We start from the raw sequence: 60,948 nt of genomic DNA on the forward strand, positions 1-60,948 counted from the left end.
ACGTGTCGACGAGGATGGGTAGGTCCCTCGGTCTCGTCCAATTATTTTATCGATTGATTGATGCTACGTACAACAGTACTCCCTGCGCCCCATTAGGAGTTATAGCATAGACTAAGGATGATGCACGGCTCCTGATCTGGACATCATCGTCGGTTCAAAAAACTCCTTCATTGTCAGATTTTCAACTGAGAGTGGCATACCGGTAGTGATAGGGGGTTGATATCACTGTCGGTTTTTAAAAACCGATACTGATCTATAGGCAACATTGTCGGTTCCTGGCTCCATCCGATACTGTCTAGTTGAACAACACTGCCAGTTTGTAGTCTCAACCGATAGTGATGATTGCATCAAGAGTATTGGTTCTTAGCTCAATCCAACAGTGTTGAGCAAGTCTACACTGTCGGTTCATTGCTCAAGCCGGCAGTGTTGAGCAAGCCAACACTGTTGGTTCATGGCTCAAGCCGACAGTGTTGAGCAAGACAACACTGTCGGTTTGTTGATAACCAGCAGTGATGGTTACGACAACACTACCGGTTCGTTGCTAACCGTTAGTGATGGTCCGTTCGTATTTTATTGTTTTATAATTAATTTTAATTTATATTTTTTTGTGAAATCAGGTTTTGCTTTATATACGCTACGTAGACGACAGGTCCATCAATATTAAACATTACAAATGTTACGGTTACAGTTCAAATATTCTTATCCAGATCTCGATCCCTCAAAATAAAAAAAAATATTCTAGGACTTTAAAGATTGTGCAATGCTTCTCGGACTTCTTATAATATTTGTGCGAGCCATTCTGGGACATACTGGTCCTTGTACTTCACAGATTGTGCAATAGAAAATACTTTATCTTTTTTAATACATTGGCTAAGATGAATTTTGCGAGCTCCGATTGCAGTGCGACGATCTCCATGTCTAACAGCATTTGGTGGTTATATTTCTCGCGCTGTCGTTCAAAAAAGATAATATCCAAAGAGGAATAGTAAATCATTTTATTGAATTATTAACAGACATAAATGAAATGGGGATTATACACACCAACTTATCGGCTTCTTCTGATTTCCCGCCGATGTAGCGAAGCATTGCCCACATTACATAAAACCTACATTTATTGTTTTCCGCCGGCTGTGATAGGTACTTCCCCTCCATTTCGATAACCTTGAATGGGACCGGCGTCCCACCAATATGTCTTCTTTGGACACTGAGCAACATTAAAGGGGGAAACATTAGAAAGCGGTATGTGTGATTAGAAAATAATATGTTATTAGGATCGCTTACTAATTCAGCACTGCCACCAGTGCATCCAGATGATGAAATGGTTTTTTCTTCGAGTCCCACACCTCGATCAGATTTTTGACAAGATTGACACAAATGAAGACGAAATGGTTGTTGTAATCATAGAATCCTAATTATCTAATAATCTTAACAAAAAAAGAAGCATAAAATTAAAAGCCGAGAATACATACTCGCAGTTGTAGGCTAGAAGTATGTGGGTTTTCTTCTTTATCGTGAATTCGTCGAAAACAGCAATCAATCTCTGTTTTAGGTCTTCCACGTCACATCCATGGAGGCCTAGACATATTCTCTTATTATCTCACAAGGGGTCCAAGAAGTCTATGTAATCCCATTTGCTTTTTAGAATGTAAAATTTTGCTATACACATACATAAAATCATGGGAAGTGCTCAAAAGTTAACAATTTGTGTCTCGAGAGAGTAGTTAATTATAATATCGTGCGTGTAGGGTACTTACATAGTCCACAGCGTTAACATTTGAACATTGAGAGTGTTTCTGGTATAGCTGGAACAAGCACTTCCACTCGACATCGAACTTCTCTTCTTTAGGATAATGGAAAACATGTGGCGAATGGATAATAACCTCAAAACCAAAGTCGTCCGTCTCTGTTGCTTGAGCCATGTAATATTCATGTAACTGGCACATATATGATGTCAGATTTTTATACTCATGATCGGGAACTAAAAGATTGCACCTTTCATACTTCATTGTCAGTGTTCCCGTCCCTTGTACATCATAATATATGTTCGCGGCCTCTTCAATGGTTAATCCTGGGTTTCTTCGATGTACTTCTGTATATTCCTTAAATCTTTATTGTGTATTTCGTCGTCTCTTATTGTAGCGTATTTATTTTGTGTTTGCCTTTTGAATTTGGACTTTAACAAAAATGAAGGCAGTGAAGCACAAAGATTGAAGAAACTAACATAATCTTCCTTCGAGATATGTGCTGTAAATTTTTCTTTCATCAAGGTGGTAACACTGCCACGAAAGCCGAGATGATGTGGATTCGTCGCTTTTTGTGAGTTCTCCTTATTCTTCCTGCTCAGTGCTAACTACTCCTCGGATAACCTATATTCCTTGAAATCCTGCCAGAAGTCCTTCTGCTTGCTAAACTATCCACCATCAAAATCTGGCTCTTTATTTTGGAGGACAAAATTCTTATACAATGTCCCCTTAAAATTCTTGAAGCATGTCCCCATGATTTCTTTTGCTTTTTTCTTGACTAACTCCCTATCATACTTGGTTAGGAAAGTGAAATACTATAGGATCTTGACATCCCATATGTAATCCTTCTCACTTTTGGGAACCCTCCACGGGTCATCATCTTTCCCAATCCACTTCCTGTACCTAATTGGGATGAAGTCCCTAACAAGTAGCCCAGGGATTGTCTTGTATTTGGTCAAAGCTATAGGCGGTGAGAGTGGATCCCCGAATTCATTGAACTCAGTAATGTGTCAGTGTGCATTCCTACCAACAGGAATCTTTGACATGCCTTGCTTGGATCTAGCCTTCCTGCTACCCGAACCCTCTGACTCCTCGGCCGGTGGAGGCTCCTGCTAGAGACACCAAGTAAGTTATGACCCTCTCAATTGATTAGCATGTGTGGCTACATAGTCACATGATACCAAAGTTACCTGGCCATCTTGGTCATTTTGACCCAGATCGAGCAGGCCGAACGGGGTCCATGGCTGCTCGTTCTCACTGTCCTGATTGACACCATCATCGTTTGTTGGATCATGCGGCTCTCCCGTCCCAACGATATCAGCCACTTCTTGTTGCTGATTTATTCTTCGGCGATGGGGTCATAGGCGATGATGAGTCATGGCTGTGACACGATCGTGGTTAGTTTTGGCTACGGACAACTACTAATAGCATATGTTCATATATATATATATATATATATATATATATATATATATATATATATATATATATATATATATATATATATATATGTTTAAAGCAAAGTCTAATAATAAGTCCACATACAACAAAAGTCAAATAATAGCATATGTTCATCTAGAACAAATTCATTGTTTGAATGACCACATACAACAAAGTCCACCTACTGTTCTACAAAACTAAGCCTACATCAACTTCCAAATAAGAAAAGCAATGACAATAGCCATAAATAAAAGCATGATATCTTTTCAAGACCAAGGAGCAATTCTCCTAATCTTCACATCTCTAACGGGCGGCTTCTCTTCAATCTCCAGTGCCAGTGGATGGCAATGGTTTGCATTCATTGGACCATAGTAGGCCGGTTGCCCATGATTTGCAAGGTAGGCCAGATAACTATAGTAGGCCCTCAAAGCTTTAGCTTCTGTGTTGTATTTTTTGTGCAAATTACCAGGGTAGCGATTGACTTGAACATAGCAATCTTCTCAGGTTCGATAAATCCTAGGCACGTGACCAACATGCACTACATACAAATGTCATGGTTGCCTATACATTTAAGTAAATTAGGTTGTCATTCAAACATGATGTATTCTTATAAAATTTAATATATTTATGAATAACACACAACCATTGCATAGATAGGAGTGTTTGGAAAATAGCTATTCATGTGCCTCAGTAATAGTTACTACAACTTATGATTATATCATCATTGCACATGACCATAGCCTCAGTCCAATTAATATATTAAGTCATCATAACCTTAGTATAAGTGCATTGAACCCTCTACAATGCATACAAGATAAAGAAAATTTGTTCGATGTAGGAAAGATATAAAGAATATTTTTTTATTCGTTAAAAACCAAATGATGATTTAGAGAGCCAGTTTAAGACTTTTGGATATACTCCTAGAGATGTCTCAGAGTCTTCAGTCTCACTATAAATCCCCCAACCATTGGCATGAGGTTCTTTCACAAGTATCAGTGCAGGTAAGCATCTTTCCAAATTCCAATCTTCTTTGATAATGATTATTTCTTCCCACCTGATACTGATCGAACAACCCTCGTTTGCTTGTAGTTAGCCTTAGTCCAATTAACTTTTCTTTATCTTGGCTTTTGCACAAGCTTGAAACTTGAAGTGACTCATAATTAGCTCTAGGAATGAGATTTGTGAAAGGAGTAAGAAGACCCAAATCTTTTAGAAATTGGTTGTAGTTGTACTTGTACCTATCTGGTCCATGCTAAGATGTGCATATATTAGTTCTATAGGTCTAAAATATATATACTCCATCCTCACATCCAAAAACATTGAGCATCGGTGGCACTACAGACTAGACATTCATGATCAAACTGTATGCTAGCATTGCAATAAAGTAGCAGTAACATAAATTATGGCAAGTAAATTATCATATCAAACAATAAGTTGTAGTACTTAGTAAATAAAAAAGCCTCTACTGATTCAAGTAAGCAGTTGTGGGATATTTCATCAGACACGTAGCGAGCAGTGAGCCACGCACTCACCGTGGGGGAGGGAAAGCAGCTGTCTACGCGCTCTTGAAGGCCATGGTGGTGGGAGGGACAGCGTGGTGCTCTGGCTTGGCATGGACGGCGTGGTGCTCTGGCTTGGAGCGGTGGATGGCATGGGGCGGTGATCCGGAGTGGGGCGGTGCTCCGACTTGGGGCAGTGTACGGCGTGGGGCGGTGCTCCGACATGGGGGTGGTGCTCTGGCAGCACGGGGGGAGGGGTTGGCGCGGGGTTGAAATGAATTTGGATAATTTCAACCCGTGCCTTTTTTATACCAGTAGCTCATCACTGCTGGTTCTGCTTGTAAACCGACAGTGATGGGGTACATCACTGTCGGGTCATTCCCCAAACTGGCAGTGATGTGGTGTAGCAGTTAGGTGTTAAGTTATGTGTTAAGTAGGATAAGTTTTCGTTTTCTTTCGAACTCCTCCTACTGGCACAATGGTTAAGACCCCTCAACTTAGCCCCTGAGACCCGTGTTCGAGTCCCAGGCGGACAATTTTTTTGGTTCTATTTTGTAATTTTTAAGCGACCTAAAGGTCAAAAGAAAAAAGTAAATAACCCTTGGCATACATCCTATACTAGCGCAGCGGTTAAGTCTCTGAAATCTACAGCCCGAGACCCACACTCGATCCTAAGGGCTGGCAATTTTTTTTAATTTTTTATATATTGCTGCTGGTTTTCAAAATAAACCAACAGTGATAAACAGTATCACTGTCGGTTTATTCTCATCAATGCTGGTTTTTTGAAATCGACAGTGATGTTTATATATATTAAAATTTCTTTTATATACTGAATAAATAGAAGCATATGTATTTCTATGTCGAAATGGCTTGAAATTTTTTTGACAAGCTTGTACACCCAAATTAAGACCCCACACAGGATCTTAGGTTTTTCTGATTAGTTTTTTTATTTATTATATTTTTCTGTGTGCTAAATGAGACAAAAGGGGGTGAATTTCATCTTGGACCCAATAGATTTTTTCATCCACCTCCACAAAATTCTTATCTTTAGAGCACATTAGAGCATGTGTAAAAGTTTGGCACTATTCCAGATCTTTTCGTGGGTAGACTCAGTTCAAACTATAATTAATCGGTGTCGTCGCTCGAAAATTCAATTAAACCTCATAAGGTAGCAAACAATCTCCAAAAAATCCCAAACTTGGTGTTTCCTTCACACGTGGCACATGCAAGTCTAAGAAAAAGTTTGAGACAAATACGACACTAGAATGGCTATGAACCACAGAAATCTTGATAACCTATGTGTATAGTCATGGTTCGATGAAAAGGCACATGTACCTCTGTGAAGCATGTTTACTCCACCTATATCGAAATGGCTTAAAATTTTATTGACAAGCATGTACACCCAAATTAAGACCCCACACAGGATCTGAGGTTTTTCTGATTAGTTTTTTATTTATTATATTTTCTCTGTGCTGAATGAGACAAAAGAGGGTGAATTTCATCTTGGACCCAATAGATTTTGTCATCCACCTCCACAAAATTCTTATCCCTCGGGCATATTAGAGCCTGTGTAAAAGTTTGGCACCATTTTGGATCTTTTCGTGGGTTGACTCAGTTCAACCTATAATTAATCGGTGTCGTCGTGCGGAAATTCAATTAAACCTCAAAAAGTAGCAAACCATCTCCAAAAAATCCCAAACTTGGTGTTTTCTTCACACGTGGCACGTGGAAGCCTAAGAAAAAGGTTGAGATGAATACGACACCAGAATGTATATTTCTAGTTGTTCAACAAATGTTACATGAATTACATGCATGACAATAATTAAACACACAAAGTTGTACAAATTAAAATTAGAACCCAATTAAACTATGACCTTGAAACTAACCTAATAAACATTAATTACTATTGGAATCACTGTCGGGTTCGATCGGGCCACTCATGCCTCTGTAGCCATATATGGTAATTGATGTCACGGATTTTGTATCCTCTTGTATCGATGAAGTCCAATGCCCGTATGAGTGCACTCTCTCATGCCTCACAATACTAAAAGAATGGTCGGCTAGAGATGTAACCTACTGAACGACCACTGCCCCTGTTAGTAATCCTTATGCAGTACTAGTGTCCTTCTACAGTGAGCTGATCGAGGTTACCATTGCAGAAGTCCCAATTGTACCCGAGTTGCTCCGTAGCTTGGTCTAGAACGGCCCACAAGCCACATGAGCATAGGTAAGGTCCTAGAGCGCAATCTACATGCGGAGAAAAAGACAAAAAAATAGAGAATGTTATTACAATAATAAACAACAAATAACCACAAATCAGGTATAAGTGACCATTTTACCATATCCACACGGTTATAGCTCAGAAACCATTCGCTTGCTTACGGGATGGGATATCACTAGCATTCAAAGCAAATGCCTTGAAATATGAGAAATCAGGCACATCATAGCAAACACGTTGAAGTGCCTCTAAACAGATGTGCACGACACTGAATTGGACGCTTATCATGTCCGGGCTTTGTCTTCCCGTCTCGTGGATATGGTTCCGATGATTTGCACCCCTCAAAGGGATGGAAAAACTAAGTTCACACGTCCATAGCCGACCACTTGCATTAGATACCGTGTTCTCGACGATATCCGAGATAAAGAACCAGCTAAGTGCTGTTCATAGCCAAACTATTGGGGATATAGTCTGCGACATATAAGTAAAATGTGGCAACATAATTAAATATAGATCGAATGTAAGGAATAATAATATATATAAATGTAGAATGCAAAGAAACATGAATATAAATATAGATCAAATGAATATAGATAGAATATTGGAGAAGACAACATATCAATACCATTGAAAAATGCAGCATGTAGAGAGAGTGGATTTCTTGAGAAGTGAGAGTGAAACGTGAGAAATGAGACTGTGAGAGTTCGTGGGTGGGTGCGATCGATGTATGTGGCCGGCGATTTGTTTTATATAGGAGGGCATGGACATCACTGCCGATTTTTAAATAGAACCTACAGTGAAGGTGCATATATGCAAAGGATATATTTATTTAGATAGTACAGTGGGAAAGTTTTAACAACAACAATATATTTATTTAGATAGTAATGAAATACATCAAAAAATAACAAAAATATTAGAAATAAATTAATATATGATAACAAAGACCTTACACTAAAATTCCATATACGATAAGAAAGACCTATTTGCGTACTGGTCAATGTTACAATCAATGTGTATCAATACATTATAATGCAACCACCTCAGTAACATTCTTCTAGCACCAACTAGGGGCAAACAGTAGCACCGAGGTGGTCTACGAGCTATACCGGTTGGAGATGACAAGGTGGCATCGATGAATCCACCTTGTCTGTACATGGCCTTTTTCTAGATGCGCACCACAACGGATGGCTCTATGAACCTCGTGGCATCTCCAATCTTCGGCGTTGCTCTATCTTCAGCAGCATTCTTCTAGTACCTCTTGTGTGCACCATTTTGGTGGACTACGATGCATAACGATATATGTGGTTTATTATGAGAGAAAAACATTGTATCATGGTTGATAAGGCCTAGCTGAAACCAAAATGCATGGAGAGGTTAGCTCCTGGCTGAGGGCCATTTTATAGGGGCTAGCAGTCGTGGTATATTTTTATTTCTAAACTAAAGTTGTCGGGGTAGGTGGGAGCAGTGTTCCAACTATTGTGGTCAGTGGGAGCACTATTGGCATGTGAGGAGCATCTACACATCATTGTTGGTTTTAGTTTAAAACCCGACAGTGAATGGAGTTATCACTATCGGTTTTTAACTCTAAACAGACAGTGATGAGGAATTATCACTGCCGAGTGAATCATCAAACTAGCAGTGATGTGGGTGTAGAAGTAAAGGGAGTAGGATAACTTTTCCAATTATTTTGAATACCACCCACTAGCTCAACGGTTAAGACTCCGTAGCTTAGCCCCCGAGACCCATGTTCAAGTACCTGGCGGCCCAAATTTTTTGTTTCAATTTTATAAATTATTAAATAACTTTGGGAAATTGCTCATCACTACCGGTTGTAATTCTAAACCATCAGTGATGAGGAACCATCACTGTCGGGCCAATCATCAAACTGGCAGTGATGTGGTTGTACCAGTTAGGGGTTAAGTAGTATAACTTTTCCCTTCCTTTAGAATTCCTCTGACTGCCTCAACGGTTAAGACTCCACAACTTAGCCCCCAAGACCCGTGTTCGAGTCCTAGGCGGCCCAAATTTTAATTTTTTTGGTTCAATTTTATAATATATATGTCTAGACTTCCGATAGAAGGACATTGGGGTGGCCATTCTCTTCCAAGCTACTACTAGTAGTGAGGGATCCATAGCCCCTCGACGACGGGCTGGGCTCCATCGAGTATTACGAGTAGGGACTACAAACTAGTTGGGGACCAGTGGCGCCAAGGAGCTGTGGATCCCTCACTACTAGTAGTAGCTCGGAAGAGAATGGCCACCCCAATGTCCTTCTATCGGAAGTCTATATATATATATATAGCTAGTGTTTAAATTTAGAGAGTAAAGTTTAGAAATGATACGTCGGTATATTTGCTGAGGTGGCAGAGTATTAACGAGGAGGAGAGAGGAGAGAGGAGATGAGAGTTTCATCAGGATCAAACATCCTTCATAGTTATGTGCATAATGATTACATAGTTAACAATAATCTAACTATCTTTAGGTGCATCAACAATGAGGGCCTCATTGTGATCAAGCCGTATGTAAGCAAGTTTGTCACCCTCTTGAATGATAGGCAGGGGTACGTTCGCTCTGAATGGAGGCATTTCCTAATAGCCCTGGTAGTCTTCATCTTCCGTCACTCCATCGACACCGACAATCTTCCTTTTCCCTTCTAGGACTACCTTTAGCCTTTCTTTTGTCTTGTTGTCCCTTGCATAGAAGACTTGCATAACATCTCTTGAAATGACGAAAGGGTCATCTCTGTATGCGGTCTTAGTGAGATCAACGGTAGTGAACCCTTCGCTGTCAGTGTTGATTTCCTCGAGCCAGACCCACTGGCAGCGAAAAAGAGCTGCCTTCAATGGACCATAGGCTAGCTCCCATGTCTCCTCTATGAAACCATAAAATGTCGCCTACACATTGTCGTTTTTGTCGTCAGCATCAAAACGAATACCACAATTTTGGTATGTGCTCTTTCCATCTTGCTTTTTTGTGTAAAATGTGAATCCATTGATCTCATACCCTTGGTACTTAAGATATGTACTCGAAGGTCCCTTGGCTAAGGCATCCAGTTGATTACCCAACTTTATTCCAAGCAAGCAATGTTGCAACCAGTTGACAAATTCCTCCTTATATTTTTATCCAGCCAAGCCTGTGACCTGCTTGGATACAGAGTTTATAGTGATTGCCTATGCTTGCCAATGTATGGCATCACACCCTCGGCTTGCTAGAGAATAATGAACTATGCCTGTCTGAAAGAAACAGGGTCATCTACTATAATAGATTTCTCCCCAATCATTCCTTTGCCATGTAGTCTTCCCTCACGATGAGATTCTGGAACTCCGACCCTTTTGATGTCTAGATAATATGTGTAGAACTCAATGGCCTCCTCTGTTGACCATCCTTCAACCATACCCCCTTCTGGCCTAAATCTGTTTCTAACATACCTCCTAAAAACTTTCATCAATCTTTCGAAAGGGAACATCTAATGTAGGTACATTAGGCCAAGGGCTCTAATTTGGTCAACAAGATGAATGAGCAGATGCAATGAGATATCAAAGTAAGTCGGTGAGAAATGCATCTCAAGCCTAACGATAGTTTTGGCTATGTCCCGCTACAGCTGCTCTATCGTGAACACATCAATGACCTTTTTTGAGATCACATTGAAGAACGAGCAAAGCTTTATGATTGGGGCATGGACCTTTGGGGGAGGATACCATGTAGGGCAACAGGGAGCAGCTGAGTCATAGTGACATGATAGTCATGGGCCTTCATAGGGCCATAGTTGAACTTGAGTTCTCTCATGTTCACTAGCCTCTTTGGGTTCACACAGTAGCCCGTCGGGACTTTGAGTTCATTGAAGAAAGAAATAAGCGCACGCTTTTCTTCCTTCTTCAATGTCCATGACGCAACCGGAAGTTTGAACTAGCCATTCTCTAGCTCCATGGGATGCAGCTCCTTCATGATTCCCAAGTGTTGCATGTCCAAGCGTGTGGCTAGTGAATCCTTCGATGTCCCACCTATGTCCATCAAGGTGTTAAGAGTGTTAGCGCACACATTTTTAGTGATGTGCATGGGATCAAGACAGTGGCGTACACTCAGAAATGGCCAGTAAGGTAGTTTCTAGAATATAGATTTTTTCTTCAAAACATCAAGCGCTGCTACTGCATTGTCCCCCTACCCAAGGACAACCTCCAGTTTGTTGAGTTCTTGAAGTATCATAGGCCCATCTCGATATGTTGGAGCTAAGCGTTTCTTAATAGTACAATTGAAATCTTTTCTGTTCCTGTGGTAAGGGTGATCCTTAGGTAGGAACCTATGGTGTCCCATATAAACTATCTTTGAGTTATTTGGTAGATTTATCGCATTGGTGTCATCCAAGCACTCGACACATCTAGTATAGCCTTTTGTCTTCTCTTTGGACAACGAACCTCGACCTGGCAGGTCAGTGATTGTAGCGATAAGTACTCCCTAGATCATGACATGTTCCTTTTTGTACTCGTCCTAAACATCTGGCACACCCTTTTCAAACATCTCCACTAGTTTATCGATCACTGGTTCCAGAAACACATCGATGTCATTCCTAGGTTGTCTTGGCCCTTGGATTAGTAGTAGCATCTGGATGTACGACCGCTTCATACAGACCCAAGGTGGAAGGTTGTATATACAGAGCATCATTGGCTAGGTGCTATGATTGCTTCTAATCTGGTCAAAAGGATTCATCCCATCTATGCTCGAAGAAAACCAAAGGTGCCTTACCTCTCCACTGATGTCCTTATAGAACATAGTATTGATAGTCCTACAGTCATACCCATTGGTGGGGTGCCTCATCATTGTATCTTTCTTATGCTCTTCGCCATGCTAGTGCAACAGCTTGGCTAACTTTGCACATGCAAACAGCCTATGCACCGGGGAGCTATAGGGAAATACCAAACAACCTTTACAGGACCTCCTCTAGTCTTGGTACCCTCATCTGACGCCCTTCCTTGTATCGTGGAGCTTCACACTTGGGGCACTTATCCAAGTCTTTGTATTTTTCTCCATGGTACAATATGCAATCATTGGAACATGCATGGATTTTTTCAACCTCGAGGCCGATGGGGCAGATCATTTGCTTGGCCAAGTATGTCTTTTCTTGCAACTCATTTTTTGGAGCATTTTCCTTATTATACCTAACAACTGATCGAAGCCTTTATCGCTCAATCTGTTTATTGATTTGAACTCTAACAGCATGATGTCGGCTTCTAGTTTGCTCATTGGACAATCCCTATACAATGGTGTTTTGCCATCTTGTCTCATTTTCTCTAGCTTTCTCAGTTGTCTTTCACTAAGACATCCGATCTCTATATTACGTAGCAGCTGAGAAATGCCATCATTATCCTCGATGCCGTCAGCTAACGTGTTCCTAAACACATTATTAACTGTGGCCATAGGTTCCGTATTGACACTAGGTTCCTTGTCAGCATCGTGGATGGCTACGTCGGGCATGTCCACATCATCATCATTTTCCTGCAGAACATTCACACCAACCTCGCCATGCATAGTCCATATCATATAGTTTGGCATGAACCCCCTGGTAATCAAGTGCGATCGTATAGACTCAATTTGATGAAAGTTCCAATGATTCTTGCAATCTTTGCATGGGCAGAAGACAGGGTACCCATTCCCAGCATGGGCTTTGGTATCAGTGATAAACTGGTTGACACCATGCATGTACCGCTTGTCTGTTTGGGACATATGCATCCACTCTCGATCCATCTCTGCACAAAAAATACTAAGACAGTAATTACAAAGAATTAATAAGAAATTGAGCTTCATGAACAACAATTGTAGCTCGAAAGTACCATTTTTGGAAAACATGATTGTACACTAATTATTGGAAAATTGAAATTGGTAGCCCTGGCCCTGTAAATTGAAAATCATAGTAAAAAATAATTATTGCGCAATAATGAAGAACATCTATTCTACTCTACTTCTAAGAACTAATTATAGCATCACATACTAACAATGATGATCTTGACCACCATGGGATAATTAGCTAGGAATTTAAATGTGTTCATAGATACCAACCCTTTGGATGATGGATTCACCACAATTTGAGCCTTGCACAAATGTCCAATTGGAAAAGTGCTCTCTAGAATAGAGAAAGAACTAGAATGAGAATCAAGCAATGTAGCCATCAAAACGAAGCTAATTAAGCAATAAAATCAAAGGAGTGGATGTTTGTTACTAACCTTAAAGCAAAAAGATCAAGCCATTCTTCAAAATCCAAGCACAAGCTTCATGGTGAAGAGCAGCCACAACAATGGAGGGAAGGGTCCAAACGCGCGCCTCTATTCTCGGGATGGAAGAGAGGAGGAAGAAGAGGACGGCTATAGCCTTTTTATGTTGTAGGCTTATCACCGTTGGTTCTTGGCTAGAACCGATAGTGATAGAACCTAATCACTATCGGCTCTTGGCTTAAACTAGCAGTGATGAGTGGCCACCAAAATACTATCAGTTCAAGCCACAAACCGGCAGTGATATGATCCTTCACTATCAGTTTTAGCCCAGCCCCAATCATTTTTTTCATTTTCAAGCTCATAACCGATAGTGAAGGTACATCATTGCCGGTTCTCATAAATCCGACAGTGATGATGTCGGTAGTGATGTGCAAATCTAGCATAGTCATGGTAAAAGACCTCAATAGCCCTACAAGCAATAATGAAACTATTGTTTATTGAGATGACATGCTCATTATTGAGCTCCTTGGTACTCCTTCCCACTCACAAGTATTTTTTCATAAATAAATGATCTAGTACACAACTTTTCACATTTCCACGTGCACTACCCACTTAGAAGTGAATTTTTCTTGGATGGCATAAGATATAGCATGCCAAAAACACCAGCTCATACACTTAGCAAAACAAAAAAAATTCAAACGACAGCTTCGGGCGCCATTTTTCTAATCCAGGGGTCCAAAAAGGCAAACAGCCACAGCTTTGCCATCATCACTTGAACCATTCCTCATCCATGGTCATACTAGACTTGAACGCACCACCAGAGGGAGAAGAGGAGTTGCCTAATCTCAACAACAAACTAGCTCAAGAAGAAGATGATGGTCCCTTACAAGATGTAGTGGCTGCAGATGAAGGTGGGGGACCAGAAGCTTTACCTTGCCTCTTTCACCAAGAAGCAAATTAGGATGTCGAAATCCATGGAGGGACCACCAGTACAGGACATCACTTTGGCCTCAATCTTCATGAAACTGATGAAGAAGTATTTCGTCAAGGTAAGCACACAATATGTATTCAAAAGACTATTGTACTAGTTCTATTTCTCTCTCTACTTTCTCCTAAGATATGTGTGATGTTTCATTGTCTCAAAAAAATAGTGCCATAGTTCTAAATCTCTATCTTTCCTCTCCTAAAATTATTGTGTGTTGCTTTCATTTTTTTCTAAAATTTTGATTGCTGAATCAAGTAACAGATGCCATTTTTTCCTGATTGAAGTACCAAGCAACATTTTAAAGTGTTTATGTATCTCACCCAATGTTCGCCTAAACGGGTTAAACAACCATTTAAACAGCCACTAAACGGTAAACGGTGGTAAACTATTTTGTTTAGGGGTAAACAGAAATTAAACGGTTGACCGTGTAAACAGGAAAAAACAGGAAAAACGGTCTAAACGGCCTAAATGAAATGGAGATAAACAGTATTAAACTGGCTAAACAGCTGTTTAAACGGCTGTTTAGGCAAACACGAGGTAAATCTAGTTCAGTTTTGCATGGATAAATTTATATACTTAAGTTTATTATATTTATAAATGTGTACACTTGATATGTTACATGCATAAATATCTATATTTGGTTCTTTTCATATGCATAAATATATATACATACCAAAATAATTGATTTTTACTCGGATAAATATGTATAAATGCTAGAATACTTGATTTTTTACATGCACATATATAATTATATGTATTTTTTTTAAAGTACAAAACCGTTTAGACCGTTTAACTTTGTTTAAACACCGTGTAAACAGCCTAAACGCTAAACGAAGGGCGATCGTGTAAAGACCGTTTACCGTTTAGGAAAACATTGATCTCACCTAAAACTCTTGTGTAGCATATCAGAATTATTGTCATCCCCATGATTCCAATGACCATCATCGGTATGGAGAACAAGAAAGCCTACTAAGAGGTGATTACTTTAATTAATACAAAGGCTTGTTACAAACAAAATTTCTACATGAAAAGATTTCTAAATTTAAACTGATCAGTTATATTTTTATCCAGGTGAATATAGGCCATTTGATTGAAATGATCATCAACATGTAGGAGAACTTGCCCATCCATTTGATCTAAATGATCATTATCATGAACAACAACAACAAAACCCGCATCCAGGTGAGTAACTTTATTAGTAACCATGCATCAAAAGCTTTTCCTATATGCATTGACAATATAGAAGAAACATACATTTTTCTGTAGATAGTGGCATAGCCTTGCATGATGCACAAGATGCCTTGAAGGATCTCATAGAGGAGTTTGGCATATACTCCAATGTTGTTGATGTTGCTTTTGATGAAGAGGAGTTGTCGGACTCAGATGGTGGACATGATCAACAAACATATGGTGAGGAAGAGGATGATCAAGCACATGATGATGAAGAGGATGAGCAACCACATAATGATGAAGATGATGACCAACCACATCATGATGAGGCTCCATATAGGAAGAAGGAAATAACCGATAGACAAAGACAAGACATATTTGAAGATTTGCTTTGGACAAGTAACAATGGTAGATTGAAAAGGAATAGTACAACTATTATTGTAGCGAAGTACAATGTCCATATACGTACAGTCCAACATGTACGGCAGAGAGCAAAAAATGTTGGGCACAGGGCATACCAATAAATGTCAATGGTTTGAAATCTAAGAATTGCAGCCATAAAAAAATAAAGTGGACCTCTATACACTTCTAGATATTCCCTTAAATAGAAGGGGTACTATAAGGTCACTAGCAAATGCTATGGATGTCAATAAAAGCACTCTACATAGGTCATTCAAAGAAGGATTGCTACGCTAGCACTCCAACTCACTGAAGCCCTATTTGAAGGAAGAAAATAAAAAGGTTAGGCTGAGGTGGTGTGTCACTATGCTAGACCCAAGTACACTGCCAAATAATCCTAAGTTTAGAATCATGAAAAATATTATCCACACAAATGAGAAGTGGTTCAATGGGACAAGGAAGACTAAGACTATGTACATGCATCCAGACAAAGAAGACCCACATAGGACAGGGCAAAACAAGAATGCGATTCACAAAGTCATGTTTTATTCTGGTGTTACACAACCTAGGTTTGATGATGAAGGGAGATGTTATTTTGATGGCAAGCTAGGCGTATGGCCTTTTGTCCATGAGGTAGCAATCTTCGTCATGTTATATTCTTGTTTCGCTACAAAAGAATTAGTATTTATATTATTTGTCATACTAATCTTCATAATTTTAGGAACCAGCACAAAGAAGAAGTGGCAATAGGTCAAGGGGCACACCTATCGCAAAGACAATAAAGATTGATAGACAAACAATGAGATCTTATATCATCACAAAACTTCTACTAGCTATAAAAGCATGTTGGCCTCGAGAAGATGCCCACAAGACAATTTGGATACAACAGGACAATGCTCCTTCTCATGTACACATCGATGATGTAGAGTTTGCTGCTGCAGCTACCAATATCGGCCTTGATATACGCCTAATGAACCAACCTGCTAATTCACTTGACATGAATTGCCTAGACCTTGGTGTAACACCCACGGTGTTACACCCTAAATCAATTACTAAAACATGTCATGAGCATCATGTTTATGTGATAATGCATGTGATGAAGTGTGTAGATCAATTTCTTGTAATCTAAAATGACAAATAAAAATGTTAAATGAAAGTTGATTCAATAGCTCATGTATATCAAGTAGGGTTTAAAACTAATTTTTATTGAATAAAAATTCTATAGAACATATATGTGGCGCTTAAATAAAGATTGAAATATGAACTTTGTAGATGACAATGAAATACTTGCTATAGAAAACTAGCATTGCTAGCCAACATTTCTAATAGCCTAGAAATGCAAATTGGAATCTAGTTTAGCTCAAAAGACTTAGAATATTTTCAAATATGTTGACAGTTAGACAATATCATGTTTGGCAATTTATTTTGTGAAATTAGGTTAAGAAAAGGTGTCATGTGTTAGTTTGGTTTGGTAGCCTCATATGCCATCTTGAGCATGGTGAATATAGTTAAGGTCTAGAAGCAACCGTTTAGTTTTTATAGGCGCTTTATAATTCGTGCACGACACGGTCTCAGGTTGGTTGGCCGCGTGGGCATGGTCACCACGCTCGGGCGCTCGGCGTCGCCACACTGGCTGTCCCGCGTGCACATGCACTGCCACGCATGGCTAGCCATGGCTGCTCTAGCCTGGCTGTGTCCTGGCCGCCACTGGCTGCTGGCACGTGGAGCCACTGCTGCTGCGTGCGTAGCCAGGTGGTGCTGTCGCCGACCCCGCTGCGTTGTCGCACTACCGACCCACCCCATGCTACGTCGCAACGCAGCCGCTGTCGGTGCCATCGCCTCACCGTCAAGTCCGTGCCTCCCTCTACATCTATGCGCCGCTGTTGGCCCAGTGCGATGCAACCTCTGTCGTGCACACATGGACGGGCTTGTCGTCGCCTTATCATTGATGGCACTACGGCACGCATGCCACATCAGTCGCGAACACGCGTGCTTGGACGTGGGTCTCCATGGTCACACCAACCACATCTAGCCAAGGCATGCACACGCCAAGCCACTGGTCGTACCCCATCGCTCTTTCTCAATTTCTCATCTCTTTGTTGCTGTCAAGCCGTGCCCACGTGCGAGCCAAAGATCGGTCACGTCTACTCAATTCTACCTGTCTGCACCTTTGCCTTCTCGTCTTCTCATCACCCGACCCTACACAGCCATGATGATGCCTCGGCCAAGCACCAATTTGGCTCCTTTCCACTAGCATGCCCTTAAGCCTGCATCCTGCCACGGACAAGGGCAGCCCTCCTACCATCCCTCCCAAGCCAATTCACTTGCACCACTAGCTTTGCTTTGACTCCCTCTCCACCTTGCGCACATCTGCAAAACCACGACCACCTCCCTATCATTGCTGATGCAACCATGCCGCCATAGTGCACCGTCACACGGCTCGGCCACATGTGGCTAGCCCTCCTCCATCATCCTTCGCCCCAACCGTCACCTCGGCCTGGTCCATGTTAGCATTCTGATGCTCACATGCTAACAAATTAGGCCTGTGGCTACCCTAGCTCACTGGTTAAATGGCGCCACCATCATGGATGGCCGCACGCTGCTGCAGCCTTCCCCAGCTAGTCGTGTCACCCCGCACCGCCGCTTAGCGTAGCCTCTAGAGTCAGAGATGGTGACTGCCCATTAGGTGGTCTATCGTAGGTCCCTGGTGGCCGACATAGCCATGCTGGGTCACCGGGGGTGTGCACGGGGGAATTCCAAGAAAGCTAGGGGGTTAAGTGAAAGGTTTGAGAGAGGAGGAAATAGTGTTAGCACTTAGTTGTAATTTAGGAGAAGTTCAAGGTCTCTTTTGCTAAATCACCAACGCGCGTGGGCTTTTCTCGGCGCAGAACATCTCCACGTGGGCCATGCCAACGGGCCACAGCGCGCATGTTGTGCCGCATGGGCCACGCGTGTGGGCCACGTGGGAGAATTTGTTTTTCTTTTTCATAAGGAATTAGAAATAGTTTTCTAATTTAATTTCTAAGCTAATCTTTGGTAATTAATATAAAATCGTGTAGGTGTCCAAAAATTGTGAAACAAATTTTGTTAGGTTCCTAAAATTGAGCTCTATCTATTGGTGTATTTAGTTTATATATATATATATTGATACAAGGAGCTATTAAATCATTTGAGAGTGCTCAATATTATTAGGTTAAATATTGTAGGAATTTTTGTGGTAAATTGGTGATTGGTTTAGTCCTAAATTTTTTTATGCTAGCTTCATTATATTATTATGTTCTCACTGTAATTTTTGTAGCCTTAGAATAGACTAAGCATTAGGGTAGTTAAATGCTCTTTGCTTCAATATACATTAAATCACTAGTACCAATAAATATATATCCTTAATTTGCAAAGCTAAGGGTTTATTAGTTGAATTCAACACCTTGCTTGATGAAGATGATTGTAAGCTTAGTACCTTAGTCATTAGAGCTAGCTTAGTAGCTTAGTATGCGTATTCTTAGTTTAAGAGTTGTTGTTGCCTAAATGCTAAGTGTTGCATCATCATCGCAAGCATGTAGAGAACGAGTTGGCGGAGATCGTGACCACCAGCGATCATGAGTTCGAGGAGATCATCGAGGAGTACGAGGAGGAGATTCTCATGTAGGAGGAGGTCCCAGAGCTGCCACGGACTGACTCAGCTGACATAGTGCCTGCCCAAGGCAAGCCCCGGTACATAACCCTTATTTTTATAATCACTAAATATATATATATGTGATGTGCATTTATGTTACAGGAATTTTATGAAAACCACATGCATCGATATATTTGTCCTATGAGTCTTACTAGTGCAGGTTCGAGTAGATGCTATGCTTAGGTTTTCGATAGTGTGAGTAACCAGCCGGTACTCACAATAAGTGATTATTATATTTACTCTCATGATAAAATGATGAAAGGAAAAATGGAGATAGTGCAAGAAAATGGTATGAGTATTGGTGGGTGTAACAGGTTATGTCCCGCGGCCAACAAGGCTTAGCTTGGTTACAATGTTTTCCCTGTTCATGTTGATTAAGGACCATCCGTTGTTGTGGACGGTAGTTAGGTCACAGACTTATTATCCTGAGCATATACTTGCTTATGGAAGCGAGAAGGCTCGTTACGCTCTTGTTGTGGATTCTAGCTCTTTCTGAACTGACTGATTGGAGGCAGAAAAAGGTAGAGGTCTAAGCACCATGTTGAGACCGTGTCTCAAGTGTGGGGACTTAGAGTTCAAGTTTGGACGGAGACCTAGACCCCGTGACAAGAGTGGAATGGGTTAGTCTTGCTTGTGCCTAGGGCACAAATGGGGTGTGTGTTTTAGGGTACCCAACTAGGATACATTGGTTCACGAATCGCCATTTTTGTGAGATGGCATGACTTGGCTATGGTCTAGCACCATAGTAAGAACTGGAAAATGAAAGACGGTGAAATGGTTCTGATTGCTTAACCCTCGCTTGAAAGTAGAATAGGTGCTTACCTAGAATGGTTAGCTAATAAAGTAATCATGACTGCTAATTAAACTTGATCTTAAGGACGTACTTCTAGTAATGCTTTTCACAAATAAAAAGAAAACAACAAACCCATATTGCCTATCATATCCTTGAGAGTCGGGAAACTATTCCCACTAGTCGGGTAAGTCTTGCGAGTACATTGTGTACTCAGGGTTTATTTTACCCCTATTGCAGGTGTAGCTTGAGGAGTAGCTCTTATATGGAGGATTCTTCTGATGGCCACAGACAGAACCATGCATCGTTTCTGCTAGATATTTATTTTCATTCCATTGTTTAATTATCGCACTCTGAACTCTGGTATTATAATAAATAATTTCCAAGAACTCTTGTATGAAATGGACTAAGTATTGTAAGCTCATACTTATTATTGGATTCTGGATGTAAAACATGGATTGTTTTGAGTTCTCCCTTGGGGTGTGCTCAACGGAACTGTCCGATGTAGCTCACTTTTAAGGTGCTTAGTGTCTAGTGGAAAACGAGCGCATCCGAAAGCATGTTATTTCAGGTGGTTCTGCCACACTTGGTTTCTTTGCTTCTCTTTAGTCATTGATGGATAGAACAACATCTAGAAACATGGATGATTTCATCGCGAATGTGGACAATGAGTATCAAAACTACAACCCTATCATTCTGAATAGGATATTCCTAACGCTACAAGGATGCATGATTGAAGTTTTGAAAGATAATGGAGGGAATAGGTACAAGATCCCCCACATGAATAAGGAGAGCTTAGAGGCAGTAGGCATGCTTCCAAAATCTCTTAGTTGTGACAGGGAGATAGTTGAGAAGGTAATTGAGTTGTTGAACAACTAATGGAGTTGGTTGTATAGCTTTTGAGTTCTGCAGCAACTAAGGGAGTTGTTTGTCTATATTTTGAGTTTTGCAGCAACTAAGGGATATGTTTATGTAGCAGTTGTATATATAAAACAATGCTTTTGGCATGGAACAACAGCTATATATATATGTGTATATATATATATTGTCTAGCTAGTGTTACATAGTAATTCAACTACTACCATCTTCCCATTTATACTTAGTGAAACAATAGTACCATTTATAGTAGTCAGAACCACTACAATATCCGAAACAACAGCATGCACCTATCCCCTACATATACAACGACAGGCATGGACAAAAGAAGAGAGCACTACATGCTCAACAGCAGCACCAATTGATGAAATACTAGTGAGAACTACTACATTATCCACAACTAAATCATGCACTTATCCCATACATGTACAAGGAAGTGAGTAGTATTTTAGTTATCATGGTCGTCCATGGTCTTAGTTCTCCTTACCTCTTGGCTCCCACACATTGATTGGTGTAGCCTCGTCGTCTGTCTCTATATCCGAGAAGCAGGCCTTATGCTCGTTATCATCCTTGGTGTCATCCTTATCATCCTTTTCCTTGATGCTTGCAATGTACCTTGTGCATGTGTTTTCCTTGCTAGTTCCAATCTAGCTTGTGCATGCCTTATCACTCTCCAATAGAACCTTGCACCATTCATGGAACATGGTACAGCACAGGACATAAACAAAGATGATCAAGTTACAGTGATAATCTAAAAATACCAATTGTGGCAATTTGATGCCTTCACCTTACCACAAACGCCCACAAGTTTTTGTGACACCCTGCTTGCCAATGTGCTTCACCATAGGCATATCATGTGGTTTTGTTTTAGGCACAAACTCATTGTCCTTGACAACAAAGGATGAAATATGTTGGGGGCCTTCCTCATCCAAATCAGGGATCAACTCAAATCGATCTGCACCCCCTTCCTACGTATCCTAAGCAAAATCCTGGCCTTCTATGGCAAAGCAGTTGAGCTTCTTGTCCCACCAAGTTTCACGGCGACGATCCTGGCCATGCATCGGTTTGAAGGACCACAACAGACCTTTCGATTGGATCCCCAAGGCTTGTCGCATCCGCAATCTCTGGAGGAATTGGCCACTCCCGTGAAGGCCTCTACCACCACTGCCTGCCATCAACCGAGCGCCACCACCTGCCATCCACCGAGCGCCTTGAAAACTTGTTCCTAAATCAGAGTAGTATATGTTATAGTGTCTTACTATATAGGAGTAGCAATGGATATATATATTAATCATTGTAATTTAATTTATTTATTTATCTATTTATTTTTGGTGAATGGAACATGACGTTAACAAAGAAGTTCAGACTTAAATTTGGGACAAAACTAGCATCATCTAATAATAAATACGTGTTAGTACTACCAATGTGTGTAGGATCTCTTTGTGAGATTCACTACTACATAAAGGGTTTGTAGGGGCGGCTCAAGACCATTTATAGGGACAGTTTGGCCAGCCGCCACTACCAAACAGTCTCTACAAATCATGCATTTGTAGGGGTGGTTCCCAGACCGCCCCTACAAATCGATTCATAGGGGCAACTGTAGTACCAGCCGCTCTAATAATACCTGTTTGTAGGGGCGGTTCAATCTAAAACCGCCCCTACAGTATGTTTTCCCACCAAAAAATTCAAATTTACAATTCAAATTCGACCAGAACATACATATGGCCCTGTTTATTTCCGTGTATTCCTGCGCTCGCGTTGCGAGTGAGCGAGGAAAGCGAGATAATCTCACCGAACGCCCTGTGACCAACGTTCCGAACCGTGTTCGCTCAAGAGTATTATATAAACTACAAGCACAAGAGTATTATATAAACTACAATTACAAGTCCAATTCACAAGAATATATACAATCCATCATTAAATAGACATAATTCATAACGTAAAACCAATGTCAAATTTCATACACATTGTTATCAACGTCCTAGAGCAAGCCTTTCAGTCTCACGAAGGTGTTGGTACTGTGGATTTCTACCTAAGTCAGACTCTCAGTCATGGTAGGTGCCTTTGACGTATACAATCTGGTCCAATATGAAGTTGCAAAGGTCACCAACGAGCTCTAAGAGTTGGTCATCCTTGTATGGGTCTCTTTTCATTTCTTTGTCTTCTTTCCACTATAATTGAACAAGTTTCAATTTAGTATTTCATACCATGTACGAAGTTTTTATACTACGGGTGAAGAGGTTCAAACTTACCCTTAAGGGGTGTCTCCTATTGGCACTGGTGTTACTCATCATAGAACATACATAGTATCCACAATGTACACTCCCAAGCTTCTGCTTGGGGCATTGTGTGTTTTGCATATGGAAATGTTAAGTAATGCTTTTCACAGCCATGTAATGGAGTACTGAAGAGGTAAGTTACACTTACCGCACATAGTGTTTTTATAGCCAGTTTTTCTTTCCTTACTAGATCATGCCTTCCGTGATGTTTAGTGACATAGAACCTAAATGCCCTGTTCAAATTATTTTAGCAAATATAACTTGTTAGTATCCAAAAGTGAATGTTACAAGTATGTATACAAACATATAAGCTAATGAGGATTGTCGATATATATACGTCTTGAGAATCGATATGAAGTCTTTGTATGTCACCGGGTCCCTATCTATTGAATCAAAGACCAATGCCATGCTCCTCCCGACATCGACGCCTATACAAATCCAGTGGTTGCTGCATGGATTTAATCATAGAACTAGATAAGCTCTTTTGCATCGAATAAAATATATCGAACAAAGCTTTAAGTATAGAGTTGAACTTACTCAAAGTTGTATGGTAGCCATATAGTAGAGTGCTATTGGAGAATTTTAAAAGCCAGGGCAATGTATGCCGAAACCTTAAGGGACTCTTCCCTTACTTTCTTTGTATGGATGTGTTCTTTCTCCCAAATGGTCTTTCTAGCAGCTAGCTCTTTGTCATCCAGTTTTCACTATTTGGAGTAATTAAAATTTGTTTGTGCTATAGCTTGAGGGTCTATATACCTGGCTTTCACACTTGGCTTTTGTTTTACAATATGCACTTGCATTCTACAAATCACGGTGTGGATTAGTTACAACAAAATTCACAGATTACATTCATATCATATCGGGAGGACAAGGATTTACAGGCACCACGTGCGAATTAGATTCATCTCCATTGCTCCAAGGTGAAAGCATGTCTGCATGTCATTGAAGTCAAAGACAATTTTCTCGGCTGGGCTTTCAAATGTGCCGGTGGGGAAGCATGCTTGTACGAGGTCTATGCTCATTGGGAGAACATGCAAGTACCAATCATGAAACCTTCTCATTCCAAGTGGTAGGCGCTGGATGTCCTAGTTTTGTAGGAAGGGCTTGCCTCTTTTATATGTTTTTGGGAAATCCTTTGACCATTTGATGGCATCAACATTTGGGTACTGCTTTGTTGTTTGGCGGAGTTTGCTAGTGACGGCCTCCTCAGAAGCCTATGAAAGACTATGGCACATCCTCATCTTATGGTGATTTGACACTTCTTTTGAAGTTCCCATTTAGGCACATGCTTGCTACGTGGCGGGGAAGAATGTGGCATCTTAGGAATGTGGTGGTCACAAGATGGTGAAAATATCTCCCTAACCTCAACAACTTGCTCCAAATTTGGGAGAGGGGGATGCGGCGAAGAAGCAGTCAATATAATGTCCTATTTGTGCTAGAGGATGAACTACCCCATTACGTCTCCGAGTAACACCAGCCCCTTAGGAGTTGCGTAGTCTATCCTCCACTGCATGAACTCAGGCTTCACGGTATGCACCTTGACCCTAGTGTAGTCCAGCGGTATCTTATTATTGTGGTGTAAGCCACTAGCTGGATGTGCCACATCCGTTGCCACCTCCATCACAATGTTCTGCCGGCCATTGAGAAACACCAAGGTGTAACTAGTTGGTTCCCGTATGCGATCGACGAGGGTTGTGGATGCAGTGGAACCTTGGCTACTCTGAACTTTCAGAGAGCTACCAACTAATGCTAGTTCTCCCGGCGGCATCATTAATATTCATGGCTCCATAGATAGTCCTTGCTGCTCTAGTGCCTTCGCAACCAGAGCCTTCACTTAGAGCTCAAGATTAGTCTCCCGATCTCTGCCATGTTTCTTGTACATGTGCCTATCCTTCGAATCCTTGCTTCCAAGTCATCCTTTTCCCTAGCCCCCTGGTGCGGCCTGTGTGCTCCTTGTTTCCCAACCCAAGGCTAAGCTCGTCCCTCTCTCTGGAAGGATTGAATGAGCCCTTCTCCTTGTCTTCAGCATATTTTAGTATCCTTGATACAGCCTCTTGGGTCTCCGGCTTATCAAACTTAAGATTATCGCTGGATGATTCTGTACTCCTCGCATATATCGAATTCTTTGAGCGTACCTTCAAATTCGTCACATCGATATTGCATAGTACCAGGGATTTAACACATAGGAAAAATAGCAACCAGTAGTACTAGTAGTAGGACAGCAGTAGTATTAATAGTAGGACAACAATAGTAAGTAGTAGAAGTAGTTGGAGTAGTAGTAAGACAACAATAGTACTAGCAGTAGTACTAACAGTAAGCCAGTAACTTGCAAGTAGTTGGAACTAAGCAGGAATTGAAAGTAATTGCCAAAGAATAGCTACTGATGATGAAATGTGCTTTTCATAGCTACTAACATGGAACAGTGAAAACTTCCTAATAATAACATTCTAGGAGTCACTTGATAGATGAAGCCAGCTACATGATGTTCTGCGGAAACAACAACGCTGGTGTATAGCTTTTAAAGTGCTCAAACCCTAAGGCTATCAAACAAACATCCATTGTTTTTCATTTCATTTTATCCAAGAACTACAACCCAAAAACAGTTGAGCTGATAGTGGTGCTGCAAAATCTAAAATTGAGCAATGGGCCAGAGAGTGCAAATGGTAGAAGCATAAATTTAGAACAATTTAGAGTTCATGTAAACCACAATTTAGAACAAACATTATAATATCTATTTTGGGAATGCTCAATGCATTTCTGGAGGACCTTAGCAATGTGTCAACATCAGAAATTCCAAAAATCATAGAGCAGATTAGACAATTTGCTCTTCACTGGTATTTTCTAGGCAAGCATGTGAGGTGGTGATTTGGTCGAGCAGTATAATGTTTGGAATTTAGTCCCAAGTTGTAGCTTAGCAATTGCATACAAAACTAATTGTGTCATCAGATTACTAAGCACCGGTAAAATTTTATATCTAGAACTAGAATAGCCTAATATTACTATAGCACCGCAAGCCATTGGTTGTTACCTCCTATCATCATAGGACGGAGGTATTGCTAGCAAAAGTATGTAAAACAAAGTGGTCAACTCTAGTCATGATATTAAGGTCAACTGCAAGGTTATCGAGCAAGTCATATCTCACATATGACAAACACCAAATGAGGCAATTGGCTAGACAGCAACACAAGTTATCACCTTAGAATGAAGCATAGCAATAGAAAGGTAAATCATTTCTCCAGCTCATGCAATATAAATAGATACACTACTTTGAACTATCCCAAAGCAAGCTTATTCCAGCAATTTTATTGCTTTAAACTAGGATTTGCTTCTATAGTATTTAGGTAAAGTACAGCTGGTAATGAGCTAGTTCCATCGCCTGATTGGACCTATGCCCGGACAGTCACTAAAAACCAATAGCATGCATGTTGCATCAAAATAATTGGATCAGACTAGTATAGTGTCAGGCCAGTATAGAAATAGCTGAGGAGGATTATTGGCCTTACTGTTTAGCTTTCAGGACATTCCACAAGCATGCAAATATTTAACTTCGATACTATATCACATGTGTGTCTGTATCTATTGAACTTCTACCACTGGTGCCCTTCCCAGCCAGCCTACCCTTGTGATGAGAATTGGGTTTACCAATCCCTTTCTGTACTTTTAGGTACTCTTGACAGCACTCGATGACTTCTTCATTACTGTAACCCTCTGTCATGGAGCCCTCTGGTTATGCTCGATTATGCACGTATCGACTTAGAACCGACATGAACCACTCGTAGGACCACATTTCATGCAAGTAGCAAGGGCCCAGCACTTGTATCTAATGAACCATGTGAATCATGAGATGTGGCATTATATCAAAAAAAGGAGGTAAACACATCTCTAGTTGGTTTTCTGTCTCCACCAAAAATTCATGTAGGTCACTCAGCTCTTGCGTTCTAATCGTCTTCTGTGAGATCTTCGACAAGAAGTAGCACATGTAGGTGATGGCCATTTTCACGAACTCTAGCTTTATAGCCCTGATTACAATAGGTAGAAACTCTGCCAGCATCACATGACAATCATGAGCCTTGCAATGTGTTATTGACAACTCCTTCATCAACACTAGCTTCTACACATTCGCTGAAAACCCAGTCGGGACTTTGACCCCCCTTAGGAAAGTGCATATAGCTCTCTTCTTGTCTAGTGTTAGGTTGAAGCACGCCATGGGCAGAGTGTATTTTCTATTAGCCTCAGGTACCAGGTGAAGCTGTGGCATCACATTTAGCTACACCATGTCTTTCCATGATTTTAGACCATCCTTTGACTTGCTAGTGTCCATCAAGGTAGCAATGAGACTCTCAAAGACATTCTTCTGCATATGCATAGCATCAATGGCATGGGAGACCTCCAAGTCTGGCCAATAAGGCAGATACTAAAAGAAGATCGATTGTTTCTTGAAAGGTACGCCTTCGACAGGAGGTGTGCTTCTATCTCTGTTCGTCCTATCTGGATTCTTCTTTCCATAAATGACGTGTATGTTTTTCACCATTCTGTACACGTGTTCTCTGTTATAACATCTGGACAAACAATCAAACATGTGCCCTAAGGGCCTGTTTGGTTTTGCGACAGCCCATCGCGCGACCGTGATAAGCGACCATGGCTCAGACGTTGCGTTCGCATTTTCTAAGCGTGCAGTGGTTGTCCAATGTGGGGGCCAATTCAAACCATTTAGCAGGATTTTTTTGCATTCTCCGCTCAAATGCGTCGTCGACATAGAACCAAACAGGCTCTAAGTGACACTACGAGACGCCTTGCAGAAGGGGCTCGCTATGATGAGGAGAGGTGCACATCGACATCCATCATGGGACATCATATCACCACCGTGGACAAATGAACAAGATGCTTGGTGGCAACAAAGAGCACTGGTGGAGTGGAGGCCTAATGGATGGGGCAATACTCAGCAGGGTGAACTCAATGTCGACGGGTTAGATTTAGTCAGGCCTTGAACACCTAGACCTTTGACGGTGGTGAGAAAGAGGCTTTGTGGAAGAATCTTTGAAATTGCTAATGTTTTGTGGACTGCTATCTTCTTCTTTTTATTTTTGAGACTAGGTAAACAAAACAGCAAATCTGTCAAATGAGGTGCTAGTAACTTTGGGAATTCTTGTGGAAAAATGAGCCAGCGTAGTTCTCATGTCAAGACTTCCTGCTTGTTTACAACGCTAGCCTACCTTTCTAAACACCTCTCCACTGATTTTTCTTCCCCCTCTCTTTCGGACAAAATCTAATCTGGTTATGCAGCATATATAAAAACTAAACGAAGGAACATCAAGGCAAACAACAAATTAAACATTGGCAGGAAACACAGTAATTGCACCAGCATGTCGCCATCCTAGCTGTCTGTAGGCTATATCCAACAAGTTGATGGACGACGAAAGGATGATTTTGACAAAGATCTCAAGTTGCAGGGCATGGAAGATTCTTCTTTCCCTTCTCGATACGGTCTACACTGTTCCCCTGACGTGTTCCCATAGAACTATTCTAATCACATGGTCATAGATCTAGCCGGGTACATCTTGAAAAAGGATGTCCTAGTACATGAACTAGACAGAGAATAGAGGGATGAGTAGCGCTAGGTTACCAACCATCGTAGGCCTTCGATCCAGAGGCGTCTACCATGGGGTTGTGTCGATGTCTACACGAGGGCAGTGACGATCGATGAAGATGGTGTCGGTGATGGTTGGTGAAGACCGGCGGTGAAGACCTATGGTGGCGCAGTGCAGTGGTGGCAGTGACGTAGTTCGGTGGCGGCGCGGCTGGTGGCTTTCCATCACTAGCTGTGCTCCCTCTAGATCGAATTAGGGATTTTGGTGTGGAGCTCGGCTTAGGCGAACCTCATGACTTGAGCTGCCGGCCCCCACCTCTATTTATTGCGCAGTGTGACAGGAGCCCCCCAGCCATAGTGGGTTGGGTGCCCCCGATCAGGACATGGATCAAAGGCCCAATAGGGCCGTTGGGCCTAGTTTGGGATTAGAGATTAATCTAACAATCTTCCCCTTCATCTCCTACCATCTTTCAATTTCATATCATTTACTTTTGTTCATTCCATTACAAATTAGCGCATAGAGCATGTTTCATCGTCACGATCAATTACCGATAGATTTAACAGCTACAACACACCACTCTATTCTGAAATAGATACTTAACGTTAGGCCTTCTTCTGTCCAGGAATTATAGGCTTTCCCTTAAACCCATGCTGGCTACATGTTCTCTGAACACGTTGGGTGGTAAGCCTTTTGTAAGTAGATCCACGAGCATCTTTTTGGTACTTATATGCTCAAGACTTATGACATAATCCCAGACTTTATCTTTCACAACATAATACTTTATGTCAATGTGTTTGGCAGCACCATTTGACTTATTGTTGTGAGCATACTGTATTGCCAGATTATTATCGTAGTATAACTTAAGTGATCTATAGATGTCGTCAACCATCTTCATACTACGCACCATATCCATCAGGATATGATTGCGTCTTTCAGCTACTCCATTCTGCTGAGGTTCGCCCGGTGTAGAATACTGGGCTACTATGCCATTCTCCTATAAGAACCTTGCAAAAGGTCCAGGAACTTGGCCATATGGGGTATGTCGACCATAATACTCCCCCCCCCCATGGTCAGACCAGACTATCTTAATCTTTAAATTGTGTTGGTTTTCAACTTCTGCCTTAAATATCTTAAATTTATCCAATGTTTCTGTTCTTTCTTTGATTGGATAAATGTAGCCATAACGGGAGTAATCATCTGTGAATGTTATGAATGAATCATAACCATCCATACTCTTTATAGGAAACGGACCACAAATGTCTGTGTGAATAATCTATAAAATTCATACGCTTCATTTGGCATCTTTTTTAATTTTCTTTACATACTTTTTCCTTTTATGCATTCTCTATATTGTTCTAAATCTGAGAACTCTAATGGAGGAAGAATATCATTCTTAACTAGTCTTTCTATTCTCTCCCACAAAATATGGCCTAAACGACAGTGCCATAATTTCGACAACGCATCGTGAGCTCTCTTTCATTTTATGTTTACATCCGTAGACGAGGATACATTCTCATTGTCGCATGCAACATTCCCATCATCGCATACAACATTCACATCATCACATAGTGATAACAAATAATGCTCATTTTGTAAGATAGCAAGACCAACACATGTATTATTAAATGTTATCTTATATTTGCCATTTCCAAAATGGCAATCATATCCATCATTGTCCATGCACGAAACACTAATCAAGTTTCTCTATAGAGAGGGAATATAAAGTATATCTCTAAGTAAAAGTGTGAAACCATCACCAAGCTCTAGAGAAAGATCACCAACGGCTTCAACATCTGCTCGAACTCTATTTGCAACTTTAACGTGTCTGTCTCTTCTTTGCGTAGTCCTCGTCAAAAGGAATCTATGTAAAGAATTAGCAACATGAACAGTTGCACCTGAGTCAATCCACCAAGTAGATTTCGAATACGGTACATACAGGGATTCATTTATGAACGTAATAATATTCTCACCTTTCTTTGCCATGATCATCTTTAAGTAATCAGGACAATCTTTTTTATAATGTCATGTCTTCTTGTAATAGAGAAACTGATCTTTCTCTACTGTGAACTTGTTCTGCTGAGGCTGATGCAGCATGGGACCCTTTGACTTTGAGGAGGAGTTAGCATTATTATTCTTTTTTTTGTTGTCTTTCACATAATTGATAGTGCCAACATTGGCAACTTTCATTCTCTCCTCCTCTTGCACACACATAGCCATGAGCCTCTTTAAGTCCCACTTCTCAGGCTGTATGTTATAGTTGACAACAAAAGTGTCAAACTCCTTAGGCAAGGAAGCAAAAATCAGATGGATAAAGAACTCTTCCTTAAGAGCCAGATCCATTGGTTTTAGCTTGGATGCCAAATTGCTCATCCTTAATATGTGCTCTCTTATGCCATCATTTCTAGAGTACATCTCTGTCACCAGCTGCTTTATTAGCTAGGTAGCATATGTCTTTGAAGAGCTAGTAAATTGACTCTTTATTCTATCAAGGTACTCAGTGATGGTGTCACACTCTAGAGTGAGAACATATATTTCTTATTGGCAGTGATCCACTTCCTATGCTCAACGTGATAGGACATCTTTTGGGATTCAAAATCCCTCTCTCTAGTTGCCAAAGCAGCATTAGCCTCGTTTATCTCCCTAACCGGTGCCACAGGCTCAGTGGGACATGGTCAGGTGACTACCCAGTCCACCTCAGCCAAGATAAAGGCCAGATCAATCTTTTTCTTCCACTCCATGTAGTTGTCACCTTTGATAGTGGGGATCTCTTTAATACAACCCATCAAGTTGTATCTGCCTGAAAACACAATTCATATGGAGTGAGAACATAAACATAATAATAACAAATTGCATGCCATAGTTCCATCATTGGTCAAAATTAAAATATACAATTGTCCTCTACACTAATTCTACATCACCGTTGGGCAGAAATAGAATTAATGCATGTCATAACATTATAATATTGCCATTAATCAACGTTGGTTAGAATAATAACAATATTATAATACACTAAAAACATATCCATTTTTCAAAATTAAATTCTCCTGTTGGTTCGAATTTAATAATGAAAATAACAACTTTAAACACGCAGCGGAAAGCATAAATATTCTCATTATTATTTTTCCAGAAACTTTTATAGTATTGTACTTTTATCTGAACAAAATTATCGTTGGATCAAAATTGTGCAGAGTTGGACATCAAAATTCAATTGAAATTCATCAAATATGTATCAAAAAAGTTTCTGGAAAAATAAAAATAATATTGTTCCTTTGTCCTAGCAACAAAAACCAGCTCAGCCCATTCTCTGCGCGTGCTGCCCACACCCAGGCCACAACCTGGGCCTGAGCCGGCAAAGCCACACAGCGCGCTCGCCTGCCTAGGCCGCAAGTCAGCCCGGCCGTTCGTAGCCGCTCGATCAAGATCGATAGCTTAGCATCATTTTTGCGCAAACAAAACCCCGGCGACGACTTCATCACCCCGAACCCTAGGTCATTCGCTACCTCCCTTCCTCTCTCTTCGCCGCTCTCCTTCCTCAGCGTAGCAACAGCGAGCGGTGACCGAGCGAAGCACGAGACGCAGTGAAGCTTGGCACCGTCACCGGCCCCTTCTTCGGCGCACGCGTGCTCCCCACGTGGGTGAGCGCGGTGCTATCGAGCGGGCTAGCGGTGGTGCCCTTTGCTGGAGCTCGCACAGCTCTATTGTCTTCCCATGCGCCGGTCAGGCGGCAGCGCAGTCAATGGCGAGGTAGGCCCCTTCCTCTTTTCCTCCTTCTCCTTTCCTTCATCTGCTTTTGGATTTTCTTCTCGGATTTCATCCGATTGGGGATTAGGGTTAGGGTTTCACTGTTGTTCTTCTTCCCAAATTGATTGTAGGTTTAGGGTTTGATTTCACGTAGACTTGAAGCCGAGCCCTCCTTCTCTTCTTTCTTTCACCTAGTTAGGGTTAGGGTTAGGAAAACCCTCTTTCTTCTTAGATCTAAACTGGATCTGATCTGTGTTTTATCATTCACCCATTCTAGATCTAAAATTCTAGAAAAACCTAGCTCTGATACCATTGTAGAACTATTCTAATCACATGGTCATAGATCTAGCCGGGTACATCTTGAATAGGATGTCCTAGTACATGAACTAGACAGATAATAGAGGAAGGAGTAGGGCTAGGTTACCGACCATCATAGGTCTTCGATCCAGAGGCGTTTGCCATGGGGTTGTGTCGGTGTCTGCACGAGGACAGCAACGGTCGGTGAAGACGGTGTCGGTGATGGGCGGTGGCGATCGGTGGTGAAGACCTGTGGCGGCGCAGTGCAGTGGTAGTAGTGACGCAGTCCGGTGGCGGCACGGCTGGTGGCTTCCCATCACTGGCTGCATGCCCTCTAGATCGGATTAGGGATTTTGGTGGGAAGCTTGGCTCAGGCGAACCTCGTAACTTGAGCCGTCAGCCCCCACCTCTATTTATTATACGGTGTGACAGGGGCCCTCTAGCTATAGTGGGCTAGGCGCCCCTGATTAGGGCATGGATCAAAGGCCCAACTAAGCCGTTGGGCCTAGTTTGGGATTAGTGATCAATCTAACAGTTCTAGGTCATGATCGTGCCATGCTACCAGTCGTGGGTAGGAGAACTGAACAAAGGGGATTGGAACACTGTCAGTAGATCCAAAATAAAGCTAATGGCCTTCGTCAAAGATAGCGCAGATAATGTCAAGTTTTGGATAAAGATTTGATGGCTTTTCTTCTTTTGAAACATGTGATTGGATGCACTTATCCCATACATGTACAAGGAAGTGAGCAGTATTTTAGTTGTCATGGTCGTCCATGGTCTTAGTTCTCCTTACCTCTTACCTCCCACACATTGATTGGTGTGGCCTCGTCGTCTGTCTCTATATCCGAGAAGCTGGCCTTATGCTCGTTATCGTCGTTGGTGTCATCCTTTTCCTTGATGCTTGCAATGTACCTTGTGCTTGTGTTTTCCTTGATGGTTCCAATCTGGCTTGTGCATGCCTTATCACTCTCCAACAGAACCTTGCACCATTCATGGAACATGGTACTGCACAAGACGTAAACAAAGATGATCAAGTTACAGTTATATTCTAAAAATACCAATCGTAGCAATTCGATGCCTTCGCCTTACCGCAAATGCCCACGAGTTTTTGTGACACCCTGCTTGCCAATGTGCTTCACCACAGGCATATCATGTGGTTTTGTTTTAGGCACAAACTCATCATCCTTGGCAACAAAGGATGAAACCTATTGGGGGCCTTCCTCATCCGAATCAGGGATCAACTCAAATCGATCTGCACCCCCTTCCTACGTATCCTAAGCAAAATCCTGGCCTTCTATGGCAAAGCAGTTGAGCTTCTTGTCCCACCAAGTTCCACGGTGACGATCCTAGCCACACATCGGTTTGAACGACCGCAACAGACCTTTCGATTGGATCCCCAAGGCTCGTCGCATCCACAATCTCTGGAGGAAACAGCCACTCCCGTGTAGGCCTCTACCACCACTGCCTGCCATCAACCGAGTGCCACCACCTGCCATCCACTAAGCGCCTTGAAAACCCATTCCTAAATCGGAGTAGTATATGTTACAGTGTCTTACTATATAGGAGTAGCAATGGATATATATATTAATTGTTGCAATTTAATTTATTTATTTATCTATTTATTTTTGGTGAATGGAACATGACGTTAACAAAGAAGTTCAGACTTAAATTTGGGACAAAACTAGCATCATCTAATAATAAATACGTGCCAGTACTGCCAATGTGTGTAGGATCTCTTTGTAAGATTCACTACTACATAAAGAGTTTGTAGGGGTGGCTCAAGACCATTTGTAGGGACGGTTTGGCCAGCCGCCCCAACCAAACCGTCTCTACAAATCATGCATTTATAGGGGTGATTTCCAGACCGCCCATACAAATCGATTCATAGGCGCGGCTGTAGTACCAGCCGCCCCAATAATACATGTTTGTAGGGGTGGTTCAATCTAAAACCACCCCTACAGTATGTTTTCCCATCAAAAAAATCAAATTTACAATTCAAATTCGACCAGAACATACATATGGCCCTATTTGTTTCCGTGTATTCCCGCGTTCGCATTGCGAGTGTGCGAGGAAAGCGAGATAATCCCACCGAACGCCCTGCGACCAACATTCTAAACCGCGTTCGCTCAAGAGTATTATATAAACTATAAGCACAAGAATATTATATAAACTACAATTACAGGTCCAATTCACAAGAATATATACAATCCATTATTAAATAGACATAATTCACAAGGTAAAACCAATGTCAAATTCCATACATATTGTTATCAACGTCCTAGAGCTAGCCTTTCAGTCTCATGAAGGTGTTGGTACTGAGGATTTCTACCTAAGTCAGACTCTCGGTCATGGTAGGTGCCTTGGACATGTACAATCTGGTCCAATATGAAGTTGCAAAGGTTGCCAATAAGCTCTAAGAGTTGGTCATCCTTGTATGGGTCTCTTTTCATTTCTTTGTCTTCTTTCCACTATAAGAGAACAAGTTTCAGTTTAGTATATCATACCATGTACGAAGTTTTTATACTACGGATGAAGAGGTTCAAACTTACCCTTAAGGGGTGTCTCTTGTAGGCACCGGTGTTACTCATCATAGAACATTCATAGTAACCACAATGTACACTCCTAGGCTTCTGCTTAGGGCACTGTGTGTTTTGCATATGGAAATGTTAAGTAATGCTTTTCACAACCATGTAATGGAGTACTGAAGAAGTAAGTTACACTTACCACACATAGTGTTTTTATAGCCAATTTTTCTTTCCTTACTGGATCATGCCTTCCGTGATGTTTAGTGACATAGAACATAAATACCCTGTTCGAATTATTTTAGCAAATATAAATTGTTGTTATCCAAAAGTGAATGTTACAAGTATGTATACAAACATATAAGCTAATGAGGATTGTCGATATATATACGTCTTGAGAATCGATATAAAGTCCTTGTATGTCACTGGGTCCCTATCTATTGAATCAAAGACCCATGCCATGCTCCTCCCAACATCGATGCCTATACAAATCTAGTGGTTGTTGCATGAATTTAATCATAGAATTAGATAAGCTCTTTTGCATTGAATAAAATATATCGAACAAAGCTTTAAGTATAGAGTTGAACTTGAAGTTGTATGGTAGCCATATAGTAGAGTGATGTTGGAGAATTTTAAAAGCCAGGGCAATGTATGCCAAAACCTTGGACTCTTCCCCTACTTTCTTCGTAAGGATGTGTTCTTTCTCCCGAATGGTCTTTCAAGCGGCTAGCTCTTTGTCATCTAGTTTCCACTGTTTAGAGTAATTAAAATTTGTTTGTGCTATAGCTTGAGGGTCTATATACCTAGCTTGCACACTAGGCATTTGTTTTACAATATGCACTTGCATTCTACAAATCACGGTGTGAGTTAGTTACAACAAAATTCAAAGATTACATTTATATCATATCAGGAGGACAAGGACTTACATGCACCATGTGTGAATTAGATTCATCTCCATTGCTCTGAGGTGAAAGCATGTCTGCATGTCATTGAAGTCAAAGACAATTTTCTCAATTGGGCTTTCATATGTGCCGGTGGGGAAGCATGCTTGTACAAGGTCTATGCTTGTTGGGAGAACACGCAAGTACCAATCATGAAACCTTCTCATTCTAAGTGGTAGGCGTTGGATGTCCCAGTTTGGTAGGAAGGGCTTGCCTCTTTCATATGTTTTTAGGAAATCCTTTGACCATTTGATGGCATCAACATTTGGGTACTGCTTTGCTGTTTGGTGGAGTTTTCTAGTGACAGCCTCCTCATAAGCCTGTGATGGAACTTTTTTAACTTGGTTCTAAGGCTTAAACTAGTCATGGGAATACCACTTGTACACCGATGAGACATCTTTCATCAGAATATAAATTGGTCTTATGGTGATTTGACGCTTCTTTCGAAGTTTCCATTCAGGCATGTCCTCATCTTCTTGTGCATCACCTTCTTCAGGAGGCCCTCGTTGTTCATGTATCGGTTGTGCTTGTTGAGAAGACTATGGCATCTTATCATACACTTGCTCGGTACGAGCTAGAGAAGGTTGTGGCTTGTTGGGCACATGCTCGCTATGTGGCAGGGAAGAATGTGACATCTTAGGAATGTGGTGGTCACAAGACAGTGAAAATATCTCCCTGACCTCAACAACTTGCTCCAAATTTGGGAGAGGGGGATGCGGCGAAGAAGAAGTCAATATAATGTCCTGTTTGTGCTAGAGGATGAACTGCCCCATTACGTCTCCGAGTAACACCAGCCCCATGGGAGTTGCATAGTCTATCCTCCACTGCATGAACTCGGGCTTCACAGTATGCACCTTGACCCTAGTGTAGTCCAGCGGTATCTTATTATTGTGGTGTAAGCCACCGGAAGGATGTGCCACCTCCATCACAATGTTCTGCCGGCCGCTGAGAAACACCAAGGTGCAACTAGTTGGTTCCCATATGCGATGGACGGGGGTTGTGGATGCAGTGGAACCTTGGCTGCTAGGAACTTTCGGAGAGCTACCAACTAATGCCAATTCTCCCAGCAGCGTCATTAATATTCGTGGCTCTATAGATAGTCCTTGCTCCTCCAGCGCCTTCGCAACTAGAGCCTTCACTTGGAGCTCAAGATTAGTCTCCTAGTCTCTGCCATGTTTCTTGTACATGTGCCTGTCCTCTTCGAATCCTTGCTTCCAAGTCGTTCTTTTCCCTAGCCTCCTGGTGTGGCCTATGTGCTCCTTGTTTCCCAAGCCAAGGCTAAGCTCATCCCTCTCTTTGGAAGAATTGAATGAGCCCTTCTCCTTATCTTTAGCATATTTTAGTATTCTTGATACTGCCTCTTGGGTCTCCGGCTTATCAAACTTAAGATTACCGCTAGATGATTCTGTACTCCTCGCATATATCCAATTCCTTTAGCGTACCTTCAAATTCATCACATCGATATTGTCAGTAGCTGCAGCCTCTTCGTCTATCTTCTTAAACTGCTCTTCGTTGGCATAGTAGCCACCGAGGCCTAGATGATGGTGGTGTTTGTTCCTCTTCACCAGCTCGGTGTTACGGGCACTGAGCTCCAATGCCTCCGGTGAAGTCTTCTGAACCACGAGCTCCTCCCATTGACTAGGAGTTATGTTGTCAAACTCGTTGAAGGGAGTTAACCCTTTTGGATATACTTCCTATTGAGCTCCGACCTCCAATGTCGGAATGACTCTCCCATCAAACTGAAAGCATTTTTTACCTGTTTGTGCTAACCCTCCAGAAATCTAAAATTGAGCTTTAGCTGCCTATCCTATAGTTCATCATTTTTCTTCTCTGGTACCTCTTTCCAGTTAGGGATTGATGGGTTCAATTTTTATCTTACTAGGGCCCCGATCGCATTATAGAATCGTCCTCTTAATTCCTTTGGCTCAAGGATCTCCCCTGCTGGCCCGACCTCTGTTATCACATAGCATGCCTTATCTGGATATTGATTTGCTTTTCTATCCCCTTGTTTCCTCTTAGGCTTGGTAGTCATGGTTGTGTCTTGAGGTTGCAGAGCAGAGGCCTCAATGTCTATCTCTGTGGCTGTTGCTTCTGCTCTCCTTTCCTCTACTCCATCTAGTCTAGTGAGATGTCGTGGACGTCGATGTCGTTGTCGGTGTTTCGGACCGAGGGGGTCCTTAACCAACGAGTGAATTTGTGCTACGTGCCCCTAATCCCCGATGGTGATGCAAAGAGACACAAGGTTTATACTGGTTCAGGCAATCAACGCCCTATGTCTAGTTTGAGAGATTGATCTTGTATTCCTTGCACCGGAGTGCTCGTAGTAGGGGGTTACAAGCTAGGTGAGAGAGGGAGCTAGCCCCAGGTCTCGGCCGGGGGTGGTGCGGGTTGCTTGAGGCATTGTTCTCAAGCAGCGTAGAAGTGTGTGGTTCTATTGGTGAGTTCCTCTTTCTGCTCGTCGTTCTCCTCGTACCTAGAAATGGCCTCGGCCCCTCCCTTTTATACTCTAAGGGAGAACCAGGACGTACATATGTTGCTACATAGCGTCCGATAAGTGGGGATGGCGTGTCCGAGCCCTGTAGCCGGCCACTGTTGTGGTATGGTCGATGGAGTGGCCCCGTCCTTGTCGTGCAGAAGTGACGCGCCGGTCATACTTGATCTTGTGCGTCGTGGGGCTCCAGTATAGCTTGAGGCAGGGCATGGTGGGTGACGTGCCGGTCATCGTGCGATGATGTCGTAGGGGGCCAAGGCTCTGCAGATGCCAAGGCCGAGCCATCGTGGGGGCTCGGCGGACATGGATCCCCAGGCTACCGAGCCCCTGAAGCAAACTGCCGAGGCTTTGGAGGGAATTATTGGTCCTAGGTACTGATTCCGAGGCCACAGTATCCTGGTCGTGGCTCCCCACGCCGTGTTGTTCTCGGAGCAGGAGTTGGCAGCACAGTGAGGCATGGGCGTCAACCATGTGCATAGCGGTGGGCACAGTGGCGGGTAACCCCTGTCTAGTCCCGCCCCCCGTCCCGTCGGCCATTCCGCTGTACTATGCCGAGCATGCGGCCGATGTCAGTGGCAGCAGTTGGCTGAGTTAATGCGACGTGATGTTTTGTCAGAGGGACAGGTGAAGGAAGAGGCATCGGAGTGTTGCCGAGCCCGCCTCGCGCGAGGCGGAGGGTCGGTGACCCGGTCGAGGCCTGCGACGAGAGGGGGTCGGCCGAGGCCTTCGATGGGGGATCGCCCGAGGCCAGCGGTGAGGGGGCCTCGAGCGATATGGAGAATTGGCCGAGGCCTTTGGTGAGAGGTCGCCCGAGGCCAGCGATGAGGGGGCCTCGGGCGAGTTAGAGAGTCGGCCGAGGCCAGCGATTGTTAGCTGGTTTTGATCTTTACGAAGTCTAAGCAGTCGTTTTTTGGTTCTTGCTTAGGGTACCCCTTCTCGGGGTATCCGACAGTAGCCCCCAAGCCTTGGGGGGAGTGGAGGCACTCCCCCTGAGGTTCTGACAAGAATTGGCTCTTGATAGTTCCTATCGGGATGGTGTTTCGTACTTAGGGTTTCGGTGGGTGCGCGCGAGCGCACCCGCCGGGTGTAGCCCCCGAGGCCCTGGAGGAGTGATTTCACTTCTTCTGGGGCTTTTGTCTCTTTCAAGTGAGGGGTTTTCATTGTGTTTGCCAAGCCCGTGGATGCGAGTTCGGATCGCTGGGCCTCGACGATGCTGCGAGAAGAGCCCCTTAGCCTTTGCCTGGAGCGAGAGGGCCGTCAGGGGTTCCCCCGGCTTTTTGTATGACCCTCGTGCTTCCTTTTCGCTCGGAAGGAGGGGTGGAAGATGCCATGCTACCCTCGGTGGGCGCGAGCGATGGCATTTCCGATGAGCTGTTATCGGGTAAGTCCAAGTGAAGGCCCGTACCCCGTTCGCTGGGGGTAGGCTAGCGGTCCAGGGACGCGCTCCAAGAGTACCGGAGGGTTTCTCTAGTGGGTGCCGAGGCCGTTTGCTGGGCCTTGGTGGCTCGGTGCCTCCCTACGGTGGGATCCCATTCGGAGACCTCCCTGCCAGTCTCGGACACGACACAGGGCGTCCCAAGCGTTTGCTTGGGCCTCGGCCTTGTACAAGCTCGCCCGTAGTCGCCCCTGACTCTGTTGCCCTGGGGCGGCTGTCGAAACCCCTAAGGGCCCAGCCTTCGAACCCCTGGACCGTAACGGGCTTGGGTCGCTTGCCTTTATCTTGGGTGCAGGAAGAGCCCCTGAGCCTCCGCACGGAGCGAGAGGGCGGTCAGGGGTCCTTCCGACTTTTTTGTCCGTCCCCTGCACGTCCTTTTCGCTTGGACGGGGGATTGTTTGTCGAGCCCACTCATGTGTGAGCCTGAGCCACTGGGTCTCGACAAAGTTGCAGGAGGAGCCCCCGAGTCTCTCGCACGGAGCGAGAGAGCGGTCAAAGGTCCCCCTGGCTTTTGGTTCGCCCCTCGTGCGTGAGGGTTTGTCTGCCGAGCCCCCCTCGGGTGTGAGCCTAGGTCGTGGGGTCTCGGCGTCTTTGTAGAAGGAGCTCCCTAGCCTCTGCACGGAGCAAGAGGGCCGTCAGGAGTTCTTCTGGCTTTTTGAACGACCCTCGCGCTTCCTTTTCACTAGGAAGGAGGGTTTGTTTTGCCGAGCCCCCTCGTGTGCGAGCTTAAGTCACTGGGCCTTAGCAATGTTTTGCAGGAAGAGTCCCTTAGCCTCTGCGCGGAGCAAGAGGGCCATCAGGGGTTCTCCTGACTTTTTGTTTGACCCTCGCGCTTCCTTTTCGCTCGAAAGGAGGGGTGGAATGCGCCACGCTACCCTCGGTGGGCGTGAGCGATGGCATTTTCGGTGAGCTGTTATCGGGTAAGTCTGAGTGGAGGCCCGTACCCCGTTCGCTGGGGGTCGGCTAGCGGTCCGGAGACGCACTCCAAGAGTACCGGAGGGTTTCTCTAGTGGGTGCCGAGGCCATTCGCTGGGCCTCGGTGGCTCGGTGCCTCCCTATGGTGGGATCCCATTCGGAGACCTCCCTGCCGGTCTCGGACGCGACACAGGGCGTCCCAAGCGTTTTGCTTGCTTGGGCCTCAGCCTCGTACAGGCTCGCCCGTAGTCGCCCCTAACTCTGTTGCCCTAGGGCGGCCGTCGAAACCCCTAAGGGCCCAGCCTTCAAACCCCTGGACCGTAGTGGGCTCGGTGCCCAGTTCCTTTGCCTAAAAGAAATCGGGTGGGGGTTATTTCTCTCCCTACAGCTAACAACAGCAGACGCATCTTTTGAGGCAGCTTTTTTGGGGAGGCGAAACGGCGCCTGCTGCTGTGGTTGGACGTGACGTGGTGTCAGCCGACGGGACGTAACCGTACGCGCAATTAATGAGGGAGTGGGCGCGTGGGCGGTAAGACCGAATCTGGATAACCGCAGCGAATTTTTTGGGGGTAACTTCCTCGATTTCGTCGCCCACGATTTGCTCCCTTCCCTACATAAATACGAAACGAGCCTCGCCCCTTCTCCCCTTACCTTGCCTGTGTCTGCCTTTGCTGCCTTCTAGCTGTTGCTAAAGAAAAATAGAGAGCACCGGGAAGAAGGGAGAAAGGGGGGAGTGAGAGGCAGAAAGCGAGCCTTACTGCCGTAGTCGCGACCTCCACCGCGCGCATGGCCAATGTCGTGGTCCTCCTGGCGGACCCATGGGATCGGTCTGACGTGACCGTGGGAGTGCTGTAGTCGCTCGTCGACGTCGGTCTCCTCCGCCCGATCACCGATCCCAGCAGGCCGGAGTGGATGGCTCCAGGAGGCGAACCAGAGCCGAGGCCTCGCGACGGCTACGTCGTGAGCTTCGTGTCCTTCCACGAGCGTGGTTTCGGCCTTCCGGCGAATCGGTTCATGCGGGCGCTCCCGCATTACTATGGCGTGGAGCTCCACAACTTCAACCCCAACTCCATTGCGCAGGCGGCCACCTTCATCGCCGTCTGCAAGGGGTACCTGGGAATCCCTCCCCATTGGGAGCTGTGGCTTCACCGGTTTCGGGTGACGCATACCACCAGGCCGACGGGTATGACGGGCACGAGGAAGGCGACGAGGACCGGTGGCTGCACTCTCCAAGTGCGTCAGGACCGACTGAACCTCTACGTCCCAGCCCAACTTACGTCGTCCAATCGTCGCTGGTACTCCGGCTGGTTTTACCTCTGCAACGACGACGGCGGGCTTCCTCCTTATACTGGGAGGGTAGTGGACGTTCAGTCGGAGCGCTGGCGGTATGGCGTCCCGAGCGAGGAGCAACACAGGCTGCGGCCACTGCTGAAGGCGCTAGAGAGGCTGCGCGATCAGGGCCTTACGGCGGCAGTGGTGATGGCGGCCTTCCATCGCCGGAGGGTGCTACCGCTGATGGTGCGGCGGCGACGTTTGTTCGAGATGACGCCGAACAAGCCGATCGACGGCATTCGGATGTCCGCCGCGCCCCTCTCCGACGAGGAGGTTCTGCGCCGGGTGAACGAGGCGGTCGAGGGGCGGCAGAAGATCGGCGGCCTGTCCCCGTTCCCGATGCGCTCGACGTCGGGGTACCTTTCCCTGGTGAGTTGTGTGTGGCTGCAGCCTCCGAGGCCTCCTTGTTCCTCTCCTTGGCCTGAGCCCTTATTCGTATTCGTTGTTTTTTTGCAGGGGATGAGGGACATACGAGCCTCCCCACCGCCCATCCCTGAAGATGCACAGCGGCGGGCGGCGAACCGGGCGTACGCGGAGGCCCAGAAGAAGAAGGACGCTAAGACAGCAAAACGTAAGAAGATCGTTGAGCGCGATGCTCTGGAAAAGCGTCACTGGAAGCAGAAGCTCGAGGGTCCCCCAGTGGAGGCGTCTCCGTCAACATCGGTGGAGGGTTCGAGCGGCGACGATGGTGGTGAGGTGGAGCAGGGTCCCCTCGATCGCCTCCCTGACGTTAGGGAGATGGTTCTTGGGGCGTCGGCGGGTAGTCCGGCGTCCTAAGGAGGAGGAGGAGACGGTGACTCAGGGCAGATGAGCGCCCGCCCCGCGGCTGAGGCCGATATGCCTGAGACGAGGGCGTTGGGAAAGCGCGCCGTCAGCCCGCTGGGCTCGACGACAGAGGTGGAGCAGGCGGCTGTGGGGCCGGTTCCACCGGGGGTTGAGCGAGCGCTGGAGTCTGGCGAAGGTCGGCTGGCCTCGGCAGATACGGGGGCCGCGCCATCGCCGCCGTTGCAGAGGAGGGACGCGGTGAAGAAGCGGTTGGGCATCCGCTCGGGGTGAGTATTTCGCTAGTGAAGTCTTTTAACATCTCCTACTTTTGTTTTGGTCGCGGGTCTGACCGTGTTTTGCCCTCAGCAAGAAGCGTCAGGCGGAAGTGCCTGCCTTTGCGCCGCACAAGGCGCTCAAGGTGGGCACGGGTTCCATCGCCCCAGGGGCGGTGGAGGTACAGGAGTTGGTCACCTAGGTAGGGGCTACCTAGGCGGCCGTGGGGTGAGAGGAGGAGGAGGAGCCTACACTCCGTGAGGCCGCAGCACTTGCAGCTGTCGAGGCCACTGTGGGTGCGGCCGAGACCCCCTCGGCCATGGAGGCCACCGAGGGCGAGGTCGGGGTCGAGGCCCCCTCTGTCGTTGAGGCCACCGAGGGCGAGGTCGAGGTCGAGGACCCCACGGTCGCTGAGGCCCTCTAGACCTCAGGGGCCGAGGTGGTGGAGATCGCGGCGCCCAGGAACTTCGGGGCCGAAGTGGTGGAGGCCGGAGTGAGCGCGGCGAGGGCGGCGGACCTCAAGGTGGAGACGGAGGCGAGCCAAGCCTCAACCCTGCCGCCAATTCAGAGCGTGCTTCCAGTACAACGGAGTGCCCAGGAGGCGGAGGTCCGCCCGATCCCTGCCGACAATGCTTCTCGGGGGAAGGGGGTGGCCGATGCCGGGGCGGCCAGTGCCGTGGAACAACCGGCTTCGGCTTCGGGCGAGGGAAGTGCGGCCCTCGTGCGAGTGCGGCCTGAGCCGTACGGGTGGGATCACCTGCGCGTCTGGTGGCGGAGCCAGGACGACCCCGAGGGGTAGCCCATCTTTGCACTTGAGGACGTGGCCGAGGGGGGTCGCTGGGACACCCTCGAGCAGTACCACAGCCTAGCGAAACGGTCGCTGCGGACAGCGCTGTCCGTCGTGGCCAATGACCTGCCCGGGGTTTCGCAGGTACGTATCCCCCTTTTCTCGTGTGACGTCGTCTTTCTCCGGGTTTATTCGTAGTGCTCAACTTGTGTTCTGCCTATCCAGGAGCTCGAGGCCCGGTCCTTCGGGAAGTCGCTGTTCCTTCGGCGGGAGAGGGGCGTCTAGGACGAGCTCTGTCGGCAGAGGGAGCTGCTCGCCCACGCTAACGAGCTTCTGTCAGCGCGGAGCGCGGAGGTGGAGGATCTCCGTCTTCGCTGTGACAACCGGGAGGCTGAGGCGGCCACGGCTTAGGGGCAGGTCGCCCCTTTGGCGGCACGGGTCAAGGAGCTGGAGGAGGAACTGGCCCGGGTGGCCGACGAGCGAGACGCCTCCAACTCCCGGGCGGAAGAAGTGAGGGCCACCGCCATAGCCACCACCGGGCAGCTAGGTGCGGAGCAGCAGGCGCACAAGCTGACGAAAGGTGCCTTGGCAGAGGCCACCAAGGCAGCCGAGGCTTCCCAAGGTGAGGCCCTAAAATGGAGGGAAAAGGCCGAGGGTGAGTCCTGTTCCCTTTGTCTCGTTCGTCTTTTCACGCGTTCGACACCTGACATCTTGTCGCGACGCAGAACTAGAGAAGGAGGCTTCCAGGGCAGCCAAGGCCTCTCGAGTCGAGGTCCAGCGCTGGAAGGAGAAGGCCAAGGGTGAGTCCCGCAGGCCTCGCGCCCCCATTTGGCCTGTTTTCTTTGACGCTCAATCCCATTCTACTTGTTTTGGCGCAGGGTTGGATGATGAGGTCTCGCGGTTGATCGAGGCCTCCGTCGCGCTGTAGACAGTGCTCGATCGCAAGATTGAGGAGCACGAGGTGCTGCAGAGCACAGCTCGCGCCGTCTGTGAGGCCCTAGAGATGGAGGGGGTTCAATCGGGCAGCTCCCTTAGGAGCCGCCTGACTGCGTTGATTGGCCAAGCGTGTCAGCGACTGCGAGAGGCGCTACACACAGGCGTCAAACGCGCCCTGGCTGTCGTCTCCTCGCACTATGCCGGTGTCGACATTGAAGGCGTCAGTGATGGCTATGTCCTGTCCGAGGATGCCGTCGAGGCCGAGGAGAAGCTGACGAAGTTGGAAGCGGCAGTCGAGGGCCCCGGCACGGCGTTGGCGAAGCTATTCGAAGAGGAGGTGGTCCCTCCTTCGCCGTCTGCCGACGCGGGAGACCCTGTGCCTTGACCTGGGCCGAGGGGGCCATGTAATAAGTTAGATTTATTACTGTATTGTGACATTTGTGGCCGTCGAGGCCTTTGTGAGGTGCTTGTATATATACATTTTTTCTAATCGCTTTATTGTATTTCCGAGCCTCTGTCCTCTGTCTCGCCTCCGAACGTATCATCTGTAAAAACTCCCTTGGAGCCTAAGTTGTCCCTCGGGTAAAAGGTGGTGAGGGAGTTGCCGTAGCCCGGAGGCGTAGGTCATTCTCATGGCTCGGCCGGCCTTTTAGCCTTGAGACATACTTTTGGTCCTTAGGTTCTTTACAAATGATATGTTAGAGCGCGCTAGAGAGAGTTTGGTGTAGGAATTTAACTGAAAATCGATTAAGAAATGGTGTCCGGGACTTAGGGGGGTTCCCCCCTTCTAGCCCCCGAGGGAGGTTCGGCCATGCGGAGGCATGGCCGAGTCTCCCTTGAAGCGTTATCGTAAAGCGTTTTACCTTCTGTTCCGATTTCTAGACAAGTCCTTTTGAAAAAACCCCCTCGGAGCCTGGGCTGCCTCTCGAGTGAAAGGTGGTGAGGGAGTTGCCATAGCCCGGAGGCGTAGGCTTGTCTCTCAGCTCGGCCAGCCTTTTGCTCTTGAGGCAAACCTCTGATCCTTAGGTTTTTTTTGTAATCGACTTGTCCTGGTACAGGACAGGTTCCCCTTGATGGGGGTTTCTCGAAAAATTAGAACAACTAAAGACGCTTCTTTAATGTATTTCGAGAAACAAAATATACAATGCTCGGAAATTTAAGGGTAGAAGCGACGTAGCTGTTCTATGTTCCAAGCATTGGTGAGGACTTCGCCCTTCTCGTTGGCTAACTTGTAGGTCCTGGGCTTCAGCACTTGAGCGACGATGTACGGCCCTTCCCAGGGTGGGGTCAGCTTGTGGCGGCCCTTGTTGCTCTGCCTCAGCCTCAGCACCAGGTCGCCCACCTTCAGGTCTCGGCTTTGGACGCGCCGGGCTTAGTAGCGTCGTAGGGCTTGCTGGTACCTGGCTGAGTGTAGCAGCGCGACGTCTCGGGCCTCCTCCAGTTGGTCGAGGGCGTCTTCGCGGGTAGTGTGGTTGCTTTGCTCGTTATACGCCTGTAGCCTCGGGGAACCGTATTCTAAGTCAGTGGGGAGGATGGCCTCGGCTCCATAGACCAGGAAGAACGGTGTGAATCCCGTGGCTCGGCTCGGGGTGTTTCTTAGGCTCTAGATGACTGACGGGAGTTCGACAAGCCATTTCTTGCCAAACTTCTTCAATTGGTTGAATATTCTTGGCTTAAGGCCTTGTAGGATCATGCCATTGGCACGCTCTACTTGGCCATTCGTCCTAGGGTGTCCTACGGCCGACCAGGCCACCTGGATGTGGTGGTCGTCGCAGAACGTCAGGAACTTGCGACCGGTGAATTGTGTCCCATTGTTAGTGATGATGGTGTTAGAAACCCCGAACCTGTGGATGATGTTAGTGAAGAATAGAATCGCTTGCTCGGATTTGATTTGCGTGATCGGGCGAGCCTCGATCCACTTGGAGAACTTGTCGATGGCTACCAGCAGGTGGGTGTAGCCCCCGGGGGCTTTCTGCAGAGGGCCAACCATGTCCAGACCCCACACGGCGAATGGCCATGTGACGGGGATGGATTGGAGGGCTTGGGCCGGGAGGTGCGTCTGCCACGCATAGTACTAACATCCCTCACAGGAGCGTACTAGCTTGGTGGCGTTGGCAACCGCCGTTGGCCAGTAGAAACCTTGGCGAAAGGCATTTCTGATGAGTGTCCGAGGCGCCGCATGGTGCCCGCAGGCTCCCGCATGCAAGTCCCAAAGCAGGGCCTGGCCTGCCTCGGTAGTGATGCATCGTTGGAGGACGCCTGACGGGCTTCGCCTGTACAACTCGCGGTCGTAGAGGACGTAAGTTTTGGCTCGTCGTGCAAGCCGTCGGGCTTCGGTCCTATCTGCATGGAGCTCTCCCCGGATGAGGTAATCAAGGAGCGAGGCTCGCCAGTCCGTACCCTGGTCGGCCTCGGGAGGCTCTGCTTCAATTTCCATGACTTTAGGCTCGACTGCGGAGGCCTCGGCGGCAGAGGGGGCCTCAGGCCCTTCGACGGGCTTGACCGGTGAGCCATCTTCCGCCGCCGGGGTGCAGTCGATGGAAGGTTTGCGGAGGTCTCTGGCGAAGATGTTTGGGGGGACCGGGGCCCTCGCCGACGCCATTTTTGCCAGTTCGTCCGCGGCCTCGTTGTACTTTCACGCAACATGGTTGAGTTCGAGACCATCGAACTTGTTCTCTAGGCGACGTACTATCGTGTAGTACGCCTTCATTTTGGGGTCATGGCAGCTTGACTCTTTCATCACCTGATCGACGACGAGCTACGAATCACCCCGTACGTCGAGACGTCGCACTCCCAGTTCAATGGCGATTTGCAAGCCGTTGACGAGGGCCTCGTATTCGGCCACGTTGTTGGAGGCGGCGAAGTGAAGCCGGATCATGTAGCGCATGTGTACTCCAAGGGGCGAGACCAGGACCAGGCCCGCGCCAGCCCCAGTCTTCATCAGAGACCCGTCGAAGTACATGGTCCAGCATTCTAATTGGATCTAAGCGGGTGGCAGCTGTGTGTCGGTCCACTCGGCTACAAAGTCGGCCAGGACCTGTGATTTGATCGCTTTCCGAGGCGCGAAAGACAAAGCTTCCCCCATGAGTTCAACAACCCACTTGGCTATTCTACCCGAGGCCTCCTGGTTTTGGATTATCTCTCCCAGAGGAAAAGACGACACCACAGTCACCGGGTGGGACTCAAAGTAGTGACGCAGCTTGCGTCGAGCCAAGACTACGACGTAAACCAGCTTCTGGATGTGGGGGTAATGCGTCTTAGTCTCGGAGAGCACTTCGCTGATGAAGTAGACAAGTTGTTGGACGGGTAGAGCATGTCCCTTCTCCTGCCTCTCGACTACTACGGCCATGCTGACCACTTGGGTCATCGCGGTGACGTAGAGTAAGAGGTGCTCGCCCTCGGTGGGCGGAACCCGGACGGGGGGGTTGGTGAGCAGTGCTTTTAGCCTGGTGAGGGCTTCCTCGGCCTCGGTGGTCCAAGAAAAGCGCTCGGACTTTCTCAAGAGGTGGTATAGGGGCAGGCCTTTTTTGCCGAGGCGCGAGATGAAACGGCTTAGGGCCGCAAGGCATCCCATGACCCTCTGTACCCCTTTGAGGTCTCGGATTGGGCCCATGTTGGTCATGGCCGAGACCTTCTCCAGGTTGGCCTCGATGCCACGTTCTGAGACTATGAATCCCAAGAGCATGCCTCGGGGAACCCCGAAGACACACTTCTCGGGGTTGAGCTTGATGCCCTTCTCTCTGAGGCATGTGAAGGCAACCTCCAAGTCGCCGATGAGATAACCGGCCTTCCTGGACTTGACTATGATGTCATCCACGTAGGCCTCGATGGTTCGCCCGATGTGTTCGCCAAAGACTTGGATCATGCACCGCTGGTAAGTAGCCCCTGCGTTTCTGAGGCCAAACGGCATGGTTATGTAGCAGTACATGCCAAATGGAGTGATGAAAGAAGTCGCGAGCTGGTCGGACTCTTTCATCTTGATTTGGTGGTAACCGGAATACGCATCAAGGAAGGAGAGGGTTTCACATCCTGCAGTGGAGTCGACGATTTGGTCAATTCGTGGTAGTGGGAATGGGACCTTCGGGCACGCTTTATTTAGACCAGTGTAGTCCACGCACATCCTCCACTTGCCACTTTTCTTCCTGACTAATACAGGGTTAGCCAACCACTCTGGATGGAATACTTCCTTGATGAACCCGGCTACCATGAGCTTCTGCACTTCTTCGCCGATGGCCCTATGCTTCTCGTCGAACCGGCGCAGGTGCTGCTTCGCTGGCCTGGAGCCCGCCCGGATATCTAAGGCGTGCTCGGCGACCTCCCTTGGTATGCCCGGCATGTCCGAGGGACTCCACGCGAACATATCGACGTTCGCACGAAGAAAGTCGACGAGCACGGCCTCCTATTTGTAGTTGAGGGTGGCGCTGATCTTCAGTCCTCGGCCGTTGGGGACGGTGGGATCGACAGGGACGAGCTTGACGGCCTCCACGGGCTCAAAGGTCCCGACGCGCCGCTTGGTGTCGGGAACCTCGCTACCAAACTGGTCGAGATCGGCGATGAGGGTCTCGGCCTCCACGATGGCCTCGGCGTACTCGATGCACTCGATGTCGCAGTCATATGCATGTTCGTATGTGGACTTGACGGTGATGATGCCATTGGGGCCTGGCATCTTGAGCTTGAGGTAGGTGTAGTTGGGGACCGCCATGAACTTGGCGTAGCACGGGTGCCCCAAGATGGCATGGTAAGCCCCCTTGAATCCAACCACCTCGAAGGTGAGGACCTCCTTGCGGTAGTTGGAGGGAGTGCCAAAGCAGACGGGTAAGTCGATGCGCCCGAGGGGTCGTGTGCGCTTTCCTGGCACGACGCCGTGGAAGGGCGCGGAATCGCCTCGGAGCCATGACTGGTCGAGCTCCAGGAGCTCCAGAGTGTTGACGTAGAGGATGTTGAGGCCGCTGCCTCCGTCCATGAGCACTTTGGTAAGCCGGGTGTTGCCGACGATCGGGTCGACGACAAGCGGGTACTGCCCGGGGTTTGGAACATAATCGGGGTGGTCATCCCGATCAAAGGTGATTGCCTCCCGAGACCAATCGAGGTACCGGGGGGTGGCCACCTTGACCGAGAATACCTCCTGGCCTTCCCTCTTTCGCTGGCGCGCCATGAGGCATGCCGAGGGTCTGCCGAAGATCATGAAGGCGTTGCGTACCTCGGGGAACCCATCATCTTTATCGCCGTCCCTCTCGCTGGCGCCCCTTTTCCTGGCATCATCATCGTCGGGGAGCCCAAGCCTGGTGTAGTAACGCCGGAGCATGGTGCACTCCTCGAGGGCATGCTTCACCGGACCTTGATGGTAAGGACAGGGCTTCTTAAGCATGTCGTCAAATAGCCCGGGGCCCCGGGGGCCTCGGGGATTCCTGCAATCTGCTGCGGCGACATGGCCGGCCTCGAGGACCTCCTGCTTCCCTGGGTGACCCTTCTTCTTTCTCTTGGGGACGCGGGTGGGCGAGGCCTCAGGGGCCTCGTCCTTCTGCTTCCCCTTGGCGTCGTTGTTGGGGAAGATGGCCCCAACCGCCTCTTCGCCTGAGGCGAAGTTGGTGGCGATGTCGAGGAGTGCGGCCACTGTGGTTGGTACGTTCCGGCCCAATTCTCGGATCGGGTCTCGATAGGAGGTGCTAGAGAGGAATGCTTGGACGATTTCTGAGTCACCGACGCGGGGCAACTCGGTGCATTTCTTGGAGAAGCACCGGATGAAATCTCGAAGAGATTCGTCCGGCTTCTGGCGGCAACCTTTGAGGTCCCAGGAGTTCCCAGGGCGCACGTAGGTGCCCTGGAAATTTCCGACGAAGACCCTCACCAAGTCGTGCCAGTCGTGGATCTATGCGGGGGGAAGGTGTTCGAGCCAGGCTCACGCTGAGTCTGACAAGAACAAAGGGAGGTTGCGGATGATGAGCAGGTCATCGTCCGCACCACCTAGCTGACAAGCCAGGCGATAATCGGCTAGCCATAGCTCGGCGTTCGTCTCGCCGCTATACTTTGTGAGGTTGGCAGGTTGCCGGAACCGGGCTGGGAAGTGAGCGTTGCGGATGGCTCTACTAAAGACCCGAGGGCCAGGTGGCTCGGGAGAAGGACTGCGGTCCTCTTCGTTGTCGTAGCGGCCGCCTCGGTGTGGGTGGTAGCCCCGGTCGACTCCGTCGTCATGGCGCCGTCGCCTGCCAACTACTTCGTGGTCGCCTTGTGCCTCGCGTTGGTCTCTAGGTCGATCGCGCATCGAGGGGGCCCCGTTGGCCATCGGTGCACGAGCGGGCTCAGGACGGACCGAGGCACCCTGGCCCCGGCGAGGTTGCGCCGTGGGTTGCTCTGAAGTGCCTCCGCGCCGGCGAGAGGTGGAACTTTCGGCCTGCTGCACCGCAGCGGTCTCGAGGAGGTCGCGGAGCTCTCCGCGGACCCGTCGCCCCTCGGTGGTGGAGGGCTCGGGCATTGCTCGGACCAGCATCGCAGCTGCTGCGACATTCTGGCTAGCGCGATTAAAGATTGGGGGTGGCTCACCCCCCTCGTTGTCGTTGATGCGGTGATGGATGTCGTGGGCCCTCCGTCAAGCTCCTCCACCCTTACCGCGCCCTTGCTGCTCCTGCTCGAAAGTGTCCTGAAGCTGTTGCAGGAGGAGTCGGTCTTGTTCGACCTTGGCTTGAAGCTCGCGGAGCTACTCCAGGTCTGGGCGTCGATGCTCCCCGCGGACGGGATTCTCGTTTCGTGCTGTCGGGGCTTTGAGACGTGGAGGTGTGGCATCGCCCGCCCTTGGCCGGGGCGGGGAAGGGTTGCCTGTCCTCTCGTCCTCTTCGCTTGCCCTTGGCATCCCGAGCCCAACGTGGAAGCACTCACGAGACGGATCATAAGTCCCTTCGTCGTCAGAGCCGGAGTAGCCGAAACAGTAGTCGCTTGCAGTCATGAAGCGGCACATGGCTTCAGGGTCACAAAGACTGGAGAAGTCTGCTCCAGCCCACGTCTCGTCTTCTTCCGAGGAGTCGGCGTGGGCGTGCGCCGATGTTGCGGGGGAGAAGTCGAGGGCGAAACGTTGGTGGAGTTCTGAGGGCTCTGCGTGCTTGGAAGCGTAGGCGGAAGCGAAGGCGGTGGCAGTGTTTATCAACCTGAAGGGGTACGGGGATGGTGCTACTGCCGGGCGCCGCTCCGCCGAGGCTGGCCCCTCAGGAGGTGGTGGGATAGAGCTTGATGACGAGGCATCGCCGTGCGTCGCCGGAATCTTTTCCTTGCCCAAGCTCAGGTTAGATAAGTCCCCGACCAGGGACTCTACACCAACAGCTGGGCAAGGGATACCGGCGGAGCGTGGCGCGTCGCCCTGAGCTTGCGTGGTGTCGGAGCGTTCCTGCTCGCGTCGCGCCTGGCGAGTGCTACGGGAGCCGTGGCCCGGACGCTGCCTGCGCCTGGGTCGTGGGTCTGTGGTAATGTCGTCGGGCTGTGGAGCTCAGGGTCCGAGGAGTACCATATCGTATCCACATCCTAGAGACATGAACTCTAGGCTCCCGAACCATACCACCGTGCCGAGACGCAATGGTCGTACGGGGTCTGCCATCCGGAACTTGCTGGGACGATGAAGCTAACACGCAGCGTGCCCCTACCTGGCGCGCCAACTGTCGGTGTTTCGGACCGGGGGGTCCTTAACCAACGAGTGAATTTGTGCTGCGTGCCCCTAATCCCCGATGGTGATGCAAAGAGACACAAGGTTTATACTAGTTCAGGCAATCAACGCCCTACGTCCAGTCTAAGAGATCGATCTTGTATTCCTTGCACCGGAGTGCTCGTAGTAGGGGGTTACAAGCTAGGTGAGAGAGGGAGCTAGCCCCGGGTCTCGGCCGGGGGTGGTGCGGGTTGCTTGAGGCGTTGTTCTCAAGCAGCGTAGAAGTGTGTGGTTCTATTGGTGAGTTCCTCTTTCTGCTCGTCGTTCTCCTCGTACCTAGAAATGGCCCCGGCCCCTCCCTTTTATACTCTAAGGGAGAACCAGGACGTACATATGTTGCTACATAGCGTCCGATAAGTGGGGATGGCGTGTCCGAGCCTTGCAGCCGGCCACTGTTGTGGTATGGTCGATGGAGTGGCCCCGTCCTTGTCGTGCAGAAGTGACACGCCGGTCATACTTGATCTTGTGCGTCGTGGGGCTCCAGTACAGCTTGAGGCAGGGCATGGTGGGTGACGTGCCGGTCATCGTGCGATGACGTCGTAGGGGACCAAGGCTCTGCATATGCCAAGGCCGAGCCATCGTGGGGGCTCGGCGGACATGGATCCCCAGGCTGCCGAGCCCCTGAAGCAAACTATCGAGGCTTTGGACGGAATTATTGGTCCTAGGTACCGATTCTGAGGCCACAGTATCCTGGTCGTGGCTCCCCACGCCGCGTTGTTCTCGGAGCAGGAGTTGGCAGCACAGTGAGGCATGGGCGTCAACCATGTGCATTGTGGTGGGCACAGTGGCGGGTAACCCCTGTCCAGTCCCGCCCCCCGTCCCGTTGGCCATTCCGCTGTACTGTGCCGAGCATGCGGCCGATGTCAGTGGCAGCAGTTGGCTGAGTTAATGCGATGTGACGTTTTGTCAGAGGGACAGGTGAAGGAAGAGGCAGTGGAGTGTTGCTGAGCCTGCCTCGCGTGAGGCGGAGGGTCGGTGACCCGGTCGAGGCCTGTGACGAGAGGGGGTCGGCCGAGGCCTTCGGTGGGGGATCGCCCGAGGCCAGCGGTGAGGGGGCCTCGAGCGATACGGAGAATTGGCCGAGGCCTTTGGTGAGAGGTCGCCCGAGGCCAGCGATGAGGGGGCCTCGAGCGAGTTGAAGAGTCAGCCGAGGCCAGCGATTGTTAGCTGGTTTCGATCTTTACGAAGTCTAAGCAGTCGTTTTTTGGTTCTTGCTTAGGGTACCCCTTCTCGCGGTATCCGACAGTCATCTTTTTCGAGTTTTAGGAGGGACCTATATATACGATAGGTCAAAGTGTTAGCAGAGGTAACATAGCTAAAGCTTTAGTAAAATTTACAAGCTAAGGCTTTTTCCCTACCTCCTCGTTTGGGTCAAAATCCTTATCCAAATCTTCCTCCGTTGGCCTCACTCTGGCTTCACATGGGAAAGAATCCTCAGTGCTTACATATCCCTCTTCTAAGTCCTTATCATCATCATCTTCTTCTTCTTCGCCTTCAGCAGCCTCTCCTGCTCTTCCTTCTGCTCCCCCTTCTTCCTCATCACACTGCTCCTGAGTAAGCATCACTTCTAGATCCTTTTCTAACTCGTTATTGAACTGCTCCTGAGTAAGCTGGTCCTCTAGTGCTTCTTCCTCAAGGTTGGCTGCTCATCATGCTCGGGGCATCAGGTTGCACTGTCTGGTGTCCACAACATTATTTTGCTCTTTGTTCTAATAGATGCAAGAAAGTGTGCTTTAGGTACACGAGAAGGTATAAGAAATCAAAAAGGTCTATAAACCAAAGTAGTCCTATAAAACAACAATTTATTAAAAAACAAGTAGTAGCAGTAGTAGAGGCATCAGAAACATGTCAATCATCATTTGATCATGAACTTTGAGCATCAAGGCATCATAACAGTGAAGAGAGGAGAAGGTAATATAGGGGTGGCTGCTAATGATGCCAAGTTCCTCACAAGTTCTTGATCATCAGCTCATATTCCATATAATGTATGGACTTGGACAGTTTCATCATCGGCAAAACAAAGGAGAGGAGAGGAGAGAGGAGATTTGGCAAAAAAAGCAACAGATGCTTAGCAAACATAGAGCAAGTTAATACATAGGGATGTATAGTAATGCATAGTACCAGGGATTTAACACATAGGAAAAACAGCAACCAGTAGTACTAGTAGTAGGATAGCCGTAGTATTAATAGTAGGACAATAATAGTAAGTAGTAGAAGTAATTGGAGTAGTAGTAAGACAACAATAGTACTAGCAGTAGTACTAACAGTAAGCCAGTAACTTGCAAGTAGTTGGAACTAAGCAGGAATTGAAAGTAATTGCCAAAGAATAGCTACTGATGATGAAATGTGCTTTTCATAGCTACTAACATGGAACAGTGAAAACTTCCTAATAATAACATTGTAGGAATCACTTGACAGATGAAGCCAGCTACATGATGTTCTACGGAAATGACAAAGCTGGTGTACAGCTTTTAAAGTGCTCAAACCCTAAGGCTATCAAACAAACATCCTTTGTTTTTCATTTCATTTTATCCGAGAACTACAACCCAAAAATAGTTGAGCTGACAGTGGTGCTGCAAAATCTAAAATTGAGCAATGGGCCCGAGAGTGCAAATGGTAGAAGCATAAATTTAGAACAATTTAGAGTTCATGTAAACCACAATTTAGAACAAACATTATAATATCTATTTTGGGAATGCTCAATGCATTTCTGGAGGACCTTAGCAATGTGTCAACATCAGAAATTCCAAAAATCATAAGCAGATCAGACAATGTGCTCTTCACTGGTATTTTCCAGGCAAGCATGTGAGGTGGTGATTTGGTCGAGCAGTATAATGTTTGGAATTTAGTCCCAAGTTGTAGCTTAGCAATTGCATATAAAACTAATTGTGTCATCAGATTACTAAGCACCGGTAAAATTTTATATCTAGAACTAGAATAGCCTAATATTACTACAGCACTACAAGCCATTGGTTGTTACCTTCTATCATCATAGGATGGAGCTATTGCCAGCAAAAGTATGTAAAACAAAGTGGTCAACTCTAGTCATGATATTAAGGTCAACTGCAAGGTTATCGAGCAAGTCATATCTCACATATGATAGACACCAAATGAGGCAATTGGCTAGACAGCAACGCAAGTTATCACCTTAGAATGAAGAATAGCAATAGAAAGGTAAATCATTTCTCCAGCTCATGCAATATAAATAGATACACTACTTTGAACTATCCCAAAGCAAGCTTATTCCAGCAACTGTATTGCTTTAAACTAGGATTTGCTTCTATAGTATTTAGGTAAAGTACAGCTGGTAATGAGCTAGTTCCATTGCCTGATTGGACCTATGCCCAGACGGTCACTAAAAACCAATAGCATGCACATTGCATCAAAATAATTGGATCAGACTAGTATAGTGCCAGGCAAGTACAGAAATAGCTGAGGAGGATTATTGGCCTTACTATTTAGCTTTCAGGACATTCCACAAGCATGCAAATATTTAACTTCGATACTATATCACCTGTGTGCCCATATCTTTTTAACTTCTATCACTAGTGCACTTCCTAGCCAGACTATCCTTGTGATGAACCATGTGAATCATGAGATGTGGCATTATATTAAAAAAAGGAGGTAAACACATCTCTAGTTGGTTTTGTGTCTCCACCATAAATTCATGTAGGTCACTCAGCTCTTGCTTATCAATCGTGTTCTGTGAGATCTTCGAAAAGAAGTAGCACATGCAGGTGATGGCCATTTTCAAGAACTCTGGCTTTATAGCCCTGATTACAATAGGTAGAAACACTGCCAGCATCACATGACAATCATGAGCCTTGCAGTGTGTTATTAACAAGTCCTTCATCGACACTAGCTTCTTCACATTCGCTGAAAACCCAGTCAGGACTTTGACCCCCCTCAGGAAAGTGCATATAGCTCTCTTCTCATCTAGTGTTAGGTTGAAGCATGTCGTGGGCAGAGTGTATTTTCCATTAGCCTTAGGTATCGGGTGAAGCTGTGGCATCACGTTTAGCTGCACCATGTCTTACTGTGATTTTAGACCATCCTTTGACTTGCCTGTGTCCATCAAGGTAGCAATAAGACTCTCAAAGACATTCTTCTACACGTGCATAGCATCAATGGCATGGGAGACCTTCAAGTCTGGCCAATAAGATAGATACTGAAAGAAGATTGATTATTTCTTGAAAGGTACGCCTTCGACAGGAGGTGTGCTTCTATCTCTGTTCATCCTATCCGGATTCTTCTTTCCATAAACGGCGCGTATGTTTTTCACCATTCTGTACACGTGTTCTCTATTATGACGTCTCTCCGGAGGGGGTCAATCTCCAGGGTGTTGTCATAAAATCTAAAGAATAATTTGCTGCGGTACTTGTGACTTATCTTTAAGAAGCGTCGGTTCCTTAGGTAAATTATCTTCTTGGATGCATCTAGGTACACCCATGTAGTACCATCCAAGCAAACCAAGCATCCCATCTTTCCTTTGATCTGTCCAGACAAAGCAAACAGCGCGGGATAATCATTGGTAGTAACAAATATTATTGCTCTATATATGAAGTCCTCCTTTCGGAACACATCGTACATCGGTTCTCCATGCCTCCATAGCCTCTCCATTTCTTGTATCAAAGGCCCGAGAAGCACGTCTATATCAATGCCTAGTTGTTTAGGGCCAAAAAGAAGAATGGTGAGGAGAAGGTACTTCCTCTTCTGACACAACCGCATTGGGATGTTGTACATGGTCAAGATCACTGGCCAAGTGTTGTGGTCGCTCATCCTCTCATTGAAGGGATTCATTCCATCAGTGCTCAAGCCAAACCATACATTCCTTGGGTCACCGCTGAATTCTTTGTGCTTCTCATTGAACCTTTGCCACTGACTACAATCAGTTTGGTGTGCAATCTTATCGTCATTCACCTTGCGCTCATCATCCCACTATGTTATGAGTGCGACTTCTTTAGGGTTTAGGAAGATACGTCTTAAGCGGTCGGTCACTAGCAGGTACCATATTACCAAGACAGGAATTCTTCTCTGCTTTGCATTATTGCCTAATGGAGAGTCCTCTAGGGGCTGAGACTCTTGTACCATATTTTTTGTACCCTTCTTATTTCTCTTTTCCCCTGTGGAGGCTTCGTCCCCACCGTAAAGGTCATTGTTCTTGTACTGGCTGGCCCCACACTGGGGATATTTATCTAATGACTTGAATGTTTCGCCACAAAAAAAGTATACAGTGGTTGGGGCATGCATAGATTTTTTTCAACCCCTATTGTCAATGGACTTATGACCTTCTTCACTTGGTATGTGTTGGCGGGAACTGAGTTTAGTTGTGGCAGCACCCATAACAGAAGACGCAATAGATCATTGAAACTAAAGTCTGACCAGCCGTACTTAGCCTTCAGGATGAGTATCTCAAGCACAAAACATAGCAATGTCAATATGTCGAACAGCCCTTTTCAACACCATACATAGTCTCGTTCGATGCTTTTGTCACCCTTTTCAAATTTTCTAGATCTTTCGAACTCTTTAGTAAAATCTCTAGTTCAAGGGCTCAAATTATGTCCTCTAAATCATCTTTATCTCCAATATATGCTCCACCATCATTATTGGCACCACCTTCGTCGTTACCATTCCAACCACCAGCATCACCACCTTGTTTATTGCTAAACTCAGGATCCATTCGTGCATCAAGCTCTGCTGAATATTGGGACAGGGATTCTAGGGTTTCCTCGTCGTTAACAATAACCGTTTTACCAGGATGAATCCACACTGTGTAGTCCTCAACAAATTCTCGCTTAATTAAATGTGATCTAATGATAGTCACATATGTCCATGCCATACGGTTCTTGCAATCTTTATAGGGACAAATAATTGTATCATTATTATCTGTCAACGTCGTTGCATGCTTCTTTACAACTTCAATAAATTTATCCACCTCTTTACGGAAACCTGCCTTGAACCTTAATGAACCATACATCCAAGAGTTCTTATACTCTATCTTTTACAACAACAACAAAACAAACATTAAAGGACTACTTATTCATATATATATATATCAAATTAATTATTACTTGAGAATAATTGTATATACTTTAGATATATATGAATATAAATCAAATATAATTACATGAAGCATACAAACACACCATGGTAGAGAAAAATTAATTAATAGTCTATTTATCCATAAATAATTAAAATACATATTTGTTATTATAATAAATAATTTCAAAGACAACAATTAGCAACAATTATATTTTACTCAATATCTTTCATGCAAACCCTAATCCAATTTCACCAAACATAAATTTACAAAAACAAAATTAATAAAAAAAATTAAACCCTAGATCTAGATCTACATGCACATGAAACATCCATAAAACTAACTAATTGTTCACTAAAATCAAGAAACATGAAACAAATAAGGGTATGATCTTGTTCCCCTACCTAACTTACTCAAGTACATTTAAAACCTGGGTCTAATTTGCTTCATAAGTAGCTCAAGCACCATAAGAGAGAGAGAAAAGCAAAAGTCTAATTACTCACTAATCAACCATTAAAATTTTAAAAAAGTGTAGAATAGCATTTTCTTATCTTCTACAACCTCTTCACCAAATGATTTAAGACCAAAACCTTCTCCCTTAGTAGAGCAATTTTTAGGAGGTGCCTAAGGCCTCTCCACATTTCTTTCACGAGTTGGAGTGAGTGATCCGAAGAGGAAGAAGGTGCTACAGTTTGTTTTATATGTGGATCATTTGTAGGGGCGGCTGATGATTGAGCCGCCCCTACAAATCACAGGTATTTATACGCGGACCATTTGTAAGGACGGCTTAATTATCAGTTGCCCCTACAAATAGCAACACCAGGAGTGGCTCGTATCACTAGCCGTCCCTGCTGTTCTATTTGTAGGAACGGCTAATCTCGTGGTTTTCGAACACGTCACTATAGGGACGGCTCTATCACCAACCGCTCATACAATTTCTTCTGTCGCTATAAACCGTTTTTCAGACATGCACATGCACTCGATGCAGCAGCCATGATGGTTGCAGAAAGCGAACGGAATGGGAAATTGAAGAGAAATAATTGATGTCGGTCCTTATTGGGTTCCAATTTAGAGCTCAAATTACTAGATTCTTGCCAGCCAATGAAACTGAATGGAAAAAATTATTAAAAAATGGACGGACAGCTCAAAATCGACGAACCTCACCTTGGCCCTTGGCCCCTGTCGTGCACCGTGGCCAGATACGAGTAGCACACACGCCGGCGGAAGTTGCGATCTGGAGAGGCGACGGGCGTCGAAAACACGGGGGCGCCGCCGCACCTGCCGCTGTGACTTAGTGCGGCACCTGGGCAGCCCGCTTGACCCGTGCATCGGTCCGCTGAAGGATGCGAGGGGGAAAGCGACGGTTGATGAGATGGGCCCCGCGTGTGCGCCTAGCCACAGAGCTCCGCCCAGATCTGCGCTCACTCCGTCGCCCTTATTCTTCAACTGCGAGGCTTCAATCTGGTGGGTGGTGCAAGACCGGTGAACGGGAAGGCAGAGCAACAGGCCACCACGGCTCTCAGACGAGGAGAGACCACGAACGCCATCGGAGCGACGGAGGGAGTGAAAGGATAAGCCTCCTCCACCGTCTGTTTTTTTTTTTTTCTATTCGGTAGTGGACGACAGTAGGTGACGGATGGACGGGTGTTGTACTCTGGCTATAGGGTGGGACCCACGCTAGGACCTAAAATGACATCCATTCTGGTATATTTTTTAAATGCTTCGACGACCTGTACTCTGGGACGGTGGGAGTATAGACGTATACTGGTACTACCAGATTTTCTTTTTTGATCTTGGTACTGGCCAGGCGGTAGTACATCCATTTCATGATTTCGCGCCAGTGTTGTGTTCACTGTGGACTGTTGTTGTGTGCTTAATGGGCCTGGGGCCCTTGCCTGGGCCCAATTGATCCAGTGATCGTCAC

At 46.3% G+C, this 60,948-nt stretch overlaps 1 protein-coding gene across 3 annotated transcripts; it reads right to left on the minus strand.

The window, feature by feature from the left end:
* Nucleotides 1-34,842: 34,842 nt before the first annotated feature.
* Nucleotides 34,843-60,619, minus strand: LOC136549873 (uncharacterized). 3 transcript variants are annotated; one of them, XR_010782081.1, is made up of 4 exons: nt 36,349-39,487; nt 35,625-35,709; nt 35,450-35,542; nt 34,843-35,368 (listed from the first exon to the last, which is right to left on the minus strand). XR_010782081.1 is itself a non-coding variant. In XM_066541296.1 (4 exons), exons 1-4 carry the CDS (start codon nt 60,351-60,353, stop codon nt 35,171-35,173), a joined length of 546 nt encoding a protein of 181 aa, XP_066397393.1. In that variant the 5' UTR covers nt 60,354-60,619; the 3' UTR covers nt 34,857-35,170. The 3 variants fall into 3 exon arrangements, 1 of the variants encoding a protein (XP_066397393.1); XR_010782080.1 differs by lacking the exon at nt 36,349-39,487 and adding an exon at nt 60,189-60,619 and having other exon boundaries at nt 34,847-35,368; XM_066541296.1 differs by lacking the exon at nt 36,349-39,487 and adding an exon at nt 60,184-60,619 and having other exon boundaries at nt 34,857-35,368.
* Nucleotides 60,620-60,948: the final 329 nt, after the last annotated feature.

Source organism: Miscanthus floridulus, chromosome 4 (genome assembly GCF_019320115.1).
Source record: "Miscanthus floridulus cultivar M001 chromosome 4, ASM1932011v1, whole genome shotgun sequence".
Lineage (NCBI taxonomy): Eukaryota > Viridiplantae > Streptophyta > Magnoliopsida > Poales > Poaceae > Miscanthus > Miscanthus floridulus.

What these genes read in the sequence shown, in the direction of transcription:
- LOC136549873 (XM_066541296.1), bottom strand. Translation starts at nt 60,353, where the DNA reads ATGCACGGGTCAAGCGGGCTGCCCAGGTGCCGCACTAAGTCACAGCGG. An exon ending in CTATAAAAACACTATGTGTG is followed by an intron (nt 35,543 to 35,624) that starts GTAAGTGTAACT and finishes CAAAACACACAG; the next exon opens with TGCCCTAAGCAGAAGCCTAG. An exon ending in ACAAGAGACACCCCTTAAGG is followed by an intron (nt 35,369 to 35,449) that starts GTAAGTTTGAAC and finishes GTTCTCTTATAG; the next exon opens with TGGAAAGAAGACAAAGAAAT.